A 72,089-nucleotide genomic window follows, 5' to 3' on the forward strand; every position below is an offset into this window, starting at 1 on the left:
TTATGTCACATGGTTGGATTCTAAAGCCATCAAAAGAATCAATTTTGTGATTTACTGTTACAATTAATAAATGTCCCAGTAAATGCCCAAACCCTACAGAACTGATGCCTTCAGAGAGCCACTACATTTACATTTTGGCTATGGCAACGTTACAACGATGACGTAAAGAATTACCAGCAGTTTGTCTCTGTGCCCCACACCTTGAATGGCTGCATCTGTACCTGAGGTCGACAGTTTAAGCTAAGCTGTTGTCATGAGTTTTTTTTAACAAATAAACATTTATTTGAAAAACTAAAATAACAAATATTATTGTCACCATATTGGCATTTTATATATTTCTAAATATCACAACGTGTTTGAAGTAAGGCATTTATTAATAACAGCAAATAATTTCAAACTATATAAGGGCGTATCTAAATAAATAACTATATGATTATATTCATATACTGTTTGGCAGAATAAAGAGTTAGTTAGTATGACACTGAAGATAGTATTATTAATGTAGCACTTTTGGGCTCCCGTGGGTGTGCGCCCTACTAGCTGGGGAATTAAACCTAGGCCTCCAATGTCACTCAACAGGGAAGTACCCAGTCGAGCTACAGTAATATCTGCCCTCAACCCCAAAGGACCAGGTCCCTTTTATTCATATGAAAGCCCTCAGTCACCTGATCAGGAGATGCACTGCATCAGAGAGTCAGTATAGATTCTGGGAAATACATTTTTCCTGCATCAAAGTTTAACTCGTTCAGAGAGCTCTACATTAAAAGCTCCAAGCGTTTCATTTGAGCTGAAGACCCACACACCTGAAGAAGGCTTCACAGCTGTACGGAATGTGTGTTGTGTTTACAAAATTAAGGTGTTTTAAAATATATAATTAAAAAGTAAAAAAAAAACGAACAGCTTACATAAAGATTCGAAGATGATCATGAGGAAGTGTATTGCATGTCTAATGGTCTAACCCCATTACTCCCATTATGATTGAAATCACAAACACGTGTTTAATTAAATGCCTTTATTGATTCACAATCTGACAATGCAATGTAAATTATTATCTTTGTCTTCTAAGTCCCTTAATTAACTTTAAGCAGAGCTCTCTCACCATTTATGAGGTTAATTTTTATACCTCCGTTAAACAAAGCAGGAGTGTATTGTACTTCTTCAAGGGATCAAACGTGGAAAGATTAGATTGTAATTGTCTTTATTTTTTTAATAAATTTTAGAAAACTGTAATCTATACAAAAATGGTGTAAATATTTAATACCACTCAATAGTTAGATTAATAGAGATAAGCACTCTATTAAACCTCAGATCAAAGATCAAACACAGATCAAACAGCAATATCTCACACACTGGGACTGATCTGTGATCTGTGATGTGGTTGAGTGTGAGTTGTGGTGCTCTAGCAGGCTAGCTGGTGTAGTGTTCTCTCACGAGGCATCAGTTCTGTAGGGGTTTGGGCATTTACTGGGACAATTATTAATTGTAGCAATAAGTCACAAAATGATTCTTTTAATGACTTTAGAATCCAACCATGTGATATAACTCAAACAATGCACATACACAGGCACTAATACACAAGGATGCATTTATTAATACATAGAATATGCATATAAACATAAACAGATCTTATCGTGAGGGTTATCAGAATACAAAAGATATATATTCATTCAGTCACGAAGAGTTACATATATCAAGAGGACATACGTTCGGTATATCATTCATTTAGACTGTTTCGTAAATGAACTTGGTTACAACTTCTACATTCGATACTCAAAACAAGTACATAACTCTTAGGAATTAAATTTATATCAACTGGTTGGGATAACAATTGAATTCTCAAGCTGTAATGCAGTGAAGTTGAATACTCATCCAATCTCTGGGGATTCAGATCTCCTGCGGCCACAAAGAAACAGTTACAGGCTTGTTGCTGTCCAATCCGCGCTCTCTGTGCTGTGCGGCTTGAGAGAAGTTCCTGCGATGTGCTGCTCTCTGAAGACTCACTAGTTAGTGTTGGCTTTAACTAGCTAAGTTGTGCTCAGGAGAAAAGTTACTGTGGGTCCCAGTGGGTCAGGAAGAAGACTCGTTCGTTCCTGATGAAGCGCTAGTTCTGAATACTGATTCAGCTGTCCACAGTTCCGACCTGTTCACGAGGCTTACTGCTGATGCTAACCTCGGGTGGATCTTTTGGTTACTCGTGGCAACCTCTGCTCTCGACTCTTAGAACAAAGCAAAGTTCTGTCACTCGGACACACTGGCCGTTCCGTGGTTGTCCGGGCTGAGTCTCAGGATGGTCAGGAGGCGCGCTGCGAGAATGTCCTGCCCTTGGGAGCCTTCTGCTCCTGGGCCGTCCTGCCCTGGAATTCTCCTTTGAATTCCCTTTAGAACAGTCCACAGAATCGTCTCCAGAATCTTCACTGAATCTCACTGAATCATACTGAATCTCCCAGGCTCTCTGTGTTGCCTGTTTTTACCTGGAGGAACTTCAGCTCATTGATTGGCTGAAAGTTCCATGGGCATCAGAGTCCCACGTGGGTTACTCGGCCCTACCAGTCCCTGATTGGTTGATCAAGGTGAGATATGAGTCACTTACTCCTGACACTTAGGAATGCAGTCCAGATGTCCAACTGGCACTCCCTAGACAGATAGGCGCCAATGGATCCAAAGTATCCGTAATCACCTTGTAAAACCGCCAGGAGGAGCCAATAAAAATTAACCTCTCATGTACAGCATTTGAGCCTTTAAATTTAAACTGTGTATTACAGCATGTTGATCATCAGTCATTAAAAAGTTGGTATATTTTATGAAAGCAAGATTGCTGAGTTCGGCAAAAGTACAGAACCTACCTTTATCATAAATACTTTAATTATGCAGAAATATTTTATGCATCAAAGCCTTTACCAAAGATATTACTAATAGTATTAATAATGAATGACTTTGGACAAGCTGTAAACTCAAAGTATTACGCAGGTCCACATTCTTTCTAACTGTCATTTTAAACAAAAAGACTTATTTTTTTCTTTGACAAACACTACAGCATTTCGTTGATCTAACTAACGAGGACAGGAATTAGCTAGCCAATACGATAAAGAAATGACTGTTTTTGCTAATTTCTTTAGCACATTTGTACAAGCACTTGGAATCTGTCCAAGCCCTACTTTGTCAGGCATTTTCTTTTACTGTAACCGACATAAAAACTCCCTTGCTTTTAACAGAGCGTTTCATAATTTCTGACTATGAAAATTATTTCAGCTGCGACACTTACAGATGCAGCCATTCAAAACGATACCAGCACGATACCGCATTATTTTGCGGTGCGCTTTACGCAGTCTTCTGCGAGTTACCGTAAATTCTCCTATAGTACCGCAAGTAAAATAATAGTATCCAGAATTTCCGCAAGGTGGAGCTAATAAAGCTCAACCTCTCATGTTTGAGCTGTCGCCATCAAAGTCTTTAACGAAGATATTACTAATAGTATTAATAATGAATGACCTTGGACAAGCTGTAAACTCAAAGTATTGCCCTGGTCCACATTCTTTTTTTCATTGACCGTCTTTGTAAAAGTAACACCACAGCATTTCGCAATCACGCATTTGTTTCCAATCATACAAAGTATGGCAATTTTTGAGAATCTCCGATTCACCGTGCCTTTCACATGCTCATAAAAGATTGATTTAAGAACATAAACATATTACTGTATGCAAACTGTACTGTATACAGTATGTATATGTATATTTAATGTCTTTACTGTGCCCTTTTAAGTATTGAATATTTATATGGAATTTTACCACTGAAGGGAAATCTTAGTAGCTGAGCATAAAAAAGAATAGGAGCATACTATAACGCGTGTGAAGGCCATAAACGATATTAATTTTGGAACATAAACATACAGTATATGGCTGGTCTCGGTACTTTAAAGAAAACATACACACCAGTATTCCATTTCTCCCTAAACATTTTAAGCATCGAAGTCTTTAACTAATGTGATACCGGAGTCAACAAGCATACTTTTAGAATTTGATTAAAAGGGTATATAATATGGAATCGCGTATCTAAAGAAATTAATAACGATATAATTATATTCATGTACTGCAACACAAGAATTGTACAGGCTGTACGATGTCTGTTGATTATGTTTTGTAGGGGTTTTTCAACATTCTTCATGTGACCTTGCTGGTGGGGTTGTGGGTTATGTTCCTGACTCCTATGTCACACACTGTGTGTTCAAATCCTGGTGAAGACATTCCTTTTTTTTAACAAACATTTCTTTGAAAAAATAAAATGTTTCCCTGGCTCAGAGATTAAATAAAACTTCACTTGCATCAAACAAATTTATATTTCTAAATATCACAACATGATCAAATTGAAGTCATTTTAATAACAATGAATAGTCACCTATGCGTTACAATATAAACATTTATATTGATTTAAATCGTGTTTAAATCACCTTTATTTCAAACCCATAAATAAAGCTGATACTGTTTAGACTTTTAATTATTTAAAACTGTATAACGGCAGCACAATGCACAATGCAATGTAAATCGCTATCTTTGTCTTCTGCATAATAATGTTCACCTCTCTGTCCAGCAAATTAACAATAGTAATAATAATGAACTTTATTGTATATGGCGCCTTTAAACGTGGCTCCTCAAAGCACTTTACAGGATAAAAACAATAACAACAAAACTGTTAGACTGGACAAACAATTTTTTTTTTAAGAAATACAAAATGAGATATAATAATGTATTCTGGCTTAGACATTAACGAAGAGCATAACACTTGGGCGGCGTAGCGATCGGCTCTGGCTTTCCCATCTATACCGATGCACTGCAAGTACAACCCCCCTCTCTGCAGGAGTGCTGGCTATGACGAATTAAACTGGTTTCACAGGTATTTTAAAAGTAGAAGGGGCGAGATTTCCAGCGAAAGACACCTCCCCCCCTCCAAAACCCAGCAAGTACATTACTTACTAGTTAAGAAAGCTAGGCTCCTTAATGAAATCGCTTTAACATGCTAATGCGTTGGTGTAACAGTCCGGGCGTGGCAAGCTTCTAATGTCAATCCGACTACGGTGAAAGGAAACCATCTTTCATTGGAAGACAATGAACATATTCTAGCCCTAAATGAATTAATAGCAAACATGGTTTACATAAAATACATTTTTCCAATAAAATTTAGCCTTTGTCACTAATGAAACCACTAGATAATGACATAAATGTAGAAATCTTAAGATTTTTAAAATACATGACTTTGCTAAAATGTATTTAAAAGTAAAAACGATTAATAACGCCAGCGGAGAGAGAGAACAGGGGAGGGATGATGGTTTTGCATAATTGGTGGGCTATGGAAATGAGGTCTATTTGGGAATGTGGAGTTACATGTTCTGGCTATGAATTATCGTTGTTGAGTATGGAGTGTTGAGGTATTGATTTTGTGTAATGCTTTAAGTTGAAAATTGAGGTGGATTTTGTTTACGATAAAGAGGATAAACTGGGATGGGAGGAGGGTTTGGTTTTGCATAAGGGGCGGTATTATGATAATTGAAGGAATTTGAGAGAGTTTGCGGGCTATTTTTGGTTTGTATTACGAATAATTGGTACAAGATATTGAGATTTGTTAATAATTGGAGGACGGTTTTGCTTTAATGGTTTGATATATTTGATTTTGTATTGTGGTTGTTATCTATGTTTTTGGATGGTATTATGTTTATATGGTTGTTTTTGTTGGTTGGTCGTTATTATGGTTATGTTTATTGTGTCATTTTTCATTATTGGATGTAATAATCAAAAGAGAGAGAGAGCGCCTTCATTTTACTTTTGTAGCCAAAGGGCCTTGCAGATCAGATTCCCTTCCCCTTACGGAAAGACAGGCACATATTTTCACAGTTTAGAAGCCGCTCTTCAGACGCAGGCGAGCGAGCAGTCCCTAGATAAAACATCAACTTTATTTAAACTCCAACGAAAGTATTAATGGTTTTTAATTACCGTACTCTTATGGAAAATGCCACCAGCCATCTGCATTGACGATTAAAAATAAAAACGAAAAGCTTTTTCAAGAAACCTCCTTCTTCATGAAACTTCCAATAGACCTGTTCAACCGGTTTTTATCGGGCACCTCTTATGTCAGGCGTAAGCGATAAATATACAGTATTTAGCTGAAAAGCTGTACAACGCAAGACATTTCATTACTATAGGAGGTTTCATGAAAAAGAACATTGTGCTGCTGTAATAGTTTAAAAAAAAGTCTAGACAGTATCAGTATTTATGGGTTGTAATTTAAAAAAGTCAAAAACCGCACTCAAAATACGCACTTTAGATACGCTATTCCATGTTATTTTTTAATCCCTGGCGGGACTGGGAGTCCATAAGAATTGAGTAATAGGTTTCATTGCACTTTGACAGATCGTCTTTAAATCAATTGTTGATTTTAAGGTTGACAGTAAATGTTTATATTGTAATGCATACTTTACAGCCTCTATTTCTCTATAAAAATCTAAAAGACCGTTTGTGCAGCCTAAGAGGGGGGCGAATGCACTACAATAGATTAGCATACTGTAGAGGAACACAGTATAGGCATTGCTGATATGAGGACTTTTGAAACCAAATGTCCCAAATTTAAGATGTGCTTTTCTATATTTATTGTCAATTGATTGCCAGGCCCTCATCGATGAGGGCCTGGCAGGGTCTGCCCTCGGTGAGGCAGGGAAGGAATAAGCCAACTCTTCCCACAGCAGACGGGGTGAAGCGCTCCTTGCTTAGAATTGCAATATTATGGACAATCAATTGACAATAAATATAGAAAAGCACATATTAAATTAAATATTAAATCCTCATATCAACAATGCCTATACTGTTTTCCTCTACAGTATGCTAATCTATTGTAGTGCATTTGCCCCCCTCTTAGGCTGCGCAAATGATCTTTTAGATTTTTATAGAGAAATAGAGGCTGTACAGTATGCGTTACAATATACACATTTACTGTCAAACTTTAAATTAACAATTGATTTAAAGATGATCTGTTAAAGGGCAATGAAATCTATTACTCGATTCTTATGGACTCGCGGTCCCGCCACGGATTAAAAAATAACATGGAATAGCGTATCTAAAGAAATAACAGTATACAGTAACTATGTTCATGCACAAACAGTAGTATGTTACATTATTAATTTGGGGGTCTCCTCTTGCCAGAAAGCGCTAAATTGCATTTTGAGTGCGGTTTTGGACTTTTTTTTTAAATTACAACCCATAAATAAGCTGATACTGTCTAGACTTTTTTTTAAACTATTACAGCAGCACAATGTGCTTTTTCATGAAACCTCCTAGAGTAACGAAATGTCTTACATTGTACAGCTTTTCAGCTAAATACTGTATATTTATTGCTTACGCCTGACATAAGAGGTGCCCGATAAAAAACGGTTGAACAGCTCTGTTGGAGGTTTCGTGAAAAAGGAGGTTTCATGAAAAAGCTACAGGAGTGCCAATAGTAATCGTTTTTATTTTTAATCATTCAATGCAGATAGCTGGTGGCATGTTCCATAAGAGTACAGTAATTAAAAACCATTAATACTTTCGTTGGAGTTTAAATAAAGTTGATGTTTTATATAGGGACTTCTAAACTGTGAAAACATGTCTGTCTTTCCGTGGGGGGTAGGGAATCTGATCTGTTCTGATCTGCAAGGCCCTTTGGGTACAAAACTATAAAGAAAGTACAGCCTGGCCAATTCTTTCTCTCTCTCAGGGGGCTGGTCGTGTGTCTCTGTCTGGTCGGGGCGCGGGAGAGCCGGCTGGCAGGTGGTGTAAAAATCATTCTTAATCAGACTCACATTCCCAAATATGTGTGTGTGTGTGTGTGTGTGTGTGTGTGTGTGTGTTTCTCTCTGCTTGCGCGAGATTGGATTAATTCCAATAATCAAAAATGACACAATAACCATAATAACGAGCAACCAACAAAAAGAACCATATAAACATAATACCAACCAAAAACATAGATAACAACCACACTATAAAATCAAATATATCAAACCATTAAAGCAAAACCGTCCTCCAATTATCAACAAATCTCAATATCTTGTACAAATTATTCAAAATACAAACCCAAAAGAGCCCGCAAACTCTCTCAAATTCTTGCAATTATCATAAACCTGCCCCTTATGCAAAACCAAGCATTCCTCCCACCCCAGTTTATCCTCTTTATCATAAACAAAATCCATCTTAATTTTCATCATAAAGCATTACACAAAATAAATACATCAACACTCCATATTCAAAAACGATAAGTCACAAACAGCCAGAACATGTAAATCTACATTCCCAAATATACCTAATTTCCATAGTCCCGCCCCTTATGCAAAACCAACACCCTTCCCCTGTTCTAGTCAATTAAGCTTCCCTCTCTTTCATTTCTTTTTCCTTACCTTCAACCTTATCGCTCCCCCTTTACTCTCATCATCTGATTAAGAATGAATAAAAGCATTGTACTTTTGTCCGGGTGCTGACAAAGTAAGCACTCTCTCTCTCCGCTGGCATTTGTAATCATTTTTATTTCTAAATACATTTTAGCAAAGTCATGTATTTTTCTATATTTATGTCTTTATTTAGTGGTTTCATTAGTGACAAAGGCTAAACTTTCTTGAAAAAATGTATTTTATGTAAACCATGTTTGCTATTAATTCATTTTGGGCTTACTGACAGAATTGCTGTTTTTTATGCATGCCAAGAAATTTCAGTGCCGTCATCTCCACTTTAAAGGTACCCCCGTGCTGGAAGAATTTCACCTCGGAACGTTTGCTCAGCGTACATATAGGCCCATCCCGAAATTTTGACTTTACTGTGTAATGAAGAAATTTTAAAGACTACTAGCATAGATAAAAAAGCTTGGATTCCCATGGACAGTATCTTATACACATATCTTTTTCTGTTGTCTTTGTTGATCTCTTGAGGATCCTTGTGATATTTTGAGCTCTCGTTGAATGATAAAAGTGTCGCAGTTTAAATAATTTTCATTGTTAGAAATTATGAAACGCTCTGTTAAAAGCAAATGAGTTTTTCTATCTGTTATACTAAAAGGAAATGCCCGACAAACTAGGGATTGAACAGTTTTTCAGTGCTTGTACAATCGATGGAAATGTGCAAATAAATGTGCTGAAGAAATAAACAAAAAAGTAATTCCTTTATAATATTGGCTAGCTAATGTCCCATCCTTGTTAGTTAGATCAACTAAATGCTGTGGTGGGTGTTACTTTTTGTAGATGAAATATATTTTAATTTAAAAAGACGGTTGCAAATAATGTGGACCAGCATAATACTTTGAGTTTTACTGGTGGAACTCATATAGCTGTGCCTGGATATCTTGGTCAAATATTTGGCTAGTGTGTATTGTCTGTTTGGGGTTCTGTGGCATTCCACACGGCTGGGCAGCTTGTTCCCCCCTCCTGCTGAAGACTTGACCACTTGAAAATACCTGTGAAACCGGTTTAACTCGTCATAACCAGTACTCCTACAGAGAGTGATGAAAACCGCGCAGCACCACACGAATGCACATTAATGAAAAACACAGGAAAGACTTTGGTGCTTTAAATGTTTAGGGAGAAATGTAGAGTTGGTGTGTGACTTGCGGAGTTAAAAGCTGCCTTTATTTTCTTTCTTTCCCTCATCACTTGCCAGCTAGCTCTCCTGCGCCCGACCAGAGAGAGACACACGACGAGCCCTGCTAATAAAGCACCTTGAATTGAATTGAATTGAGAGAGAGGTGGGGGGAGGGCGAGAGAGAGAGACTGTGCTACCACTGTCAGCGGGGAGAAATAGAGACAGAGGTGCACTTCCTACTGCACTGTGACAAATACTCTGGGATTAGAGAAACATTCTTGCCTAAACTCAGAAATCTAGTAACAGAGTTCCCACACCTGCCAGAATCACAACGGGTCCCAAATCTACTGGGAGAGGGAAGAGGGAACTTAGTTGAACTGGCAGTTCTCCTGTCAGCCTGAGGAACAGTGAGCCTGTCTCCCAGTAATGCTCCTTCTGTCTACATTATATGTAAATATTCTATAATATGTAATTGTTGTAAATGTCTGTAATATGTCTGTAGATTTTATATTAATGTTATGTTTGTTCCCACTGCCAGCAAGGAGGAATATAGACAGTGCTGTACTTCCTACTGCACTGTGACATATATTCTGGGATTAGATAAACATTGTTCTCTAATTTCAAATATCTAATCCCAGAGTTCCACACCTGCCAGAATCACAATGGGTCCCAATCCTGCTTGGAGAGGGAGGCGGGTACTCAGTTTAACTGGCAACCCAGTATGTGATATCCTGTCACAGCCTGAGAAACAGTGAATCTGTCTCCCAATAATGCTCAATATGTTTACAGTATATGTAAATATTTTATTATGTCTTCGTTGTAAATGTCTGTAATATGTCTATAGATTTTATTTTATTTGAATTTTTTGTTTTGTTTCATGTGAATTCCATATTATTTTCCCTATTAATAAAATTCTAAAAGTATGCTTGTTTACTCCGGTATCAAGCATATTCGCAGAAAAGCTTAAAACTACCACTTTTTATACACATGTTATTTCACATGTTAGTTAAAGACTTTGATACTTAAAATGTTTAGGGAGAAATGGCTAGATTTGACTATTTAGCCATGATATTATATTTATGTTTTTTGTTTATTAATCTTCCTTGCTATGCACTGTGAGAATGATAATGTAGACTTTGAGTTTCCCTTTGAAACTCATCAAAAAAGACACACTCACCAGAGCTTGCACAACTACTGTATAACTAAAACAACTAACACCTCTTCACTGTGCGAAAATACAACTTTTATAAGTTTATGCAGGTAAATAATTGCTATTTGGAATGCTTTTTTAATCTCTCAATGTTAGATTAAAAAAAAACACATTGCTTGACGTAAGAAAGCATCTTGCATTACATTGCTTGAAAAATAATTTTATTTCGAGAGACTGGATAAGTAATTCAAATGTTTTTTAACTTCTTGAAAAACAAGCCAAGCTATGAGTTATCTTTACAAGGCATGTTAAGAGATGAAATCATGTTTTTGGATGTTGATGTAATGTGATTGGAAGACAGCAAGTGAGGTTAAAATATGTATTTTTCACATTATCTGGCGAGACTTGTTTTGTCAAAGAATTAGAGATCATTTAGCTTTCAAAGGACAGCACAGACTTTCAAAAGGCTGCAAAGATACTAGCAAGGGTTAATTGCACTATGAACCGCACAAAGAAATGTAAAATAGTCTTCTTTAGGTGTGAGGGAAGGAGTGGATTGCAGCAGGAATACACAGGATAACAGGAAAACAAAGAGCTTTTGTCTTAAAAAAAGAGCAAAAAAGAGCAAGGCAGGTGAAACGATCAGAAAAAGAAAACAATTGTTATGCCCGACTTTTCAACACTTTTTTTTAACTCCCAGATATCCAACTGTTGCCCATCACTCAAGAGAAAGAGGGGGGGTTGTACTTGCAGTGCATCGGTATAGATGGGAAAGCGAGAGCCGAACGATACGCCGCCCTCGTGTTTCAAAATCTGATCGCGCTTTGAACCAGTGGGTGCAGTGCTTTGTCCATTACCACTACAAGGACAATACATTATTTTTAAAAAGAAATGGATGTCAAAATGTTTCCAAAATGTCCACCTGTGATATTTTAGCTGCTTAGTTACATAATTCCATATTAATAAAACTATAAAGTGATATTAAATCACTAAAGAATTTATCTTTTTACAATAACAGCAAAGTGGTGTTCTTATTACATATTCTTAGAAAAGGATAAAACGTTATAACGTTTTATAAAGTACAGAAAATAAGCTTAATAATGTTAGAACAAGCACATTAAAGCCAGAACCCATGTAGACTACCAAGTTACAGACTTTGATACATCAAATATTTATGCATAATTAAAATATTTATGATGAAGGTGGATGATTGTGTACTTTTATCCAACTGAGCAATCTTGTTTTTATAAAATATACCAACTTTTTAATGTTTGATGATTAACATGCTGTAATACACAGCTTAAAATTAAAAGTCTAAAGAGTATACAACTTAAATTCTTAATTGAATAAAGACTGTCCTTCAGCAGTGATCAGGATTCGAAACCAGGTGCTTTCTGGTGACACTCAGATAGCGAGGTTGAGCTTTATTAATTATTCCTGGCGGTGTTTCTGGATACTATTTTCATAGCTGCGGTATTATGCGGTGTGATGCAATTTGATGCGTTATGACGTGTTATGATGTGAAACACCCACCGCTTTGTACCTCGCTCATTTTGAATGGCTGCATTTGTACTTTAGGCATTGTAGAAGCTTGTCATTGTACTTTGTAGAACAGGCAGTAGCCACTAAAATACACTGCCTACCTGTGCAGTTGGGAAATGCCACCATGTGATGGTACAGTAGCAAGTTGCAGATGATTCTCCCCTTCAAAGACATTGTAAGCAAATGCACAAGTAAAGGTTTGTTCCGTGCTGAAAAGAGAAGAAAAGAAACAATGTTTTGGCTGTGGAGCCTTTTTCACATCCGATATGGATTTGGATGGATTTCAATCCATCTTGATTTTTGGCAATTCAGACTGTTGGCAGACAGTCTTAAGAGTTGATACTGAATAATTTGCATGCTGGATTTCACAAGACATCCTTAATGATGCCTTTACTAAAATACGTACCGGTCACATTTTATACAATGACACTGGCCAAGAGTGTAGTGTTCTTCTGTTGTTGTGGATTTGTATTTCTATGCTCCAGCTACAGCATATTATAGGCCTTTAAGGCATTGATGTAGAGTTTAAGGGTGATGTAATGTTGTGAGATAATTTATATCAGCAGAGGTGGAGATAGTCTCATGTTGATTAAGTCTTTCTTGACCTCAATACATTTGGTGACATTGCATAAGAGCTGCCCACAAAACAAGCTGTTATATACAATATAAGTACATGAAATGTATGACAGGTTTGTTTAACACTTTTTGTCCAGTTCTTTGAAATATGACTACATTTTGATCTTATCAATAAAAGTTCAGGTGTTAATGTTCTATTTTTCCTGTTGTTTGAAGTGTATTACTTCTGACGTTTATTACTTTAACTTTTTATCACTTTGTAGAAGGAAATTAGTTGCTGCTGCTGTTAATATAACTCAGTTTTATCAGCTTTAATATACTTTTTGATACAAGCAGTACAAAGCTAAGTTAAAACAATCTAGCAATTTGTAATACCTTCCACAGTGAAAATCTGCAGTTATGTGCTGACCCTGAGTATGTGTAAGATGCATACAGTATATGTCCCACATCTGGTAAAATCCCACAAATTATAAAAGTCATATGTAAAATTGTATAATTTTTATATAAAAGGAACTACAGCATACCCAAAGCATCTTCTATTTGGCACCATGTAAATTAAGTTATGAGAAATATCAAGATTTTTTGCATCATTCAAATAAAAAATATCAAACTGTAAAACAAATATCAACAAATATCAAAGTGTGTTTGCAGTTTGAAGTCTATTGTGTGTTTTTGCTTAATATATATGCCCAGAACATTGCTCAGACAAGCAGGGGTCAAAACACAAAGAAGCTAACTATACACTATAGTTTCTTCCAATAAACCACATGAATTAGTTTGATCACTTTTGAAAGTGGTTTGAAAATAGCTTTTTTGTACTTGACAATGTTTGTTTTTTACAAAAACAGAAAATTATTAGAATACTTCTTATGTATAGTAGATGTTTAGGGCTGTTTATTTCGAAATTATCAAATACTCAGAAAACTGAATTTTCAAATACAAACTTAAATACATTTAGTTTTGACCCAGGGTTGATGGGTTAAAGTAAATATTTGTTGATATGACCAAACACCTTTTTGCATGCTAATAAAAATAGCAATGAATGTGCAATTTCTTTCATCAGACATGCTACATGATGAAGTTAGTTTTGGTATTCCTGAGAAAAAAAAATACTGTCAAAAATGCAAATCTACCAACGGCTAGATCGTTCTTACACGATTATAAAGAATAAGTACAGTACGTAGAAATAAGTAGAAAGAAATCACCATTCAAAGCATTATATAATGTAAAAACATTATGAAACAGATAACCTTTTTGACATATTTAATTTACATTGTCTGTGAGAAAAAAATAGTGTGAATTTATGAGGATGACATTCAGTTGATTCTGTGTATGTGAAGGAATATGTCTTTGATGAGTATGTTCTACTAAATGATGACTTTTGTATTTGGGTGCTTTGTAGAATCAGTACAGTAATTATTGTTTTTTCAACTTTAATGTCTCATGAGTGTATGTTGTAACTTTTGATGACTGATGAAAATAACAATAGATTAAACATTTTAACCAAAAATGTAATTAGTTGCTTGTACTATTGTAATACTTTGTATGTGTCAATATAAATTGGAGATAAACTAAAAACTGATCTTGTTAAGTCAGTTTCACTTTCTATTTTGGAAGTATCATAACATTTATAGATACCATACTGGGTGTTTGTATAATAGAAAAAATCAGAATATTGAAAGCAGAGTCTAAGTAGGCCAGAAATTGGAAAGTTGTCTTCTTAATAATGCAGTTTGTTGCACTGGGGCTCAGCATTATCTGTTTATTCAGGCCGGATTTGCAATTGAAAAAAAATGCTGATGATGCAATGTGCTGACCCATATACCAGCTCCCAACAGACTGCACCAGCTGGCTCACTATGCTTATTGTTTAAGTAAGACCACACATTTTTTCTACCAAATCCTTTGCTCTAAGGATGGAGATATATGAGCATTGTCATGTTCTCTGTCAGGTATAAGATGAGAAAAAAGCTGGGAATTTGGAAGCCCAGCTATTAAACACTTTCTTAAAACTAAAATAGCTTCAGAGAACATAGCTCCAGTTGAGCATTTTCCAATTCACTTTACTTGAGTATTTGCGTAAACAGGACATAAATAAATCTCCTCATGCACTTATATTGAATCAGGAAATTTCTGCTTGACAGACCACCAAATCATTTTGTCTAACTCAAATTTAATTAGAGTGAGTGCTAGGTTTTATCTATCTATGCGGTCTGTGAATTATACTGCATTATACCACATGCAAATTAGATTATGATAATAGTATCCGGAAGCACCTTGTAAGACCTTGTAAAACTGCCAGGTGGACCTAATAAAGATTAATGTCTCATGTACAGCATTTGAGCTGTCACCAGAAAATGCTAGGTTCCGAATCCCGGTAACTGCTGAGGGACAATCTTTTTCCAATTAAGAATTTAAGTTGTATACTCTTTAGACTCTTAATAATTTTAAACTGTGTATGCTAATGTTAACAGCATGTTAATTATTAAACATTAAAAAGTCAGTATATTTTATAAAAGCCTTTACTGAAGATATTACTAATAGTATTAATAATGGATGACTTTGGACAAGCTGTATACTCAAAGTATAATTTCTTTAGCACATTTGTACAAGCACTTGGAATCTGTCCAAGCCATACTTTGTCAGGCATTTTGTTTTACTTCAACGGGCATAAAAACTTCCTTGCTTTTAACAGGGCGTTTCATAATTTCTAACAATGAAAATGATTTAAAATGCGACACCTATCATGAAAAGAAAAAAATACACACCAGTATTCCATTTCTCCCTAAACATTGTAAGCTTCGAAGTCTTTAACTAACGTGATACCGGAGTCAACAAGCATACTTTTAGAATTTGATTAAAAGGGAATATAATATGGAATCGCGTATCTCAAGAATTTAATAACGTTATGATTATATCCGTGTACTGCGGCAGGGCTGTGTAGGGCTGTTTCGCCTGCCTGCTTATGCGAGCTGTCTTGTAGCCTACTGGGCTAGGTGCGTGACTACCAAATGGCAGGTTGTGTGTTCGAATCCAGCTAGTGCTGGACCTTTCAGTTTTATTTATTTATTTTTTAATCGCGTAACATAAACATATTACCGTATGCAAACTGTACTGTATACAATATGTATATGTATATTTAATGTCTTAACTGTGCCCGTTTAAGTATTGAATATTCATATCTAATTTTACCACTGAAGGGAAATCTTAACATAAACATACAGTATATGGCTGGTCTCGGTACTTTAAAGAAAAAAATACACACCAGTATTCCATTTATCCCTTCGAATGAAACCACTAAATAAAGACATAAATATAGAAATCTTAAGATTTGTTTTATTTAATGTTGGTAGCAGGATGAACTGTCAGAGTGTATATTTTGTCGCAAAGTTGCTTCAAGATGTTAACAGTGAAAAAGGTATTTAGAAATGAGTTATTTCAAGATGAAAAAGAAAACATACACGAAACATGGTTTCATTACGACCAGAATCGGTCTTGAGATATTTTTAACTTGATTTACAGTATTTGAGAGGTATGTCTTAACACCGATACTACAGTGCTTAAGTACTGCTCACGTATATGTTTCTAGGTTTATATTATGCATTTCATATGGTCAAATTACTTTTGAGCAACTAATAAGAAGCGCTAAACGGTATGCGTTTTAGTTTCGTTTTGTGCTGGAACCCGTGGATTGATTAGAGATATCAAGTACATACAAGTCATTTTTTAAATGTTGTAGTTCTTCTTGAAAAAATGTTACGAGTACATCATCTATCAACAATTACACAGGTTCTGTTTCCATATTGCGGATTTTGGTTAGGTACAGTATTATCAAATCCAGTGGCGCTGTGTGTTACTTTACTGAGTCCCAATCTGGGATTGAAACCTGTAAAACCGGTTTAATTCGTCACAGCCAGCACTCTTCAGGTGTGAGGGTCTTCTGCTCAGAATGAAACGCTAAAATGTTTGTGTATATTCTAATGGTAGTGGGGGCAGGGTGTGTGGGAACAGGTTTGTTCTTCACACCTGAAACATTTTCTCTGAAAGGATTTTCTTCGCAGTTAACCGATCTTGTAACAGCATGTTACAGTTTACTATTATTAACCATATTAATTTTAAGTGCTTAATGTAAAATCTTGTAAAAATATATTTTCATTGTTCAAATATACATTAATATACATTAAGTCTGACTATCATATAATAAGTTAAATACAAAACTAAAGAAAAAATAGGGTTAAATATAATTCAAAATATTTTGCTAACAATGTTAACTGTTTATGAATAATAAAATGTATTAACTAAGGAGTAGGATGGCACAGTTGTTAGTATGTTTTTTTGTTTTGTTTCTTTTTCATAAATACAACAGTAGTACCTGATGTCTCAGTGGCTTTCAAAATTAAATTATGCATGCAAACCTGTGAACTAGAAAGATAACTAAGATTTTAATACTAATTAAATGACCGCGGGCACTTTCCACCCCCTCTACATTCTCAGAGTAGAACAGACTAACCTTCTAATGAAAGACGGTCCACCCCCCACGGACAGGAAAAGTGCCCACAGGCACTTAAACTTAATATGGTCAGTAACAGTAAACAGTAACATGGTAAGAAGGAGCACGTACAAATGTTTTCGAAATAACCACATGTAAGACTCTGATGCTTAAAATGTTTAGGGAGAAAGTGGAATACTGGTGTGTATTTTTTCTTTAAACTACCAATACCAGCCATCTACAGTCTGTAACGTAGGGATTTCTATATGTCTTTATTTAGTGTTTACATTAGTGACAAAGGCTAAACTTTTAGCTTCAGTAACGTGTACATATCTCCCCTTTTTATAAAACGACTTGGTTGAAAACTGTTCCAGAGCCACTGTTGTTTCATCAGTGAAAAGTACATCATGAAATGCCTCTCCCTGTTCAATCCACTGGAAAAAAGAAAAGGAGCATAAAGCTTCTGATGGTCATAAACGATATTCATTTAGGAGCAGCATCAGAGGTATGTTTTTAACTGCACTGCATTGGAGAGAATACCATAGTGTGTTTTTTTTTTTTTACTCCCTGGCGGAAACTGGCTTCCAGAAGAATCAGTATGGCTCAGAGATTAAATAAAACTTCACAGACATTAACGAAGAGCATAACGCGTGTACTGTATACACTGCAAGTACAACCCAACTCTCTGCAGGAGTGCTGGCTGTGACGAATTGAACCGGTTTCACGGGTATTTTCAAAGTAGGAGGCGAGATTTCCAGCGAAAGACACCCCCCCTCAAAAACCCAGTAAATACAGTACTTACTAGTTAAAGGCTAGGCTCCCGACTACGGCGAAAGGAACCCTTCTTTCATTAGAAGACAATGAACATATTTTAGCCCTGAATGAATTAATAGCAAACATGGTTTACATAAAAGACATTTTCCCAAGAAAGTTTAGCCTTTGTCACTAATGAAACCACTAAATAAAGACATAAATATAAAAATCTTAAGATTTTTAAAATACATGACTTTGCTAAAATTTATTTGAAAATAAAAACAATTACAACCGCCAGGGGAGAGAGAGAACAGGGGAGGGATGTTGGTTTTGCATAAGGGGAGGAGCTATGGAAATTAGGTATGTTTGGGAATGTGTAGTTACATGTTCTGGCTGTTTGTGAATTATCGTTGTTGAGTATGGAGTGTTGAGGTATTGATTTTGTGTAATGCTTTATGTTGAAAATTGAGGTGGATTTTGTTTATGATAAACAGGATAAACTGGGATGGGAGGAAGGTTTGGTTTTGCATAAGGGGCGGGATTATGATAATTGGAGGACTTTGCGAGAGTAAAATGGTTTGATTATTTGATTTTGTATTGTGGTTGTTATCTATGTTTTTGGTTGGTATTATGTTTATATGGTTGTTTTTGTTGGTTGGTTGTTATTATGGTTATTAATAATACGATCTATAGTTGAAATCTGAGCCTAAATAAAAAGAAAAATTAAGTGATTAGGTTTATGAGCAATCTAATTACTTATTCGTTTAAAAAGCTATATAAAATAAAGTTTATTATTAATTTGCTGGACAGAGTGGTGAACATTATTATGCATAAGACAAAGATAACGATCCTGATCAGTTTCGAAATCTGTGTACGCTTCAAGGTTTTTACTTCTTAAACTTTTAAAATACACGTTTTGAATAGAAAGAAATCCTCTTCCTGGTACAGTATGTATAGCAAACCAGCACTTCTTTTTTCTCCAATCAGAGGGGTGTCAGATGGTGTCAGCCAATCACCATTCTGCGTTGGGTAGCAACGGGTGACTGTTCTCAGGCGGAAGATGTAAACAGCTTAATGTTCGTGTTAAATAATTTTTTTAAATTAAAATTCATTCTATACAGCAATCACATATTTGGGTACCGTTTCATAAAACTTTCATGCTTAAAATGTTTAGGGAGAAATGGAAGACTGGTGTGTATTTTTTCTTTAAACTACCAAGACCAGCCATACACAGTACAGTTTACATACATACAGTAATGTTTATGTTCCTAAATTAATATCGTTTATGACCTTCAGATGCGTTATGCTCCTCTTCTTTTTATGCTCAGCTACTAAAATTTCCCTTTAGTGGTAGAATTCCATATAAATATTCAATACTAAGTGGATTAAAACACGCACAGTAAAGAGATTAAATTATTTATTTTTTTTACTACCGACCAATGCACCACGAGTCCCCCTGTCGGTCATTTTGGCCAGCCAATCACTTAGACTGCGGTGGCTTGTGGGTAGTTGCATGTGGTACTATTTGTATCGTGCATTTTGAATGGCTGCATCTGTAGAAATCCCTACGTTAAAAACTGTATATGGCTGGTAATGGTATTTTAAAGAAAAAATACACACCAGTATTCCACTTTCTCCCTAAACATTTTGAGCATCTTCTGACCATATTAAGTTTAAGTGCCTGCAGGCACTTTTCCTGTCCATGGGGGAAGGGTGGACTGTCTCTCATTAGAATTAATTTAATTGCTTATACTTATATCGAGCTTTCTGGACATTCCACTCAAAGCCCTTTACAGGTAATGGGGACTCCCCTCCACCACCACCAATGTGCAGCATCCACCTGGATGATGCGACGGCAGCCGTAGTACACCAGAACCCTCACCACACATCAGCTAACAGTGGGGAGGAGATTAAGCCAATTATTGATTATTAGGAGGCCATGATTGGTAAGGGCCAATGGGAAATGCGCTAGAAGGTTAAACACCTACTCTTCTCGAGAAACACCCTGGGATTTTTAATAACCACAGAGAGTCAGGACCTCGGTTTTACATCTCATCCGAAGGACGGTGCCTGTCTCCATCACTATACTGGGGCATTAGGACCCACATGGCCTGCAGGGTGAGCACCCCCTGCTGGCCCCACTAACACTAACAGCAGCAACCTTAGTTTTTCCCAGGAGGTCTCCCATCCAGGTACTGATATATAAAATAATGTTTATTACGCTGAGAATGTAGAGGGGGTGGAAAGTGCCCACGGTCATTTAATTAGTATTAAAATTCGTACTGATTCCCTTGCGAAAATAGGGACATAAGAATATTTGTGCTTGGTCAAACAAATTGCATAAAAACGACCAAGTGAAGGCTGTGAAAACACTGTACTTTATTTACTTTATACACAAAGCAAGTGTTCTCACAATTCTAGGAGGTTTCGTGAAAATACTACAGGCGTGCCAAAATTGTTTTTGAACCTCAAGCTAACTTTACCCCGGTTTACATTGTCAGATTGTGAATCAAAAAAGGCATTTAATTAAACACACGTTTGCGATTTTGATATACTTTTTAATTATACACTTTAAACACTTTAATTTTGTAAATGCAACACACATTCCATAAAGATACAGTACAATCACATTCTGCTGTCTTCCCATGGTGTAAAACAAATAAGCAGGTGATTGAGATAACAATGCATCGCCTCTGAGTGGATGTTCTCATTTGTTCTCAAGTGTAAAAAGAGGTGATAATTCTTAATAATTCTGTGTCTCATTAACTAACTCTTCAGTTTATGCCGCCAGACAGTACATGAATATAATTATATAGTTATTAATTTGTTTAGATTCGCGATTCCATATTATATTCCCTGTTAATCAAATTCTAAAAGTATGCTTTTGTTTATGCCAATAACAAAGGAATTCACAGAAAAGGTTAAAAGACTATCACTTTTTTCACAAAGTACTGATGCAGCCATTCAAAATGCGCGGGCGATACCGCATTATTTTCCAGTACGCTGTACGCTGTACGCAGTCTACCGCGAGTTACCGGTAAATACCGCTAGCAAAATAGTAGTATCCAGAATTTCCGCAAGGTGGAGCTAATAAAGCTCAATCTCTCATGTTTGAGCTGTCGCCATCAAAGTCTTTAACAAAGATATCACTAATAGTATTAATAATGAATGACCTTGGACAAGCTGTAAGTGTAAACTCAAAGTATTGCCCTGGTCCACATTCCTTTTTTCATTGACCGTCTTTGTAAAAGTAACACCACAGCATTTCGCAATCACGCATTTTTTTCCAATCATGCAAAGTGCAGTAAAATTTGAGAATCGATTCACCATGCCTTTCACATGCTCATAAAAGAGATTGATTTAGGAACATAAACATATTTCCGTATGCAAACTGTACTGTATACAGTATGTATATGTATATTTAATGTCTTAACTATGCCCGTTTAAGTATTGAATATTCATATGGAACTTTACCACTGAAGGGAAATCTTAGTAGCTGAGCATAAAAAGAATAGGAGCATACTGCAACGTGTTTGAAGGCCATAAACAATATTAATTTTGGAACATAAACATACAGTATATGGCTGGTCTTTAAAAAAAACATACACGAAACATGGTTTCATTATGACCAGAATCGGTCTTGAGATATTTTTAACTTGATTTACAGTATTTGAGAGGTATGTCTTGACACCGATACTACGTAAATACTGCTCACGTATATGTTTCTAGGTTTATATTATGCATTTCATACGGTCAAATTACTTTTGAGCAACTGATAAGAAGCGCGAAACGGTATGCCCTGGGCATTCTAGTTTTCGTTTTGTTTTAATGCACTGCAGTGGATTGATTAGAAATATCAAGTACGTACAAGTCATTTTTTAAATGTTGTAGTTCGTCTTGTAAAAATGTTACAAGTACATCATCTGTCAACAATTACACAGGTTCTGTTTCCATATTGCGGGTTTTGGTTACGTAATATTATTTTCTAATTTCACGTTGTGAATATATGATTTGGGCAAACAGAGCCGCAAAGAAGTACATTATGGGTTGTTGTTTTTTTTTGCAGTTTTATCTAGAACAAGCGATGCTTAAACCTTTGTCTGATTCTTGTGAAACTATCCACACGACAGTTACAGTACCTAGGAGTTGACTTCAGTGATGTCACTGATGGGATGTTTCTAAAAATCCATCCTCTGTAAAACGTCTTCTCTAGTTGTCCTGCATATGTATTCGCTAATGAAGCTGTGTGTTCTGAGCCTGGATCTCTACATTTCTGTATGAACCAGCTTAGAGGGCTAAAGACAGCTTGTGTTAAATTGAGTGTAAGGTAATTTATGCTTCTAAAGTCATGATCAGCATTTATTATTGTACTGTGCTGTAAACTTGTTCTGTGCCTAATCACATTATTTTATAGTGTTATCAAATCTGTGGTGCTGATAACGTGTGTTAGTTTCCTGACTCCCATGTCACATGGTCTGTGATTGAATCCCAGCTACCAGTTAACACTGTACTTCCTACTTTGAAAATACCTGTGAAACCGGTTTTATTTGTCACAGCCAGCACTCCAGCAGAGAGGGGGTTGTACTTGTAAAGTAGAAGCAGGCGAGATTTCCAGCGAAAGACACCTCCCCCCCCCTCAAAAACCCAGTAAGCAGTAATGCTTCATGTTGAAAATTCAGGTGGATTTTGAGGATGATAAAGAGGATAAACTGGGATGGGAGGAGGGTTTGGTTTTGCATAAGCGGCGGGATTATGATAATTGGAGGAATTTGCGAGAGTATAATGGTTTGATATATTTGATTTTGTATTGTGGTCGTTATCTATGTTTTTGGTTGGTATTATGTTTATATGGTTGTTTTTGTTGCTTGGTTGTTATTATGGTTATTAATAATATGATCTATAATTGAAATCTGAGCATAAATAAAAAGAAAAAGCAAGTGATTACTTTTTTGAGCAATCTAATTACTTATTCGTTTAAAACGCTATATAAAATAAAGTTTATTATTAATTTGCTGGACAGAGTGGTGAACATTATTATGCATAAGACAAAGATAACAATCTTGATCAGTTTAGAAATCTGTGTACGCTGTAAGGTTTTTACTTCTTAATTAAAGTTTTAAAATACACGTTTCGAATAAAAAGAAATCCTCTACCTGGTACAGTATGTATAGCAAACCAGCACGTCCTTTTTCTCCAATCAGAGGGGTGTCAGATGGTGTCAGCCAATCACCATTCTGAAGCCCTACCATAATCTCTGGTATGGGAATACCCCAGATACCCCAGATACCCCAATGGGTGACTGTTCTCAGGTGGAAGATGTAAACAGCTTCATTTTCGTGTTAAATAATTTATTAAAATTAAAATTCATTCTATACAGCAATCGCATATTTGGGTACCGTTTCATAAAACTTTCATGCTTAAAATGTTTAGGGAGAAATGGAAGACTGGTGTGTATTTTTTCTTTAAAATACCAAGACCAGCCATTCACAGTACAGTTTACGTACATACAGTAATGTTTATGTTCCTAAATTAATATCGTTTATGACCTTCAGATGCGTTATGATCCTCTTCTTTTTATGCTCAGCTACTAAAATTTCCCTTCAGTGGTAAAATTCCATATAAATATTCAAAGCTAAGCAGATTAAAATGTGCACAGTAAAGATATTAAATTATTAAATCTTTTCACTACCAACCAATGTACCACGAGTGTCCCTGTCGGTCATTTCAGCCAGCCAATCACTTAACGCAGTGCCCTGCGGTGGCTTGTGGGTAGTTTACCGTAACGCGGGTTTGTACCGTGCATTTTGAATGACTGCATCTGTATTTGCAGAAGTACTGTATTATAGAGGCAATGCTTATTAATTAGAAAGAATTAAGTGTTCTGAGCTTTCCCAAATGAGGCCCCATCTCTGTTCATCTCTGTGGTGCAGCCACAGAGAAACTATTCATGCAGGCTGATTTAAGGTTTCCTTTGATAAGGGACAGCTCCCAAAGGGGGATGCACTTAGCTAAGCCTGGCTATCATGATCAATGGTCATCCATTGGCGCCTATCTGTCTAGGGAATGCCAGATGGACATCTGGACTGCATTCCTAAGTGTCAGGAGTAAGTGACTCATATCTCACCTTTATCAACCAATCAGGGACTGATAGGGCGAGTAACCCACGTGGGACTCTGATGCCCATGGAACTTTCAGCCAATGAACGAGCTGAAGTTCCTCCAGGTAAAAATAGGCAACACAGAGAGCCTGAGGGATTCGGTAGAGAATTCTGAATTCTGTGGACTATTCTAAAGGGAATTCAAAGGAGAATTCCAGGGCAGGATGGCCCAGGAGCAGAAGGCTCCCAAGGGCAGGAAATTCTCGCAGCGCGCCTCCTGACCATCCTGAGACTCAGCCCAGACAACCACGGAACGACCAGTGTGTCCGAGTGCCAGAACTTTCCTTTGTTCTAAGAGTCTAGAGCGGAGGTTGCCAGAGAGTAACCAGAGGATCCACCCGAGGTTAGCACCAGCAGCAGGCCTCGTGAACAGGTCAGAACTGCGGACAGCTGAATCAATATTCAGAACTAGCTCTTCATCAGGAACGAACCGGTCCTCTTCCTGACTTGCTGGGACCCACAGTCATCTTTTCTCCTGTGCGCAAACTTTGCTAATTAAAGCCAACACTAACTAGCCCGTCAGTGAACATCAGCAGCGCACCGTCGCAAGCCACACAGCACAGCCTGGCACCGAGCCAGAGAGCGCGGATTGGACAGCAACAGCCTGCAACTGTTTCTTTGAGTCCGCAGGAGATCTAAATCCCCAGAGATTGGATGAGTATTCAACTTCAATGCATTACAGCTTGAGAATTCAATTGTTATCCTAAACCTGTTAATATCAATTTAATTCCTAAGAGTTATGTACTTGTTTTGAGTATCTAATGTAGAAGTTATAACCAAGTTCATTTATGAAACGGTCTTAATGAATGATATACTGAACGTATGTCCTCTTGATATTTGTAACACTTTGTAACTGACTGAATATATACCTTTTGTATTCTGATAACTCTCTCGATAAGATCTGTTAGGTTTATATGCATATTCTGTGTATTAATAAATGTATCCAAGTGTATATAGTACCTGTGTGTGTGCGCGTTGTTTGAGTTATATCGCATGGTTGGACTCTAAAGCCATCAAAAGAATCAATTTTGTGATTTACTGCTAATAATTGTCCCAATAAATGCCCAAACCCTACAGAACTGGTGCCTTCAGAGAACACACTACAGTATACACATTATTTCATGTTAGTTAAAAACTTTGATGCTTAAAATGTTGTTATATTTAGATATTTAGAAATAATGCCACCTCGCCGGGGGTCCTGGAGGGGAAGCCCTGCCATGCGTTGCTGGATGTACCCAGGGACCAGCAGTACAATTACGAGGCGTTGGTGTTGGCCCTCTGGAGGCATTTCGGCAGGAGAGGGGAGGCACCGGGACTGCTGCGGGTGAGATTGGCCCAACGCCATCGCCTAGCGGGAGAGCCACTGGGTCCGGTCGCCGCAGACGTGGCCTACTTAGCCTTCCATGGGTACCTGACTCTCCCAGAGAAGGCCCACCGGAAGATAGCGCTCCAGGCATTCCTCCGGGCCTGTTAGGAATCCCTGGTGGGAAGATACATGGATCCTGTGCAGACGCAGGCACGGGTAATAGAAGGCAGACGAACAATCCAAAACGAGAGGCAAGGTCGGGGTCAAAAGGCGTAAGGCAAATAGTAATCCAGGGAGATCTCCGGTAGCAGACAGTCCAAGGCGAGAGGCAAGGTGCAAAGTCGAAAAGGCAGAAGGAGAGTCCAATAACCAGAATAAACAAGGTACAGGAAAAAATGCCAGGTAGAGCTCTCAAGGAGTAGACTCAATACAGAGCAGCGGGAAGCAAGTGAAGATGGTATAAATAGCACTGCGCACCGCACGGTGGATTGTGTGCAGGTGGTTTAACTCGTGCGGCGGCGTTTGTTAATAATCACCAGCTGCTGGTGCTGATTAGCTCGCTTAAGAGTTGGTCTTGACTGCCTGGTGGTCGTGACAGTACCCCCCCTTCACGGGCGGCTCCCGACGCCCGAGAAGGCCGATCGGGATAGTCCCTGTGGAAGTCTCTGATTAGCGTACCGGAACCCAAGATCTTTCTTCAGGGCCATAACCCTCCCAGTCAACCAGATACTGAAGGGTACCGCAGTTCCATCTAGAGTCGAAGATCTTGTGGACTGTATATGACTGGTGCCCCAGAATGCGACGCGGGGGTGGCAGGCGACGTTGGGGAGCCGCAAGAGGTGAGTGGTAGAAAGGTTGCAGGAGGGAGACGTGGAAAGACGGTTAGATTTTGAGGGTGGGGGGAAGTGCAAGATGGAAGGTAACTGGGGTGATCTGGGAGGGTATCCTGAAGGGGCCAATATACCTAGGCCTGAACTTCTTGGAAGGCAGGTGTAGAGGATGGTTCCTTGTTGATAGCCAAACAAACTGTCCTCTGCAAAAACGGGGGGCTGGTCTGCGGTGTCGGTTTGCGAATTTAGCCTGGCTCTGGGTTGACTTGGTGAGAGCTGTCCTCACCATTCTCCAGGTCCTCCGCAGCTTGGAAATATATTGACGCACCGACGGCACAGCCGTGTCCGGAGGGGTGGCAGGAATGAGAGTGGGTTGATAACCTAGTGAACAGAGGAATGGAGAGAGACCTGTGGAGGAGGAGGTAAGAGAATTATGGGCATATTCTGCCCAGGGAAGTAGCGATGACCAGTCATCCTGCGAGTTGGAGGTGAAGGCTCTGAAAAAGGTAAGGAGGCTTTGGTTGGTCCGTTCCACCTGACCATTGGGCTCAGGATGATAACCCGAAGTCAGAGATACATGGGTCCCTAAAGCTTGGCAGAACGCCTTCCAAAAGGCCGAGACAAATTGAGGTCCCCTGTGTGAGACCACATTGTTGGGCAACCCATGTATCCTAAAGACCTGTTGCACAAACAGTGACGCCATTTCCTGAGCTGTGGGCAATGCTGGGATGGGGACGAAATGGGCTGCCTTGGAAAAACGATCAGAGATCACCAAGATTACCGTATGACCTTGACTGCTAGGAAGGTCCGTAATAAAGTCCACAGCTATGTGGGACCAAGGGCGGTGTGGGATCTGAAGAGGGTGAAGGAGACTGGTCTTCTTGGCACGTGGAGTCTTGATCCTGGCACAGACCGGGCAAGCTTGGACGTACTCTGCAGAATCTGATCGCATGGAAAGCCACCAGAAATCTCTGGTGAGTAGGTCCAGAGTGCGTCTGCACCTGGGATGGCCTGCAAACCGGGAGTCATGCCCCCATTGCAGGACAGCAGAACGCAAGTTGTCTGGCACAAAAAGCTTATCCGATGGGCAGCACAAAGGAACTATTGCTCCGTTGAGGGCACATCTGATCCGATCCTCAATAGAGCAGTGGATCGCCCTGAGGATTCTGTTAGATGAAATGATTGGTTCCAGTGTGTAGTCCAGATCCGGGGGATCATAGAGCCGAGAGAGAGCATCAGCCCTCCCATTCTTAGAGCCAGGCGTATAGGTGATAACAAAATTAAAGCGAGAAAAGAAAAGAGACCAACGGGCCTGACGGGAATTGAGGCGTTTGGCTGACTGAATGAAGGCCAGGTTCTTCTGGTCCGTGATAATGACAAAGGGGTGATGAGCCCCCTCCAACCAGTGTCTCCATTCCTCCAGGGCCAGCTTGATAACTAGGAGTTCACGATTACCGACATCATAATTAACCTCAGCGGGGGAGAGCTTCCTCGAAAAGAAGGCACAGGGATGTGGAATGTGCTTATCCCCTTGGCGCTGGGAGAGGACTGCCCCAACCCTGTAGGCTGAGGAGTCAACCTCCACAATGAATGGCAGAGAGGGATCCAGTTGACGTAGAAGTGGTGCCGATCTGAAGAGTTGTTTTAAGCGTAAAAAAGCCTGGTTAGTCTCCGGGTTTCATTTACCCAAGCCTGGTCGATTGCTGGTTAGTGCTGTGAAAGGCGCCACGACGGAGCTAAAGTTCTGGATGAAACGTCTATAGAAGTTGGCAAAACCTAGAAAACGTTGAATTTGCTTTAAGTTACGAGGAGCTGGCCAGTCATTGATGGCCTCCACCTTAGCAGAGTCCATCTCTACACCAAGGGGGGAAATGATGTAATCCAGAAAGTGAATTTTAGAGGCGTGAAAAATGCACTTCTCAAGCTTGGCATAGAGTTTGTTGTTAATGAGTCTAGTCAGGACCTCCTGGACGTGGTGGACATGATCCCTAAGGTTGGCAGAAAAGATGAGGATATCATCCAAGTAAACCAAAACAAAATTCCCAATAATGTCCCTAAAGATGTCATTCATGAAGGACTGGAAGACCGCCGGGGCATTAACAAGACCAAAAGGCATCACCTGATATTCATAATGTCCATGGGTGGTCATAATGGCCGTCTTCCACTTATCCCCTTCACATATCCTGATTAGGTTGTAAGCCCCCCGTAGATCTAACTTCGAGAAGATGGAGGCTCCCCGTACGGACTCCAAAGCAGCTGGAATTAAAGGCAGGGGGTAACGATGTTTAACCGTAATGGAGTTCAGCCCTCTGTAATCAATACACGGCTGCAAGGAGCAGTCCTTCTTCCCAATAAAGAAAAAACCCGCACAGGCTGGAGAAGAGGAGGGACAAATGAATCCTGACTCCAGAGCCTCCTTAATATAATCTTGCAAAGCCTGATTCTCTGCCTGAGTGAGAGGGTAGATCCGTCCTTTGGGTGGAAGGGTTCCAGGGAGCAACTCTATAGCACAGTCACAGGTATAGTGCCTTATGCTTATCGAAAAGACCCTTCTGCTTATCAAAAGCTTGTTTCACATGCCTGTATTGGGGCGGGATGGTAGAATGCTCCTCCATAGAGGTTACTGCAGCAGCAACCTTAACCGGCTGATGACAACAGTTGACATGACAGGAGTGGCTCCAGGCAATGAGCTCGTCCTTGTCCTAGGAGATGTGGGGATTGTGCTTCTTGAGCCAGGGAAGACCCAGGATTACCGGGTAGGCAGGCGAGTCCAGGAGAAGGAGTGAAATTTCCTCAACATATGTAGCACCAACTGTTAGAGAGAGAGGGACGGTCTGCCAGGTAATCCGTCCAGGTGCAATCGGGGATCCATCCAGAGCTTGAATACAGATCGGGGGTGAGACCGGAGCCAGGGGAATATCCCACTTCTTAGCAAAAGTGGTGTCTATAAAGTTCCCCGCTGCCCCCGAGTCAACAAAAACCAAAAGGGGAAGGTGTAAGTCAGTCTAAGAAATTTCAGCTGGGAATAAAGGGCCAGACGAGGTTTGAGAAAAAACGGTACTACTGACTCTAACAATAGGCTGCGGAAGGGTTCGAGAGGGATACGGAGGTCTCAAGGGACAAGCAGAGAGAAGGTGAACAGGTGCAAAGCAATAGAAACACCGTCCTTCCCGACGGCGCCTTTCCTTTTCCTCTGAGGAAAGGGGTGCATGATGCAGAGTGGGCACCGTGGGGGTAGTATCTTCAGGACAGCCAGGACTGCTTCCAGCATGACTCTCTGCTCTCCGCAGCCGAATGCGGGTGTCCAGTTCAACCACCTGAGCGATTGCTGATTCAAGAGAGCAGTTGTGAAGTGGCGAGAGCACCAGGTGGTCCTTTAGATCTTCAGAGAGACCCTTAGAAAAAAGGCAAATCAGGGCTTCAGGGTTCCAGTCAGATTCCGTGGTGAGGGCTTGGAATTCAGCCACATAATCATTCAGAGATCCATCCCCCTGACGAAGCGAGGCGAGCCGGAGATGAGTCAGGTCCGGGTTGACTGGAGAAAAACGTGCCTGGAGCTGGTCAGCAAAAAGCTGGAAATCAGCAAACTGAAAATCTCCCCTAGCAAGCAACACAGCTGCCCAGTCCAGAGCCTTGCCGGTGAGCAAGGAAAGGGCTAAACCGATCTCTTCCTGGGGAGAAAAAAAATGCTCAGGATGCAACTGGAAAGCCAAGGAGCATTGCGCAATAAAACCCCTACAGGCCGCGGTGTTGCCATCATATCTTTCCAGGAGAACAAACGGTGAGGTTACAGGAGTGGTGGGCGGGGTCACAAGGATCAGAGCAGTGGTCTGTGCTGGAGGTGAAGGGACAGGAAAGGGCGGAGGGCTAGCGACGTGGTTGGAGAGAATGTGGAGCGAAGATTGAAGCTGGGTGAGAGCTTAGGAATGGCGATTGAAAAGTGAGCGAAAGGCTTGTGCATCCGCGGGATCCATCTTTGGCTTGGTATTCTGTTAGGAATCCCTGGTGGGAAGATACAAGGATCCTGTGCAGACGCAGGCACGGGTAATAGAAGGCAGGCGAACAATCCAAAACGAGAGGCAAGGTCGTGGTCAAAAGGCGTAAGGCAAATAGTAATCCAGGGAGAACTCAGTCCGAGGCGAGAGGCGAGGTGCAAAGTCGAAAAGGCAGAAGGAGAGTCCAATAACCAGAATAAACGAGGTACAGGAAAAAACGCCAGGTAGAGCTCTCAAGGAGTAGACTCAATACCGAGCAGCGGGAAGCGAGTGAAGATGGTATAAATAGCGCTGCGCACCGCACGGTGGAGTGTGTGCAGGTGGTTTAACTCGTGCGGCGGCGTTTATTAATAATCACCCGCTGCTGGTGCTGATTAGCTCGCTTAAGAGTTGGTCTTGACTGCCTGGTGGTGGTGACAGGGCCCTGGCGCCGACTGAGGCCCATGCCGGTCTCCTTGAAGCAGGCCCTGGCTCTGGCTGAGCAGAGTATAATACAAGTATAATACCTATAATAATATAAGTATAATACAATATATAAAATAAGGAACCAGAACTGCAATGGTGTATTATATAAATGGGAAGAAATCCAAAACACTTTTACAAATTAATACAAAAAATTATATACACACATTCAGAAAGTGAAGAAAAGATGGATACTTTTCTGGAATCTCTCAGTTTACCAACTCTTATGGAAGATCAAAATAATATGTTAAAAACAACGATAGTACCAGAATAATTTAGCCTCAGAGCTAATAAATCACCTGGAACTCATGGTTTTAATTCGGAATGGTATAAAACCTTCTGAGCAGAATTAATACCAAATCTTCTTTATGTTTGTAACTCGGCATTAATTGATGGAAATATGCCCCCATCATGGAGAGAGGCTGTCATCTCAGTTATCCCTAAGGAGGGGAAAGATAGATTAGATTGTGGATCGTTCAGATCAATCTCAGTCCTTAATGTGGATTATAAAATTTATACAGCAATACTGGCTAAAAGAATTGAAAAGATTATCCCTCATTTGATACACTATGATCAAACAGGGTTTATTCAAGATAGACAAACCCATGATAACTTTCGACGCACATTGCATATCATGAACCATATTCAGCAATATAATTTAGCAGCTTCTTTGATGAGCCTAGATGCCGAGAAAGCTTTTGACTCTGTTAGTTGGAAATACCTCTATAGGGTCTTAGGTAGGTTTAGTTTTTGTGAAAATATTATTAAAGGTATTCAAACTTTATATGATAGACCAACAGCACAATTAAAATAAATGGTTATTTATCTGATTGAATAACTTTAGAACAAGGGACTAGACAAGGCTGCCCTTTATCTCCATTGCTTTTTGCTCTATATATAGAGCCACTAGCCCAGTGGATATGATAAAATAGCAAAATCAAAGGTATTTCTATACAAGGGAATAAGCACAAGATAGCACTATACACAGATGACGTTTAATTATACTGTATCTGGAGGATCCCACTGGTTTATTTCTAGAATGAATGAAACTCTTAGATAGCTTTGGCTTTCTGGCAGGCTATAAGTTAAATGTTCAAAAAACACAAATTCTAACTTTTAATTACAACCCTCCCGATTTTTTAAAAGGCAAATACCACCTTAAGTGGGACCAAAGTTCAATGAGATATCTAGGAGTCTATTTACCAAACGATATTTCGGTATTAGCAACAATTAATTATGGACCCCTTATAACTAAACTTAAAGCAGATACATTGAAATGGAACCGAATCCCCTTTATGAGTTTCAGTTCTAGAAATGAATCTGTAAAAATGAATCTACTGCCTCAATTACTCTTCCTATTTCAAGCTCTCCCTTTAGAAGTCTCTGCAAAACAATTTTCAGAATGGGATAAGATGATTTCTAGGTTTATTTGGCAGGGGAGAAAACCTAGAATTAGATTCAAAACATTGCAACTTTTAAAAGATAAAGGGGGTGTGGCTTTACCAAATTTGAAAGATTATTATTATGCATCTCAAGTTAAACCTCCCATTAATTCCTGTAATCCAGAATATCAAGACAGATGGAAAGATATTGAATTATTCCTTGTAAATAGCCCCCCAATTAAGGCATTATTAGGTAAAAGGAAATTAGACAAAATTACTGAAAAATATTCAATCCATGGATAAAGTTTCAATTAAGGACATGGAATACGATCACAAAATAGTATAATTTAGGTGAGACAGTAAAGATACTCAGATGGTGTGCCTATGACACAGAATTTAAACTAAATAAATTGGATAATAGATTTAAGATTTGCATCACAAAAGGAATAACTGCATTTTGTAATATAATGGATAAGAATCAGTTACAAAGTTTTCAGTATTTGAAGGAGAAACACCATTTGGAGAATTCAGATGTTGCACCACTATTTTAATAAGGAGATTATAAGAGTAGATATTGTTAATGATGGGGTCGTGAAAATAGTTACAGAAGCCTACAAATCAGAATTAGGAAAAGGTATTATATCTAGATTATATAAAAGTTTTATGGAAAAAAAATCATATTCTACAGAGTATATAAAAGATAAATGGGTGAAAGAAAGTGAAGTTAGAATTTCGAATGAACAGTGGCTTAAAATTTGTGAATTTCAATGGAGATGTAATAACAATGGAGAATTTTGCTGGAAAAACATTGTTCAATTTTTCATTACTCTGAGTCAGAAGGCGCACCCTACTAAGGAAAACTCTAAATGTTGGAGACAGTGTGGAAACCAAGGTAATCATTGGCATATATTCTGGAACTGCCCTAAAATAAGGCTTTTTTGGAAGGAATTACATGAGGCCTTGGAAACTATATTTGAAAGGAATGTACCCTTTACATTTGAGGTTTTATATTTTGGTATACTGGATTTTAACTGGAGGGGAACTGATGAATATTTGTTTGGAATCCTTATATCAGCAGGGAAGAAAGCTATAACAAGAAAGTGGCTTCTCACAGATCTACAGATGTAGATAGGGTACCTACCCACAAGCCAACGCAGGGCACCGGAGGGCACCGTGGTAAGTGATTGGCTGGCCAAAATGACCAACAGGGGCACTCATGGTGCATTGGTTGGTAGTGAAAAGATTTAATCATTTACAGATGCAGCCATTCAAAATGCACGGGTGATACCGCATTATTTTCCGGTACGCTGTACACAGTCTACCGCAAGTTACCGGTAAATACCGCTAGTTACCGTCATTTCTCCTATAATACGACGAGCAAAATAATAGTATCCGGAATTTCCGCAAGGTGGAGCTAATAAAGCTCAACTTCTCATGTTTGAGCTGTGGCCATCAAAGTCTTTAACAAAGATATTACTAATAGTATTAATAATGAATGACCTTGGACAAGCTGTAAGTGTAAACTCAAAGTATTGCCCTGGTCAACATTCTTTTTTTCATTGACCGTCTTTGTAAAAGTAACACCACAGCATTTTCCAATCACGCATTTGTTTCCAATCATGCAAAGTACAGTAATTTTTGAGAATTGATTCACCATGCCTTTCACATGCTCATAAAAGAGATTGATTTAGGAACATACACATATTACCGTATGAAAACTGTACTGTATACAAGCTTTAGTACCATAACACCTATAATACAAAGGACCACTACAAACTAAAACAACCTCAAGTGCAGCACATGTGAACCAAGGAAAAAATATTGGCTGCACAAAACAAATCAAAGATCCTGAACAAGCCCCCAAATATGCTACATCCCCACTATAGTTATGGCAAGGTGAAAGTGGGAAGCTGATTTTTTAAACATTTTTTAAAGAAAATCAAAAATAAGAAACAATGACATGTCCCTGCCTAACTTAGATGTTGCATGACATTAAAAGTTTTTACTGTAAACAGTTTTAGTGAACCTCAGTTCACTATTGTATTAAGACTTACAACAGATACAAATCTTTTAAAACAGAAGCTGTAAACTCTACTTCACACCTGCATGTGTGCCTAGCAGCTCTTTCGTTTTGATTACACTATGAACGAGTCCCTGAGGTATACCATACAAGGTTTCATTTAAAAAAATATATCAAAACTCTGGATGAGAGAAACAGGTACCTTTTGAGAAGTTGTGTACTGATTGCAAAGAATCTGATTTTGACAAACCTTAAAGAGCTACTTTTGCTTGAATTTAAAATCTGTCTGCCTAACTGAATTGCAGTTTATTTCATTGAACTGTTCAGATACCTACAGAGATACCCAATCTAAATAGTTGGTTATGTAGCGGCAATGCTTATTAATAAGACAGAATTAAGTGTTACTGTGCTTTCCCAAATGAAGCCCCATCTCTCTCTTCATCTCTGTGGTGCAGCCACAGAGAAGCTATTCATGCAGGCTGATTTAAAGATGTTTTCTTTTGATAAGGGACAGCTCCCAAATGGAGATGCACTTAGCTAAGCCTGGCTATCATGATCAATGGTCATCCATTGGTGCCTATCTGTCTAGGGAGTGCCAGATGGACATCTGGACTGCATTCCTAAGTGTCAGGAGTAAGTGATTCATATCTCACCTTGATCAACCAATCAGGGACTGGTAGGGCCGAGTAACCCATGTGGGACTCTGATGCCCATGGAACTTTCAGCCAATCAATGAGCTGAAGTTCCTCCAGGTAAAAACAGGCAACACAGAGAGCCTGAGAGATTTCTGGAGAGAATTCTGTGGACTATTCTAAAGGGAATTCAAAGGAGAATTCCAGGGCAGGACGGCCCAGGAGCAGAAGGCTCCCAAAGGCAGGACATTCTCGCAGCGCACCATGACCATCCTGAGACTCAGCCCGGACAACCACGGAACGGCCAGTGTGTCCGAGTGCCAGAACTTTCTTTTGTTCTAAGAGTCTAGAGCGGAGGTTTCCAGAGAGTAACCAGAGGATCCACCCGAGGTTAGCACCAGCAGCAGGCCTCGTGAACAGGTCGGAACTGTGGACAGCTGAATCACTATTCAGAACTAGCTCTTCATCAGGAACGAACCAGTCCTCTTCCTGACTTGCTGGGACCCACAGTCATCTTTTCTCCTGTGCGCAAACTTTGCTAATTAAAGCCAACACTAACTAGCCCGTCAGTGAACATCAGCAGAGCACCGTCGCATGCCGCACAGCACAGCCTGGCACTGAGCCAGAGAGCGCGGATTGGACAGCAACAGCTTGCAACTGTTTCTTTGTGCCCGCAGGAGATCTGAATCACCAGAGATTGGATGAGTATTCAACTTCAATGCATTACAGCTCGAGAATTCAATTGTTATCCCAACCAGTTGATATCAATTTAATTCCTAAGAGTTATGTACTTGTTTTGAGTATCTAATGTAAAAGTTATAACCAAGTTCATTTAAGAAACGGTCTTAATGAATGATATACTGAACGTATGTCCTCTTGATATGTGTAACACTTTGTAACTGATTGAATATATATCTTTTGTATTCTGATAACCCTCTCGATAAGATCTATTAGGTTTGTATGCGTATTTTATGTATTTATAAATGTATCCTCGTGTATTAGGACCTGTGTGTGCGCGTTGTTTGAGTTATATCGCATGGTTGGATTCTATAGCCATCAAAAGAATCATTTTCTGATTTACTGCTACAGTTAATAATTGTCCCAGTAAATGCCCAAACCCCACAGAACGTGTGCCTTCAGAGAGCACACTACAACACTATGGGTGAGAGGGCCTTATCTAGCTGCATCACATAATCTTGGAATTCTATCCCCAAATATATCAAAGAGTCACTTTCCCTGAATGCTTTCAAATGCAGACTCAAAACCTTTTTCAGAAAGGCTTTTATTTAATTGATGCCTGTGCTTGCATCTTTTACTGCTTTCTAAACCATGTTTTATTTTAATTTTGTTATCTCCTTTCCTTGTTTTTTTTCTTACTCTAAAGAAAGAAAGCTTATTTTAAAGAAGCTATGTTTAAAGATGCTATGTAAAATAAACATTATTTTTTATTATTATGATTATCATCATCACCATCATCCTGTTCCAAATTACTTACAGTTGGCTGAAAGGAATCTATGGGCTCATATGTGGCTCATCTAGGAGTGATTCTTTCTTGTAGCTGACTATTGGGTTTGTTAAAGAAGTGGTACACTGTCAGGACTGGGTAGGATAATAGGTGATAAATGGAAATTCAATTGTATTTAATTACTGAATGACTTCAACAATAACAGCATTGACTTTGCCCTTGCATTGATAAGCTTCAGAATTCCTACTTTTCCAATGTACTTCTGTAAAATAACCTTTTAAAGGACACTTGAGGTCCATTGCTCAGCTATACTAGAGTTTGTGGAGGACTTAAAAAATATAATTTCATAATCAGCACAGTCTATAAATATTTAAATACAAGTTCCCAAAACTACAGTGGTGTGAAAAAGTAAGTACACCTCATGAAAAGGTTTATCTTTTTTCACATTTTTGGACCAAATGATATATGATCGTCATTTTAACAATACTGATAGATAAAGGTAATCTAATTTTAAAAAATAACATTGAAAATTTACATTTTGCACTACTTAAATTAACAGAAAGGCAATTTCTTTGTGCAGAAAAAGTTAGTACACCTCTACCTTTATCACTGCATCAAAAGCCTAAAATTACAATCAGGTGCACCAAAACAGATGCAAATGATTAGAACATCATTAGAGAGTAACTGGAAGGGCACTGCCTTCTATAAACCTCAGAAACCTGTGGTGTGTGACTACATCATGCAAAGATCAAAAGAGGTCTCTGAGGCCCTCAGAAGAAAGATTGTTGATGCCTATGAGTTTGAAAAGTGTTTTAAAGCCATTTCCAAGCAATTTGTATTCAATCACTCCACTTTCCGAAACGAAAGATCATCTTCAAATGGAGAAAATTTAAAACCACTGGCAATCTATCGAGGCCAGGTTTTCCCACCAAATTCAGCCCAAGAGCCAACTGAAAGATGCTACAAGAAGTCTTCAAGAACCCCAGGATAACATCAAGATATTTACAGGCAAGTCTTGCTTCAATCAATGTCAAAGTGCACGAGTCAACCATCCGAAAGAGACTGCACAACTTTGCCCTACATGCTAGGTCAAGAAGGAAGAAGCATCTGCTCTCAAAAAAGAATATAGATGCATGACTGATGTTTGCCAGCAACACCTTGGTGAAGTTTAGGACTATTGGATCAATGTGATCTGGATGGATGAGACAAAGGTAAAGCTGTTTTGCCACAATTCCAGATACCATGTTTGGCAAAAACCAAAAACTGCCTTTGACCAAAAGAACCTCATACCAACTGTAAAGTATGGTGGTGGAAGCATTATGGTTTGGGGCTGCTTTTCTGCCTTAGGGCCTGGCCAGTGTGCCATCATAAAGTCAACCATGAATTCCACATTGTACCAAATAATGTGGAATGAGGAGAATGTGAGGCCATCTCTCAAAAAGCTGAAGCTGAACTGTAAGTGGACCTTGCAACAAGATAATGACCCAAAACACCAAAGCAAATCCACAAAGAATGGCTAAAAAAGAAGAAATGGGGGGTTATGGAATGGCCAAGCAAAGCCCAGATCTTAAACCCATAGAAATCCTGTGAGGGAAATTGAAGCAGGCAGTATACACAAGAAAGCCCCCAAACATTAAACAGTTGAAAGAGTTCTGTAAGGAGGAGTGGGCTGAAATTTCTTCAAGTCTTTGTAGGCGACTAATAAACAATTACAAGAAGTGATTTCTGCCAAAGGGAACGACACCAGCTATTGAGCTATTCAGCTATTGATGAGAAACAATGCTCTCTGACCTTAGGGTTGTAAACCTTGGGATGAGACTCTCCCTTGGAATATCTCAGACAGTAAGGTGCCAGAGGTCACTGTCACTATTCTGATCTCCCTTATTATTATCTGAAACCATCAATAAATTGGTCAATTGAATCGGTCAATGTCTTTTCCACCAAAAGCAATGAAATTATTTTCTGTTTCCTCCTTTACAGCTCTGTTTTTAAACAGAACAAACAGAATGCTAATTCCATGTTGACAGCTAAATGCCCATGTCTTAGTAGGAAAGCTGCCAAATTATTCTTCAGTTTACATTCTTTTATAAGTTTGATTGTTACATATATATTTATTCAACAAATATTTAGTATAATATCTCTGTAGCAATTTCAATGGAATATATGTGATCAATAAATGACAAAGTAATGTATTGATAATTTTATTACTCAAAATGCAATATTCTATGCTATGTTGTATTGTATTTCTTTCATTCTATGTCTATTTTTTATTTTTTATAGCTGGCAATATATCTTTAAGTTAACATTTTTAAAAAACTTTAGCACATAATGGGTGACAAAGGAAGGACACCTATTTTACTCACCTCTTAAAAATATCAGTTGTCTCATTTTAAAGGTGATTATTGAATTTGGTTCTAAAAATCAAATACAGAAAATCAGAGATCACCTGTCCTGTTTGGTTCTCTCCAGACGACAGCAGACAAGCTGATCTCAGGCTGGCAATGCCATCACACAGGGCTGTACGGCAGGAGATTCTTGCCACGGGTCCATTACTCAGCTAACAATCACTATGTTAAAGTGTTATCTCTGTTGAGACAGACAGACAAATACTTGGGCTTGAGTACCACATCAGTGGCAGATCACGGTTTAAATATGCTGGACTAATTACCCATTCACTGGTGGCAGGCAGTTGAGACAAGTGGCCAAAGTGAGCCTTTAAAGGTGGCTTCTCAAAGCGCTTTATAGAATGACAACAACAATAAAAAAATAAGAATACACAAGATTAAACACAATTACAATATACAAAGGAGACAGTGGATGGTGGAATAAAAGTACCAGAAGAAGGTTTTGAGTCTGGACTTGAAGGAGTTTAGAGAAGATGACTCTCTGATATCCTTGGGCAGAGAGTACCAGAACTTGGGGGCATAGCAGGAGAAGGCCCTGTCACCTATACAATGACAACGGGTTTGGGAGACTGTTAGGAAACCAGAATTAGAAGACCGAAGGTTGCAAGGTGGGGAGTAGGGAAATAGTAGTTCAGAGAGGTGCCGAGGTGCAGAGCCTTATAGGTGAGCATGAGGGTTTTAAAGTCCTCACGGAATTTGACAAGAAGCCACTGCAAGGACTCCAGGATGGGAGTAATGTGATTACTTGCACTAGACCTGGCCAGGATTCTGCCTGCCGAATTTTGGACATACTGCAGTTTGTTCAAAGTAGATTTAGATACCCCAGCAAGTAGAGCATTACAGTAGTCAATTCGGGAAAACATAAATGTGTTGATCAGCTTTTCAGCCACAGTTAGTGATAGCATAGGGCTGTAGTGGCGAGGCTTATTAATAAGGCAGAATTAAGTGTTTCTGAGCTTCCCAAATGAGGCCCCATTTCTCTGTTCATCTCTGTGGTGCAGCCACAGAGAGACCATTAGTGCAGGGTGATTTAAGGTCCTAGGACAGCTCCCAAAGGGGGATGCACTTAGCTAAGCCTGGCTATCATGATCAATGGTCATCCATTGGCGCCTATCTGTCTAGGAAGTGCCAGTTGGACATCTGGACTGCATTACTAAGTGTCAGGACTTAGTGACTCATATCTCACCTTGATCAACCAATCAGGGACTGGTAGGGCCGAGTAACCCACGTGGGACTCTGATGCCCATGGAACTTTCAGCCAATCAATGAGCTGAAGTTCCTCCAGGTAAAAACAGGCAACACAGAGAGCCTGTGAGATTCAGATTCAGATTCAGATTCAGATTCAACAAGATTCAGATTCAACAAGATTCAGTAAGATTCTGGAGAGGATTCAGTGGACTGTTCTAAAGGGAATTCAAAGGAGAATTCCAGGGCAGGACGGCCCAGGAGCAGAAGGCTCCCAAGGGCAGGACATTCTCGCAGCAAACCATCTGAGACCATCCTGAGACTCAGCACGGACAACCACGGAACGGCCAGTGTGTCCGAGTGCCAGAACTTTCCTTTGTTCTAAGAGTCTAGAGTGGAGGTTGCCAGAGAGTAACCAGCAGCAGGCCTCGTGAACAGGTCAGAACTTTGGACAGCTGAATTACTATTCAGAACTAGCTCTTCATCAGGAACGAACCGGTCCTCTTCCTGACTTGCTGGGACCCACAGTCATCTTTTCTCCTGTACACAAACTTTGCTAGTTAAAGCCAACACTAACTAGCCGGTCAGTGAGCATCAGCAACGCACCGTCGCAAGCCGCACAGCACAGCCTGGCACCGAGCCAGAGAACGCAGATTGGACAGCAACAGCCTGCAACTGTTTCTTTGTGCCCGCAGGAGATCTGAATCCCCAGAAATTGGATGAGTATTCAACTTCAATGCATTACAGCTCGAGAATTCAGTTGTTATCCCAACCAGTTGATATCAATTTAATTCCTAAGAGTTATGTACTTGTTTTGAGTATCTAATGTAGAAGTTGTAACCAAGTTCATTTACAAAACGGTCTTAATGAATGATATACTGAACGTATGTCCTCTTGATATGTGTAACACTTTGTAACTGATTGAATATATACCTTTTGTATTCTGTATATTGTATAATTAATAATTGTCTCAGTAAATGCCCAAGCCCTACAGAACTGGTGCCTTCAGAGAGCCACTATGATTACATATTTGGCGTCCCTGAGCCGGTTTTCCCTACAGGGTGTAGTCTAGCAATATTTCTGAGGTGAAAAAAAGATGTTTTGACAAAATGCTACACATGTGGATCAAATGTTAATCCAGAATCTAATATCACCCCAAGGTTTTTCAATTTAGACTGAAGCTCAAGTACAGAACCATCTACAGATAGGGTTACAAGATTGGCTTTACGTAGTTGATGGGGGGTGCCAATAAGTATGACTTCAGTCTTGTCACAGTTAAGATGAAGGAAATGTTGAGTCATCCAAGTTTTTATGTCAGAGATGCAATTAGATAGAATAGAGACAGCCACATCAGTCAGGTTTGAAGACCCAGGGCTGCAAGTTCAGATTTGCCCATGCATAACAGAATGTTCCTCTTTTTTCAAGTTGTTTTTATGAAAAGCTTTTCTAATAGTAACCTGGTCTTGATCCAAACATAATTTAATAAGTTCAAAATAAAAATTTTTACTTTCAATTTGTTGCAACAAACATAACAGTTTACAAAGTTTATTCACAAGTTTACCAAATTAACAATGCACATGGTTCATGTTACGAAATTTGAGAATATTATATAAGTAGAAGCAATGCACATTATTAGACTTAGAATTAAGTGTCATAAAATATTTTGTAATGATATTTCTGTTGCCTTGAAGCTGTCTGGGCCTCTGTGTAAAAGCAAAGCAATGAAGATAATAAGAGGCTCCAATAGACAAGAAAGAGCTTCTAGGGTGTCCACAGACCAGGATGTTGTAAAGCTGTATTCATCCTAAAACACACTAAGGATATATAGTATACAGTGCCTTGCGAAAGTATTCGGCCCCCTTGAACTTTTCAACCTTTTGCCACATTTCAGGCTTCAAACATAAAGATATAAATTTTTTATTTTATGTGAAGAATCACCAACAAGTGGGACACAATTGTGAAGTGGAACGAAATCTATTGGATTTTTTAAACTTTTTTAACTAATAAAAAAATGAAAAGTGGGGCGTGCAAAATTATTCGGCCCCTTTACTTTCAGTGCAGCAAACTCACTCCAGAAGTTCAGCGAGGATCTCTGAATGATCCAATGTTGTCCTAAATGACTGATGGTGATAAATAGAATCCACCTGTGTGTAATCAAGTCTCTGTATAAATGCACCTGCTCCGTGATAGTCTCAAGGTTCTGTTGAAAGCGCAGAGAGCATCATGAAGACCAAGGAACACACCAGGCAGGTCCGTAATACTGTTGTGGAGAAGTTTAAAGCCGGATTTGGATACAAAAAGATTTCCCAAGCTTCAAACATCCCAAGGAGCACTGTGCAAGCGATCATCTTGAAATGGAAGGAGTATCAGACCACTGCAAATCTACCAAGACCTGGCCGTCCCTCTAAACTTTCAGCTCAGACAAGGAGAAGACTGATCAGAGATGCAGCCAAGAGGCCCATGATCACTCTGGATGAACTGCAGAGAACTACAGCTGAGGTGGGAGAGTCTGTCCATAGGACAACAATCAGTCTTACACTGCACAAATCTGGCCTTTATGGAAGAGTGGCAAGAAGAAAGCCATTTCTCAAAGATATCCATTAAAAGTCTCGTCTAAAGTTTGCCACAAGCCACCTGGGAGACACCCCAAACATGTGGAAGAAGGTGCTCTGGTCAGATGAAACCAAAATCGAACTTTTTGGCCACAATGCAAAACGATATGTTTGGCGTAAAAGCAACACAGCTCATCACCCTCAACACACCATCCCCACTGTCAAACATGGTGGTGGCAGCATCATGGTTTGGGCCTGCTTTTCTTCAGCAGGGACAGGGAAGATGGTTAAAATTGAGGGGAAGATGGATGCAGCCATATACAGGACCATTCTGGATGAAAACCTGTTGGAGTCTGCAAAAGACCTGAAACTGGGACGGAGATTTATCTTCCAACAAGACAATGATCCCAAACATACAGCAAAATCTACAAAGGAATGGTTCACAAATAAACGTATCCAGGTGTTTGAATGGCCAAGTCAAAGTCCAGACCTGAATCCAATCGAGAATCTGTGGAAAGAGCTGAAAACTGCTGTTCACAAACGCTCTCCATCCAACCTCACTGAGCTCGAGCTGTTTTGCAAGGAAGAATGGGCAAGAATTTCAGTCTCTTGATGTGCAAAACTGATAGAGACATACCCCAAGCGACTTGCAGCTGTAATCGCAGCAAAAGGTGGCTCTACAAAGTATTAACGCAAGGGGGCCGAATAATTTTGCACGCCCCACTTTTCATTTTTTTATTAGTTAAAAAAGTTTCAAAAATCCAATAGATTTTGTTTCACTTCACAATTGTGTCCCACTTGTTGGTGATTCTTCACATAAAATAAAAAAAATATATCTTTATGTTTGAAGCCTGAAATGTGGCAAAAGGTTGAAAAGTTCAAGGGGGCCGAATACTTTCGCAAGGCACTGTAGATAGGCTGCATTGAGTCTAGCTAAACTCTTTCTACCAAGACTATGAGTCCAACTACTAGGATTATACCTGATATCATCCTGGACCAGTCATCAACTGTGATTTTAAAAGCTGGGAAAGCTTAAAAGCTTTAAAAGAAGTTTTCACCCAGTGCTGCAGTCCAAGATAGAATTTGTACTTTTCTCAAAGACGCCAGATTGAGAAAGTGAGTCAGAAAAGTACAGAATTCTGCCCAATATATACTTTCTCTAACATAGGTCATCTTGTGTTCGTGGACCCACTGCTATTTTCACCTGATCAAAAAAATAAGACAAATTGAAAAAGTATTAAATTTCAGGCGAAATCCTTTAGGAATGATATAATATTACATCTGTATGGAAATAGAAGGTGGTGTAGGAAGCCTGTTCTTGGAAAAAATCACTGTGAAGAGATGGAAAGCTGGTTTAGTAAAAAAAGGGGGCAAGTAACCCAGGGTGGAAGAGAAGGAATGATGAAGAGATCTAGAAAAAGATTTGGAGGAAGGCATAGTGGGTCGCAGCAGACGTAGATTGAAGTAGTTCAGGTGGGTAGCTGCGTCAGCATGTGCAGCTAACCACCTGAATTAAGACAATTGTAGTATTTTTGTTACTGTATATTCAATAAAAGCTATAACCAGGCCAAGTTCATCCACCAGTCTCACTTACAGCAGGACCCAAGCAGACAACTATGCACAGACTTTTAAAAACTGAAGTTGAGTGACGGTAAATTCTGGCAGAACTGTACTCAGCAATGTTAGGCAAAGCTCTCTCTCCTCCCCTCTCTCTGCAGGATACTCTCAGCACAGAACAGGGGCTGCCAATTCAGACCATGGATGAGCCCAGCTCAGCTTCTGTTTACCAGCAGGAAATTTGAACTCATCAAAGACGATTGGCCAATGGATTTTTTATATAAAACTTATTTATTCGTATTATAATTCTAAAGAATTCAACTATTACTCCAAACATGTTTGATAGTTCACAATAGTAAATTTGTATATTTTGTATATTTGTATTTTAATTTGTATGCAAAAATGTAAATGTAATTTAACTATGAAAGTGATAAAAAAAATCTAATTAACACATTGTAGTCTATCTTAACTCTGATGCTATTAACTCTGTTGTAATCCTGGGGTAAACAATAAGCTTTTCCTATCACAGACGATCATTTCACAAATATATTCTATTTCTGGTTCTGTTATGCATGTTTTTGGTGTAATACCAAAATAAATGTATATTGTCTATTTAGATTGCCTATATTACTACCACTATATTCAGAAGCATTCCAGTTTTCAACTTAGTACACTACTTAGTTGCTTAAACCATATGAATAGATGTTTTAAATAAGTCACTGACTTCAGTAACCTCTAGATTGCTGCAGCTGTTACTTTGAGTTTGTTGCAATGGAGAACAGTTTTAGCATTGGGTTCTGGGCTCATTTCAAAGTTCATTGTAATTGGTAGCACACTAGTGTAGCATGGGTTGACCTCTGGTTACTTTGCTGCTTTCAGTTCATTGCAATTGACTCCTTAAATCTATTGCAATCAGGCACCACATATATTTATGATGAAACTGTCAAATTGATATAAATTTGTTATTCACAGTCACCGTAAGCCAATGTTTAACAAAATACATTGAATTTAGACTAATTTCTGTTTTAAAAGGTTGTTGAGTAGTAAAGATAAAATATATATTTGCAGTCTCCGAGTACACATAATTTGTAATAATTAAGTAAACCTAGAGTTTATTTATAGTAAGACATACAAATTTCATATTAAGAGAAAGTAAGTTCTGATTGATCAAAATAACAAAATGGGACTTAAAACTGTTGACATTTACTATTACTTTTTGAGTTTGTCAACTGAATATAACAAAACCAATATGTAAATGAAGCAAAAGCTTTTAACAAAACTCTACCAGCTGTTACTTCTCAGGATAGGGGTAAATTTCTAAATAGCTATACAATCTTCTACCTTATCTACATTTTTTTAGTTCATTTACTTTCATACTGCACACTGTACACTCACAATGCTTCCCATTATTCAGTCACTGTATACTGTAATCACTGTACTCACCTTTGCCAGGGTCCTTCTCTGTCCCTGCAGTATCCCTGAGCCAGATGTTACGCATTGCCAAAGAGCTAGGAATGGACAGGCAACCCTGGTCTTCTGGCATACAGTAGAGTCAGGTTCCTTTCATCCATATTTCCTGTTTTCTGGTTTCAATCCATGAGCAGACAGGAACTGTACCTTTTTTTTTCTTTTTCTTACACAGAGCTGTGTTCCCTTGAGACTCGTTTCCTGTTTTCTTGGTTTCAAAGCTACATATTTGCACCTTATTGGTGGGATGCCCTTCCAGCTCAGCTTGGAAGTTCAGTCTAAAACCATATTTGTTGGAGATTTTTCTCTGTGTTCCTCTCGAGATGCAAAACACACTCAGGAGTCAGCAAGTGCAGCAACGAAGGCCTTTATATTTTAGTGCTCAGGAGTTATAGTTTTTTCAAAGTTATACTTTTCTATTCTATCTTTTATTATATATCACTACTGTAGTTAAAGCCCAGTTTTTAGTTGGATCACAGTGGTCTTGTGTTGTACAGTTGGTTATTAATGAAGTCATTTACTTTTTTAAAATTAAAGTACAAATGTTAAAACACAACTACTCACTCTTGCTCAACTACTTCTCCTACTGGTACAATGCACCCCACTGTTCCTATATGCTGTGTCTACATGACAATTACAGACCTCTGGAAGCCTTTGATTCCAGGTATTTAAACTGTTACAAGCAGCTGGTCATTGCAGGTACTGTACTTCTCTGAGCTACTCCATACCAGAGAATGCATTCTTTTTAGGTGCCTGAATTATTGTACCATCAAGCTGTTTCTGTGTCAATACTATGTATCAAAATTGTATTAACCTAACATATTATGGGAATACCATAGCATGTCATATGCTAATCCCAACAATATTCTAATACTTATAATAATTTTGTTTAGGTTCATCTTTACAAAGACACACTGCTATTATCAATCCATTTTCTAATTGCTTTATTTAAGACAGAGTGGCAATGGAGCTAGCGCCTGTCCTAACAAGCAACAGGCACAAGGTGGGATTCACATGGGGTGCCAGTCCATTGCAAGGCACACATAGACACAGATACAGGCATAGAAAGAGAAATGCACACAATCATAACAGGGCCAATTTTCTAGAAGCCAATTAACCCACAAATACCTGTATGTCTTTGGACTGTGGAAGGAAATCAGAGCACAAAACCCATGCAAACAATGGGAGAACATTGAAAACTCCATACAGACAGTAGCCTGGAAATTAAACCCAGTGTGCTAGCACTGTGAGGCAGCAATGCTAACCACTGCATCGCCAGGCCACCCACACAACCATCATTCAAGGTAAATTGGTATTTCTCTCTAAAGTGCATTCTTATTTATCAAAACATACTCTACAAATTTCTTTCCTGACCTCCAAAATCTTATCCAAGAATACACATATATACAGATGCAGCCATTCAAAGTGAGCGGTACAGACACGTACCGCAGGTAATTGGCTGCCGTGTCGCATATCATGACGTAAGATGATGCGGGGTACCGCTGTACGTGATTGGTTGACCGACAGGGGCACTCGTGGTCCGTTGGTCTGTCGTAGAAAGACTTACAGTACAGTAAACGTCTTTACTGTGCCCGTTGTAGATATTGAATTCTACCACTGAAGGGAAATCTTAGTAACTGAGCATAAAAAGAATAGGAGCATACTGTAACGCGTGTGAAGGCCATAAACAATATTAATTTTGGAACATAAACATACAGTATATAGCTGGTCTTGGTACTTTAAAGAAAAAAATGCACACCGGTATTCCATTTCTCCCTAAACATTTTAAGCTTCGAAGTCTTTAACTAACGTGATACCGGAGTCAACAAGCATACTTTTAGAATTTGATTAAAAGGGAATATAATATGCAATCGCGTATCTCAAGAATTTAATAACGGTATGATTATATTCATGTACTGCGACAGGGCTGTGTAGGGCTGTTTCGCCTCCCTGTTCATGTGAGTTGTCTTGTAGCCTACTGGTCTACGTGCCTAACTAACAACTGGCAGGTTGTGTGTTTGAATCCAGCTGGTGCTGGACTTTTCTTTTAACAAACATTTCTTCAAAAAACTAGAATAGCGATATTATGGACAATCAATTGACTTTTATATTTCAAAATATCGCAACATGATCGATTCTAAGTAATTTTTGATAACAATGAATAGCCACCTTCTTCCCTTCTGACAACGGTCCCTGCTTCTGCTTCCTGCTTCAATTGTGTGTGTGTGTGCAACAGAGTAAATTTTTATAGAGAAATGGAGGCTGGACAGTATGCGTTACAATATAAACATTCATATTGATTTAAATCGTGTTCTGATTTAAATCGCAAACGCGTGTTTAATTATATGTGTTTTTTAATCATAATCAGGCTAATACGTGATTGTATTTCTGAATGTTATGTGACACCTAAAGTAGTTCACTGCTTTAAATACATCGAATTAAGAGAGTTATGTGTAGCACTTTAGATCTTTTTTCTGAACCAGGGAAAATCTGATCATGTTTCTCTATAACAATAATAAGGACAAGACCAGAGTTATGGTTTTCCAGAAAAAAAGCCAGACCCCTATTAGTCTTCCTGAGATCGTCGGATTATGAACTACTTTAGGTGTCACATAACATTCAGAAATACAATCATGTATTTGACAAATAAAAACGATTACAATCTAATCCTTCCACGTTTGATCCCAAAATCCCAAGAAATATAAATCTTGATGGGTAGAAAGCTATGCTGAAAGTTTATTAAGATACTTAGAAGACAAAGATACTGTATCAATTTATGTTGCATTAGCCTGATTATGATTAAAAAACACATATAATTAAACACGCGTTTGCGATTTAAATGGAATGCTGGTGTATTTTTTCTTTAAAGTACCGATTCCTGGAATCTGACTGGCTGACACCCTTCTGAAGTGGTTCCATAATATCTGGTATATGGAAAAGAAAGTGTTGATAAAAAAGCCTGGATTCTCATGTATCTGATACAAGTATCTTTTAATACAGTCTTTGATGTGCTCTTGAGGATCCTTGTTATATTTTGAGCTCTAGTTGAATGATAAGTGTCGCATTTTAAATCATTTTCATAGTTAGAAATTATGAAATGCCCTGTTAAATGCAAGGAAGTTTTTATGCCTGTTGAAGTAAAACAAAATGCCTGACAAAGTATGGCTTGGACAGATTCCAAGTGCTTGTACAAATGTGCTAAAGAAATTATACTTTGAGTATACAGCTTGTCCAAAGTCATCCATTATTAATACTATTAGTAATATCTTCGGTAAAGGCTTTGATGCATAAATATTTCTGATAAAGGTAGGTTGTGTACTGTTGTCCAACTGAGCAATCTTGCTTTCATAAAATATACCAACATTTTAATGACTGATGATTAACATGCTGTAATACACAGTTCAAAATTAAAGGCTCAAATGCTCTACATGAGAGGTTAAGCTCCCCCTGGCGGTTTTACAAGGTGACGCTGGAATATAATACGGAATCGCGTATCTCAAGAAATTAATAACGATATAATTATATTCATGTTGCAAAAGAACTGCAACGGACATAAAAACTCCCTTGCATGGTTTCATTACCACCAGAATCGGTCTTGAGATATTTTTAACTTGATTTACAGTATTTGAGAGGTATGTCTTAACACCGATACTACAGTGCTTAAGTACTGCTCACGTATATGTTTCTAGGTTTATATTATGCATTTCATACGGTCAAATTACTTTTGAGCAACTAATAAGAAGCGCGAAACGGTATGCGTTTTACTTTCGTTTTGTGCTGGGACCCGTGGATTGATTAGAGATATCAAGTACATACAAGTCATTTTTTAAATGTTGTAGTTCGTCTTGAAAAAATGTTACGAGTACATCATCTATCAAGAATTACACAGGTTCTGTTTCCATATTGCGGATTTTGGTTACGTAATATTATTTTCTAGATTTCACGTTGTGAATATGATGGGATGTCTGATGGGATGTTTCTAAAAATCCATCCTCTGTAAAACGTCTTCTCTAGTTGTCCTGCATATGTATTCGCTAATGAAGCTGTGTGTTCTGAGCCTGGATCTCTACATTTCTGTATGAACCAGCTTAGAGGGCTAAAGACAGCTTGTGTTTAAATTGAGTGTAAGGCAATTTATGCTTCTAAAGTCATGGTCAGCATTTATTTTTGTACTATGCTGTAAACTTGTTCTGTGCCAAGTCACATTATTTTATAGCGTTTATAGCATTTTTATAGCGTTATCAAATACGGTGTTACTGTAGTTACTGTAGTTTACTGAGTCCCATGTCACATGGTCTGTGATTGAAACCTGTAAAACCGGTTTAATTCGTCACAGCCAGCACTCTTCAGGTGTGAGGGTCTTCTGCTCACGACCACGAGTGCCCCTGTCGGTCAACCAATCACGCACCGCGGTACCCCGTGTCATCTTACCTGCGGTACGTGTCTGTACCGCACACTTTGAATGGCTGCATCTGTATGTGAATAGCTAGCCAAAATAACCGACAGGGGCACTCGTGGCGCATTGGTCGGTAGTGGAAAGATTTAATCATATAATCTCTTTACTGAGCACATTTTAATCCACTTAGTATTGAATATTTATATGGAATTTTACAACTAAAGGGAAATTTTAGTAGCTGAGCATAAAAAGAATAGGAGCATAACGCATCTGAAGGTCATAAACGATATTAATTTAGTAATTTAGTGTGCACTCATGAGGCACCAGTAATGTAGGGGTTTGGGCATTTACTGAGACAATTATTGATTGTAGCCGTAATTCACAAAATGATTCTTTTAATGGTCTTAGAATCCAACCATGTGATATAACTCAAACAATGCACACACACAGGTACTAATACACTAAAATAAATTTATTAATACATAAAATGCATGTAAACCTAACAGATCTTATCGTGAGGGTTAGCAGAATACAAAAGGTATTCATTCATTCAGTTACAAAGAGTTACACCTATCAAGAGGACATATGTCGGTATATCATTCATTTAGATCGTTTCTTGAATGAACTTGGTTACAACTTCTACATTAGATACTCAAAACAAGTACATCACTCATAGGAATTAAATTGATATCAACTGGTTGGGATAACAATTGAATTCTCGAGCAGTAATGCAGTGAAGTTGAATACTCATCCAATCTCTGGGGATTCAGATATCCTGCAAGCACAAAGAAACAGTTGCAGGCTTGTTGCTGTCCAATCCTCGCTCTCTGTCTCCGTGCCAGGCTGTGCTGTGCGGCTTGAGATGTGGTGGAGACTCCTGCGATGCTGCTCTCTAAAGACCGGCTAGTTAGTGTTGGCTTTAGCTAGCGAAGAGGAGAAAAGTGACAGTGGGTCCCAGCAGGTCAGGAAGAGGACCGGTTCGGTCCTGATGAAGCACTAGTTCTGAATACTGATTCAGCTGTCCACAGTTCAGACCTGTTCACGAGGTTTGCTGCTAATGCTAACCTCGGGTCGATCCTTTGGTTACTCGTGGCAACCTCCACTCTCGACTCTCAGAACAAAGGAAAGTTCTGGCACTCGGACACACTGGCCATTACGTGTTGGTCTGGGCTGAGTCTGTAATGGTCAGGAGGCGCACTGTGAGAATGTCCTGCCCTTGGGAGCCTTTCTGGCCTGCGGGCTGTCCTGCCCTGGAATTGCTCTTTTTTGGAATTCTTCATTTTGGAAAGTCTCCAGGAGCTCTGTGTTGCCTGTTTTTACCTGGAGGAACTGCAGATTAATAATTGGCTGGAAGTTTCATGGGCATCATAGACCCACGTGGGGTTAACCTACCCTACCAGTTCCTGATTGGCTGATGATGAGTAACCATGCCCTGTGACCTTGGGGTTGTAAACCACTTGGATGAGGATCTCCCTTGGAATCTTGCAGACTTATAGGCACCAATGGATGATCATTGATCATGATAGCCAGGCTTATCTAAGTGCATCCCCATTTGGGAGCTGTCCCTTATCAAAAGTAAACACCTGAAATCAGCCTGCATGAATAGCTTCTCGGTGGCTGCATCACAGAGATGAAGAGAGAGATGGGGCCTCACTGGCAAGGGAGCAGAAAACTTAATTTCTGTTGTATCGTCGAGGCTTGTTAATAAGATAGAATTAAGTGTTGCTGTTCTTTCCCAAATGAGGCCCCATCTCCCTCTTCATCTCTGTGGTGCAGCCACAGAGAAGCTATTCATGCAGGCTGATTTAAAGATGTTTTCTTTTGATAAGGGACAGCTCCCAAATGGGGGTGCACTTAGCTAAGTCTGGCTATCATGATCAGTGGTCATCCATTGGCGCCAAGCTATCTAGGGAGTGCCAGATGGATATCTGGACTGCATTCCTAATTGTCAGGACTAAGTGACTCATATCTCACCTTGATCAACCAATCAGGGACTGGTAGGGCCGAGTAACCCATGTGGGACTCTGATGCCCATGGAACTTTCAGCCAATGAATGAGCTGAAGTTCCTCCAGGTAAAAGCAGGCAGCACAGAGAGCCTGAGAGATTCAGTAAGATTCAGTGGAGAATTCTGTGGACTTTTCTAAAGGGAATTCAAACGAGGGCAGGACATTCTCGCAGTGCACCTCCTGACCATCCTGAGACTCAGCCCGGACAACCACGGAACGGCCAGTGTGTCAGAGTGCCAGAACTTTCCTTTGTTCTAAGAGTCTAGAGCGGAGGTTGCCAGAGAGTAACCAGAGGTTCCACATGAGGTTAGCATCAGCAGCAAGCCTCGTGAACAGGTCGGAACTTTGGACAGCTGAATTACTATTCAGAACTAGCTCTTCATCAGGAACGAACCGGTCCTCTTCCTGACTTGCTGGGACCCACAGTCATCTTTTCTCCTGTGCACAAACTTTGCCAGTTAAAGCCAACACTATCTAGCCGGTCAGTGAGCATCTGCAGCGCACCGTCACAAGCCGCACAGCACAGCCTGGCACGGAGTCAGAGAGTGCACATTGGACAGCAACAAGCCTGCAACTGTTTCTTTGTGCCCGCAGGAGATCTGAAAAACCCAAAAATTGGATAAGTATTCAACTTCAATGCATTACAGCTCGAGAATTCAATTGTTATCCCAACCAGTTGATATCAATTTAATTCCTAAGAGTTATGTACTTGTTTTGAGTATCTAATGTAGACTTTGTAACCAAGTTCATTTATGAAACGGTCTTAATGAATGATATACTGAACGTATGTCCTCTTGATATGTGTAACTCTTTGTAACTGACCGAATATACCTTTTATATTCTGATAACCCTCTCGATAAGATCTGTTAGGTTTATATGCATATTCTATGTATTAATAAATGTATCCTCGTGTATTAGTACCTGTGTGTGTGCGTTGTTTGAGTTATGTCGCATGGTTGGATTCTAAAGCCATCAAAAGAATCAACTTTGTGATTTACTGCTACAATAAATAATTGTCTCAGTAAATGCCCAGACCCTACAGAACTGGTGCCTTCAGAGAGCCACTATGATTACATATTTGGTGTCCCTGTGCCGGTTTTCACTACATTATTTGGCGTCCCTGGGTGGGCGTAGCAAGACTGAAATGAGTCAACCAAGTGGAATAATTCAATATAAAACGCCGCGGGTTTCATACACGATAATACAGTGTGCTGAAAGCCGAAGGAAAAAAGTTCCCCTTGCACTTTAAGCAGTGCTTGATTGTTTTGTGATCTTTTGCAATCTACCGGGTTGATTGCATACTTGATCTTGTGGTTTTCTGTGGTAAAACTGTGATTTCGTACTTAAAAGTAATACTCTTTAAGTTTAACGATGGTTGCTAAAAGGTCTGAATTCGAGTCGCTATTAAGCACTCTCTCTAGCAGCGACAGGTCTGACCACGATCTCTTCCATATCTCCGTCAGCGGAGAAGCTAGAATAAATCTCCATTCTCTGAGAGAGCTAGCGAAGGACATAGAGAGATTTGACCCCGCAGTGTCAGAGAATAATATCGAGAGTTATATTCAGGACCTCAGTTATAACCTGCAGTACCTGCCAAACGCCACAGAACAGGAGAAAGTGTTTCTGGTCAGAAAAACTACCAGCAGAGCTGTACATGAGTGGATGGCTAGGCAGATGAAAGAAGTGTGTAATGATTTTGAGCAGCTGTGTCAAGCACTTATCGAAGAATACAGTGAGTTTATTGACCCGTCTGCCGCGATAGCCGCCACCCTTAACATTAAACACGAGAGAGCAGAGTCCCCTCGCGAATATTACGAGAGACTTAGACGAACTTATTTTGCAGGGCGAAATGATGAGGGTTGCGAAGAGAACACACATTTCAAGGGTTTATTAATTGCGAATCTCCACCCATCAGTCAGAAAGATGATCTTAATGCATACAGATGCACAGACCATGAAAATGACTGATATTAAGAGATTCGTGCAGAAAGCCCGGAGTATGATGTCCAAAGTCGCTCTGAGCAAAAAGCTGTTAAAGTGACTGTGTTCGCCATCAGAGCCAGCAGGGTTAATTACCCCCTGCTCGAAGGAGCACAGGCTCCTGAGCTGGCTAAGCCCCATTCCAAAGCAGGCACACTGGACCGCACCCAGCGTCCTAAGTGCCATGAGAACACCGGGGGAGGGAAAGGGCTGGAAAAGGCTGAACAAAAGGATTCAGTAGCCGCCCGCCTGGCCAGGCTTGAACAAGCTTTATTAGGACAGGGACAACCGCTCCCCAAGGCTGCCGGAAGCATGAATGAGCTGATACTCTCCACTGGAGGAGCCGGAGACTCGCCCCCTCTCCCTCCCTCAGTCTATCTGATTGAGCGGAAGGGTTCCTGCCTGGATAAGTTCAGCCACTCCCAAGCGAGTGCTGACTCCACCCCTGAAGTCACAGAGCAGGCAGTAAAACACAGAGCAAAAGCAGGAAGCTTTTACCTCGAGGCTGCCATGGGAAATGCCTTACACAGTGAGACGCTGATTGACACTGAGGTTGAAACGTGTTTGATGTCACATAGCAAGCTCAAAAGGGTTGAAAAAGAAAAGGGCATGCGACTCAGAGAGGAACCTTTGGTGGATCACCAGAAAGGCAAAGTGTGGAAACAGGTCAAGGCTCCTAAGCCTTCTGTACAGAAGGAAAGGGGGACCAAGAGGCAGACTGTGCTCACACAGTGCCCACCGAACACAGAAGCCTATGTGAAGATTCCTTCTGTTCCCTCTGGACAAGAAATAAAAATATTTTCTTGTTCTCCGAATAAACAGGGAACTCGTGTCCCGGCCGAGGTCCCAACAGCCTCCCTGCCACAGGAGCAGTGCTTGATCCACCAGGTAAAGCACACCCCTTTTACATCCCTAAAGAGGAGCAGATCTCCCCACCTGGCGATGAAAAGGAGCTTTCCCTGTGCACCCTGGCACCCAAGAGGGGTCAGGACCACCACCCTGCAGTGTTGGAAGGGATCCAGATGGCAGGAGAGCAGGTTGGTGATGTAGCCCTCACCCTTAGCCCTGAGAGTTTCTCTATTAGTGAGGATCTGCTTGAGCAACTGTCACAGGGCCACCGCCAGGTGCCCCTGGTGCAACATTCACAGGTTAGACAGGAGGTCCAGCTGGACGCTGAGACTACTGCACTGTGGACACACCTGATCCCAGATGCTGATTCCCTCTGCTGTGACCCAGGGAACCTGCAGTCAGGTAACATTATTTCTCACAACTACCAGGTAGTGAGTGAGACTGACCTGATTGTTCCTGCTTCAACAGCAGGGTTGCCAACACACCCAGTCCCCCAGAAGGGACAGGGAATGAAAGCTGAGCCGGTTTTCTTACAGCCACCAGCTCAGTCTGTCAGTCTGAGTCTGACCAACAGTGGTTTAGCCAGACTGGAGCTGGATGGTCAAGCCACCCGCCTGCCAGTGCAGGGCATCGCAAAGAGGTGTGTCAGAATCCCCGCCTGCACTGACATGGGCCTGGTGAGTGATAGTGAGTTCAAAGACAGTGAACTAGCTATCCCACTGCTGGGGCAGCTCCCTGAACCCCTAGCGAGGGAAGGGGGGAGCGAGCAGGTGTCCTACACCCACGCCCAGCGAACGATTGTAAACATGCCGATAGAGGGATTCCTCAATCAGGAAGTGTGCAGGGTGGACCTGAACAGTAAGAATAGGGTAACAATCCCAGATCACTCAGGTGCTCCAGATGACCACTCAGCCGAGGGTCAGGCATGCTCCACCGCTGCACCACCCCCTGCAGGGTTCCTAGAGCACAGGCATGAACAAATCGAAAAAGCAGATGCCCTGGAAAAGGAGGAGCAGCATCAGCAGCTGCGTCAGATCTCCCCAGATTTCCAGGATGTTGGTGCCCAAGATGCCACAGGGCATACTGAGAAAGACACCATGTACAAGCTGCGCCAGCTTAGAAAGGCAACAGTCACTCAGAAGGAGATGACTGGGATCAGCCACCCGAAAAGACTTTTGGGAGGACTGATTGCTGCCGCCACTGTTGTGCATTTGCTATTTCTGGTAGGTTTGTGTGCTACTGGCACTCTCACCCTGACGGCCCCAAGAAGGCAGGTGTCAGAAATGCCAGAGGGTAGTGACAGACTGTATCGACAGAAGCAAAAGTTGGAAAGCTTAGGGAAAACCCTACAGGCAACTTCCTATGCAACAGGGTTAAACCTTATTCCCCAACCAGTGGACATGATTGTTGGTGTTATACAGTGGGTTTATTCTTGTGTGCAACAGGCCAGAATGTTGACACAAGACCTGTTAAGGGAGCTTAGTGCCACTGTAGCCAGTCTAACCACGGCACAAATCCCAACCCACTTGATTCCACTCTTCTCAGTAGAGGAGTATGTGACATTAACCCCATCGCTCATAGCTCACACAGAAGGCACTCCAAGATTGAATTTGTTTCCAAATCTTGAGATGGGTATGGCTACCAAAGCTATCCATTGGCTGTGTCTAAACGATTCACCAATGAAGGGTGTAAAGCTACTAACGAGCAGAGGGAGGTTAATGAACCCCATGAAGAGCAGGTGGGAAGTAAATGGCTGGTCAGCACACCACATTTAACAGACACTGTGACTTGTGACAGGTATGACACAGCTACCACAATGCAGCTACCTAACCAATAGTTTTCCTGTAAGTTCCCGAGGAGGCCATAGTACAGCTTGGTGACTTAATACTGTACGGTCTGGAACCAGACAACATAAGACCAAACTTGAGGTCATGGATGCCTTCAGGTGCAACACTAAGGAATGGATAGAAATCCAAGAAACAGTAAGCCCTGAAGAGGTACAGGTAGTTAGTTTGCTTTAATGGAACAAACCTCCAAATCACCCTAGCAGATACCCAACACAGGTGTTGTGGTTTATCGGGGGGCTGGGAACAGGAACTGTTGTTATTGTAACACTACTGCCAGGTAGCTGGATCATGACTGACAGTGTACTCTGAATGCTGTACTCTTGCATCAAGATGTACTCTGGGTAGCATGAATGAGTCAAAGGTAGCATGTCAGAAGAAAGGAAGTGACTTCTCCCCAAATATCTACTACAGAGGTATCAGATATTGACAGTGAACTTCCTGATGTGTAATGCCTAGACTTAGATAATGTCTCCTACCGTGTTTATACATACTCCAGATGTTATTCATCCTGTTTGTTCCCAATGCTGGTTCCGGTATGAATTCTCGAGGAGTAATGTAGACATTTAAGATTAATGTTCTAATGACAAGGGACATCACTTAACTCTGTTTTGTTTTGAAGGCAACAATGCCTCGGGACCTCGTGACCTTCAAAAAGGGGGGATATGTAGCGGCGAGGCTTATTAATAAGGCAGAATTAAGTGTTTCTGAGCTTTCCCAAATTAGGCCCCATTTCTCTGTTCATCAATGTGGTGCAGCCACTGAGAGACTATTCATGCAGGGTGATTTAAGATGTTTTCTCCTGATAAGGACAGCTCCCAAAGGGGGATGCACTTAGCTAAGCCTGGCTATCATGATCAATGGTCATCCATTGGCGCCTATCTGTCTAGGGAGTGCCAGATGGACATCTGGACTGCATTCCTAAGTGTCAGGAGTAAGTGACTCATATCTCACCTTGATCAACCAATCAGGGACTGGTAGGGCTGAGTAACCCACGTGGGACTCTGATGCCCATGGAACTTTCAGCCAATCAACGAGCTGAAGTTCCTCCAGGTAAAAACAGGCAACACAGAGAGCCTGTGAGATTCAGATTCGGGTAAGATTCAGATTCAGAGATTCAACAAGATTCAGTAAGATTCTGGAGAGGATTCTGTGGACTGTTCTAAAGGGAATTCAAAGGAGAATTCCAGGGCAGGACAGCCCAGGAGCAGAAGGCTCCCAAGGGCAGGACATTCTCGCAGCGCGCCTCCTGACCATCCTGAGACTCAGCCCGGACAACCACGGAACGGCCAGTGTGTCCGAGTGCCAGAACTTTCCTTTGTTCTAAGAGTCTAGCGGGGAGGTTGCCAGAGAATAACCAAAGGATCCATCCAAGGTTAGCACCAGCAGCAAGCCTCGTGAACAGGTTGTAACTGTGGACAGCTGAATCACTATTCAGAACTAGCTCTTCATCAGGAACAAACCGGTCCTCTTCCTGACCTGCTGGGATCCACAGTCATCTTTTCTCCTGTGCACAAGCTTTGCTAGTTAAAGCCAACACTAACTAGCCTGTCAGTGAGCATCAGCAGTGCACCGTCGCAAGCAGCACAGCACAGCCTGGCACGGAGCCAGAGAGCCCGCAGGAGATCTGAATCCCCAGAGATTGGATGAGTATTCAACTTCACTGCATTACTGCTTGAGAATTCAATTGTTATCCCAACCAGTTGATATCAATTTAATTCCTAAGAGTTATGTACTTGTTTTGAGTATCTAATGTAGAAGTTATAACCAAGTTCATTTACGAAACGGTCTAAATGAATGATATACTGAACGTATGTCCTCTTGATGTGTAACACTTTGTAACTGACTGAATATATACCTTTTGTATTCTGATAACCCTCTTAATAAGATCTGTTAGGTTTACATGCATATTTTGTGTTGTAGTGGTTTGATGGGTTTACTGAGACAATTATTAATTGTAGCAGTAATCACGAGGTTGTTCGTTGGGGCTTTTAGAAAATCAATCGTCAGAACAACTAACAACGCACACACACGGGTTCAATACACGGGATACATTTATTAATATAACTGTGCACCAAACATATACTAGTCTGCCTGGATACGAGCGGCAGACCTTACGGTGAGGGTTATCAATATACAAGGTATATAATCTCGAAGAGATGCAAACACAAAGAGATACACAACAGAGAATATATGTCAATATATATCGTTCGGTTACCAAATCGCTAATCAGTGTTATTACCCACTGTTACTCTAAACTCGGAAGTAAATACATTACTCATGAATTAAATTGATAACAACTTGAGGTACAATTGAATTCTCGAGACGCAATGTAGAACATGGGGTTTACCACTGTGTTTGGATTTGGAATTTCCCGGCACGAACACCAATCCAGCTGACAGGCTCTGTTGCAGCCTCTGTTCCAGCGGTTGTCCAATGGGCATTGTGACGGCGTCCTCTGGCTACCGGCCAACCAGTCGAGGTGCAGCTCGGAGTAGGACGGGCGGAGGAATCTAACTGCGGCGCGCAGGGCAGTCGTTGCTCCGAGGGGATCTACCAGCAGTCCGGCTGGCTAGTAGAAAGTCTCTATGCACAAAGTGTGACCGCGAGTCCTCACAAGTCACTCTTTTGCCTGGGAAGAAACTGGTTCGTTCCCGGTCCAACGCTGCTTCTGAATAAGCTATTCAAGTTGTCGACGAGGGTCCAACTGTAGGCTGCCGTTGATCAAGCGGAGCATTCACGTTGGTAGAATTCTGAGTACGTACTGGATCCTCGGCCTCGCGCTTAGAACAAAGTCCAAGTCCTTTTGCAGACAACAGCAGTTGTCACGTGATTGTCTCTGAGGATGCGCGAAAATGGCCAAGGAGAGCCCAGAACTGACCTTGCGCTCCCTTTTTGATCAAGACCCAGATGTGTGCTGATTGGTTGAGAGTTTGGTGGGCATTGGAGACCCACGTGGTATTACCACGCCCTGCCAGTCCCTGATTGGTTGGTCAAGGTGAGATATAAGTCACTTACTCTTGACACTTAGGAATGCAGTCCAGATGTCCATTCGGCACTCCCTAGACTGATAGGCGCCAATGGATGAAAATTGATCATGATAGCCAGGCTCAGCTAATTGCATCCCCGTCTGGGAGCTTGTTTCTTATCACAAGAAAACACTCTTAAATCAGCTTGCATGAATTCTTTCTCTGTGGCTGCACCACAGAGATGGAGGGTGAGATGGGGCCTCTTTTAGGAGCATACCAACACTTAATTCTGTCTTATTAACAAGCATTGCCGCTACAATGTATTAATAAATGTATCCTCGTGTATTAGTACCTGTGTGTGTGCGTTGTTTGAGTCATATCGCATGGTTGGATTCTAAAGCCATCAAAAGAATCAATTTTGTTATTTACTGCTACAATTAATAATAGTCCCAGTAAATGCCCAAACCCTACAGAACTGGTGCCTTCAGAGAGCACACTACACTTCTTTTTACACTTGTAAGAACATTGCAACATTAGTATCCAGAATCACATCACCTTGTAAAACCGCCAGGTGGAGCAATTAAAGTTTAACCTCTCATGTACAGCATTTCAGCTGTCACCAGAAAATAAATCCCGATCACTGCTGAGGGACAATCTTTATCCAATTAAGAATTTAAGTTGTGTATTATTGTGTATTAAAATGTGTATTACAGCACGTCAATCATTAAACATTATAAAGTTGGTGTATTTTATAAAAGCTGCTCAGTTGGACAAAAGTACACAACCTTCAAGTTCAAGTTCAAGTTTATTGTCATTATACTCATATAAAGGTATATGGTATAACAAAATGCTATTTAGCTAGCTCTCAGATGATACGTAGTACAAAAAAAAACTACAATTGTATAATAAAAGAAAGAGAGACAACAGGCAGTATGCAAAAAACAACAACAGGCAATGTGCAAAGAAGGTAACAAGAAGGTAACAGGTAATGTGCAAAAACAACATCAGATGTGCAAAAACATACATCAACAGAATGAAATAAAAGAATAGAAATTATGGGGAGTGAACTTTTTGACATGTAAGGTAGAGGTAGATTTCAATGTGTGAGTTTTTTGTAAGAAAAAAAGAAGGCACTGTGAGGTTCAGATCATAGGTGAGAGGTGAGGTGAGAGTGAGAGAGGCTGGGAGTTTAATAGTTTGATAGTGCAGGGGAAAAAACTGTCTCTGAGTCTGGTAGTCCGGGCCCGAATGCTCTGGTACCGTTTTCCAGATGGTAGAGGGTCATACAGTCTGTAACTGGGATGTGTGGGGTCTTTGATGATGCTTAGAGCTTTCCTCAAGCACCGTCTGTCATAAACATCCTGTATAGATGGGAGGGCAACCCTAGTGATAGATTGGGCAGTTTTCACCACCTGCTATAGGGATTTGCTGTCAGCAATACTGCAGTTGCCATACCACACTGTGATGCAACCTGTCAGTGTGCTTTCTGTAGTGCATCTGTAAAAGTTAGTGAGGATCTGGGGTCATATCTTAGCCTTCTTCAACCGTCTTAGGAAGTACAGGCGCTGTTGTGCTTTCTTGATCAGACAGGTGGCATTGAGAGACCATGTGAGGTCCTCAGTGATATGGACGCCAAAGAATTTAAAGTTACTGACCCTTTCCACTTCAGTCCTGTTGATGTGGATAGGGGCATGTCCGTTTTGAAGTTTTCTGAAATCAACGATCAGTTCTTTGTTTTTACTGACGTTGAGGGTGAGGTTGTTGTTTTCACACCACGTTGTATGGAGATTGACCTCCTCCCTGTAGGCCCTCTCATCATTGTCTGTGATCAGACCTACAACTGTGGTGTCATCGGCAAACTTGATGATGGGGTTGGTGTTGTGTTTGGCTTTACAGTTGTGGGTATAGAGGGAGTAGAGCAATGGACTAAGCACACACCCCTGGGGGACTCCAGTGTTCAGAGTTAGTGTGCCGGAGGTGTGGTTTCCAAGCCTGAGGTCTGCCTGTCAGAAATTCCCGAACACAGTTGCAGAGAAGAAGACCCAATGCACTGAGTTTCTTGACTAGTTTCTCTGGAATGATAGTGTTAAAAGCTTAGCTGAAGTCGATGAATAGTAGTCTTGCATATGTGTTCTTTTTATCCAGATGAGATAGCGTAGTGTGTATGGCAATGGAGATTGCGTCATCTGTGGATCTGGCGGGCCGGTAGGCAAATTGGTACGGGTCCAGTGTGTTTGGAATGGTGTCCTTAATGTGCTTCATGACCAGCCTCTCGAAGCACTTCATGACGACAGGTGTTAGTGCCACCGGTCGGTAGTCATTAAGACATATCACTGTAGTTTTCTTCGGTATTGGGATGATGGTGGTTGTCTTGAAGCAGGTGGGGACTACAGCTTGGGCCAGAGACATGTTGAAAATGTCTGTGAATACAACTGACAGTTGATTGGAACAGGCAACCTACCACCCTTATCATAAATATTTTAATTATGCAGAAATATTTTATGCATCAATGTATTTACCGAAGATATTACTAATAGTATTAAAAATGAATGACCATCTATAAGCTGTAAGCTCAAACTATTACCCTGGTCCACTTACTTCGTAACCATCTGTGTAAATGAAAAGACATTGACACACAGCATTTCGTTGATCCGATCACGTATTTGTTTCCAGTCATACAAAGTAAGTCTCTGATTCACCATGCCTTTCACATGCTCATAAACAGTATTAATTTAGGAACATAAACATATTACATAAACTGTATATGGCTGGTATTGGTATTTTAAAGAAAAAATACACACCAGTATTCCATTTTCTTCCTTTTTTAAGCATCAAAGTCTTACTTGTGGTTATTTTGGAAACGTTTTTACTTGCTCCTTCTGACAATATTGAGATTGTATACTTTGTGAAAAGTGATAGTCCTTTAACCTTTTCTGTTTTCGCCGTAAACAAAAGCATACTTTTAGAATTCGATTAAAATGGAATATAATATGGAATCACGTATCTAAACAAATTAATAACTATATAATTATATTAATGTACTGCCTGGTGGAATAAACTGAGGAGTTAGTTAATGTGACACCGAATTATGAAAAATTATTGCCTCTTTTTACACCTGAGAACAAATGAGAACATTCCACTCAGTGGGAGATGCATTGTTATCTCAATCACCTGCGAATTTGTTTTACACCACAGGAAGTGGGGAGAATGTGATTGTACAGTATCTGTACAGAATGTGTGTTGCATTTACAAAATTAAGTGTTTAAAGTGTATAATTAAAAAGTAAAAAAAACCTAAAGCTTACACAAAGATTCTAAGATGAACACGAGGAAGTGTATTGCATGTCTAATGGTCTAACCCCATTTTGATTAAAATCGCAAACGTGTTTTAATTTCTTTAAAATACCAATACCTGCCATATACAGTTTGTAATGTAGGGATTTCTATATTTATGTCTTTATTTAGTGGTTACATTAGCGACAAAGGTGTTCAGTAATGCATATGCCGTATGGCATACATGTTTGTAATGACAATATACAGATGCAGCCATTCAAAATGCGCGGTAAAAACCCACGGTACAGTAACCTACCCACAAGCCACTGCAGGGCACCGGAGGGCACCGCGGTAAGTGATTGGCTGGCCAAAATGACCAACAGGGGCACTCGTGGTGTATTGGTTAGTAGTGAAAAGATTTAATCATTTAATGTCTTTACTGTGCACATTTTAATCCGCTTAGTTTTGAATATTTATATGGAATTTTACCACTAAAGGGAAATTTTAGTAGCTGAGCATAAAAAGAAGAGGAGCATAACGAATCTGAAGGTCATAAACGATATTAATTTAGGAACATAAACATTACTGTATGTACAGATGCAGCCATTTAAAGTGCGCGTTACAGACACATACCGCAGGTGGCGTCGCGCATTGTGACGCAAGATGACGCGCGGTACCACGGTACGTGATTGATTGACCGTCAGGGGCACTCGTGGTCCGTTGGTCTGTTGTAGAAAGACTTACAGTAAACGTCTTTGCTGTGCCCGTTGTAGATATTGAATTTTACCACTGAAGGGAAATCTTAGTAGCTCAGCATAAAAAGAATAGGAGCATACTGTAACGTGTGTGAAGGCCATAAACAATATTAATTTTGGAACATAAACATACAGTATATGGCTTGTCTTGGTACTTTAAAGAAAAAAATACACACCAGTATTCCATTTCTCCCTAAACATTTTAAGCATCGAAGTCTTTAACTAAAGAGATACCGGAGTCAACAAGCATACTTTTAGAATTTGATTAAAAGGGAATATAATATGGAATCGCGTATCTAACGAAATTAATAACGATATAATTATATTCATGTACCGCAACACAAGAATAGTACACGCTGTACATTGTCTGTCGATAATGTTTCTGTAGTGCTTTTTCAGCACCCTGCATGTGACTGCACCGGTGGCGCTGTGGATTTGGTTCCTGACTCCCATGTCACACGGGCTGTGATCGAATCCCATGTAACTATGACTTCATTTTTTAACAAACATTTCTTTGAAAAAATGAAATGTTTCCCTTGGTCAGAGATTAAATAAAACCTCACTCGCACCAAACAAATTTATATTTCTAAATATCACAACATGATCAGATTTAAGTATTTTTAATAACAATGAATAGTCACTTATGCGTTACAAAATAAACAGATTTAAATCGTAAACGCGTGTTTAAATATATGTGTTTAACGGCGATATACTGTATAAAAGCACCGATTCTTATGGAATGTTTTGATTTTTTTTAATCGCGTATCTAAGGAAAATTGCAGTATAATTTTGTTCATGCACAAACAGTGGCATGTTACATTATAATTTGGGTGTCTCATTTTGCCAGAAAGCTCTAAATTGCATTTTGAGTGCGGTTTTTGACTTTTTCTAAATTGCAACCCATAAATAAAGCTGATAAAGCTTAGACTAACTGTATTCTAAACTGTATTACAACAGCACATTGGACAATGCAATGTAAATTGCAAAAATGCACTTGGAATCTGTCCAAGCCCTCCGACAAACATTATTTAAACTGTGACACTGATCATTCATCTCTAAATAAACTTTATTTTATATAGCATTTTAAGCGAATAGGTAATTAGATTGCTCATAAACCTATTCACTTTTTCTACATAAACACAGCCTGATTGCTCTCTGAAAATGCTTTTCCTTTATATTTAGGCTCAGATTTCAACTATAGATCGTATTATGATAAACTTTCTTGGAAAAATGTATTTTATGTAAACCATGTTTGCTATTAATTCATTTAGGGCTAAAATACATTAATTGTCTTCCAATCGAGTCGAGTTGACATTGGAAGCTTGCCTTTACCAGTATATCGCCTTTAAGCACATATATTTAAACACGTGTTTAAGATTTAAATCAAAACGCGATTCAAATCAATATAAATGTTTATTTTGTAACGCATAGGTGACTATTCATTGTTATTAAAAAGACTTATATTCGATCATGTTGTGATATTTAGAAATATAAATTTGTTTGGTGCGAGTGAGGTTTTATTTAATCTCTGACCAAGGGAAACTTTTCATTTTTTCAAAGAAATGTTTGTTAAATAAAGTCATAGTTCCATGGGATTCAATCACAGACCATGTGACATGGGAGTCAGGAAACTAACACACAGTGCCACCGGATTTGATAACGCTATAAAAACGCTATAAAATAATGTGACTAGGCACAGAACAAGTTTACACCACAGTACAATAATAAATGCTGACCATGACTTTAGAAGCATAAATTACCTTACACTCAATTTAAACACAAGCTGTCTTCAGCCCTCTAAGCTGGTTCATACAGAAATGTAGAGATCCAGGCTCAGAACACACAGCTTCATTAGCGAATACATATGCAGGACAACTAGAGAAGACGTTTTACAGAGGATGGATTTTTAGAAACATCCCATCAGTGACATCACTGAAGTCAACTCCTAGGTACTGTAACTGTCGTGTGGATAGTTTCACAAGAATCAGACAAAGGTTTAAGCATCACTTGTTCTAGATAAAACTGCAAAAAAAAAACAACAACAACCCATAATGTACTTTTTTGCGGCTCTGTTTGCCCTAATCATATATTCACAACGTGAAATTAGAAAATAATATTATGTAACCAAAATCTGCAATATGGAAACAGAACCTGTGTAATTGTTGACAGATGATGTACTCGTAACATTTTTACAAGACGAACTACAACATTTAAAAAATGACTTGTATGTACTTGATATCTCTAATCAATCCACTGCACTGCATTAAAACAAAACGAAAACTAAAATGCCCTGGGCATTCCGTTTCGCGCTTATCAGTTGCTCAAAAATAATTTGACCGTATGAAATGCATAATATACACCTAGAAACATATACGTGAGCAGTATTTACGTAGTATCGGTGTTAAGACATACCTCTCAAATACTGTAAATCAAGTTAAAAATATATCAAGACCGATTCTGGTCATAATGAAACCATGTTTCGTGTATGTTTTCTTTAAAGTACCGAGACCAGCCATATACTGTATGTTTATGTTCCAAAATTAATATAGTTTATGGCCTTGCATAACACACGCGTTGCAGTATGCTCCTATTCTTTTTATGCTCAGGTACTAAGATTCCCCTTCAGTGGTAAAATTCCATATAAATATCCAATACTTAAATGGGCACAGTTAAGACATTAAATATACATATACATACTGTATACAGTACAGTTTTCATACGGTAATATGTTTATGTTCCTAAATCAATCTCTTTTATGAGCATGTGAAAGGCATGGTGAATCGATTCTCAAAAATTACTGTACTTTGCATGATTGGAAAAAAATGCGTGATTGCGAAATGCTGTGGTGTTACTTTTACAAAGATGGTCAATGAAAAAAAGAACGTGGACAAAGGCAATACTTTGTTTACAGCTTGTCCAAGGTAATTCATTATTAATACTATTAATAATATCTTCGTTAAAGACTTTGATGACTACAGCTCAAACATGAGAGGTTGAGCTTTATTAGCTTCAACCTTGTGGAAATTCCGGATACTATTATTTTAATAGCGGTATTATAGGAGAATTTACGGTAACTCGTGGTAGACCGCGTACAGCGCACCACGAAATAAACTTGTACTGCGCGCAATTGGCTACGTCATCAAGCGTCATAACGCATCAAAGAGCTTCATACCGCGGTATGTGATTGGTTGACCGACAGGGGCACTCGTGGTGTGTTGGTTGGTCTTAGAAAGATTTAAATGTCTTTACTGTGGCTGTTTTAGTATTGGATATTTATATGGAATTTTACCACTGAAGGGAAATCTTAGTAGCTGAGCATAAAAAAATAGGAGCATAACGCGTGTGAAGGCCATAAACTATATGAATTTTAGAACATAAACATACAGTATTATAGTATATGGCTGGTCTCTGAACTTTAAAGAAAAAATAAACACCAGTATTCCATTTCTCCCTAACATTTTAAGCATCAAAGTCTTTAACTAACATGTGAAATAATGTGTATATAAAAAGTGGTAGTTTTAAGCTTTTCTGCATATATAATATAGAATCGCGTATCTAAAGAAATTAATAATTCTATAATTATATTCATGTACTGCAACACAATAGTACACGCTGTACAATGTCTGTTGATACTGTATTTGTTAGGCTGTTTAACCACTGCTTATGTGACCTTGCGTGTGGTACTGTAGTCTACGTGTCCGACTTCTAAACGACAGGTTTTGTTTTCAAATCCAACTGGATTTGAAATGACTTTTCTTTTCACAAACATTTCTTTAAAAAAATAAAATAGCAATATTATGGACAATTAATTGACTTTTTATATTTCTAAATATCACAACATTTTCAAATTTAGGTCATTTTTAATAACAATGAATAGTCACCTTCTTTCCTTCTGACAACGGTCCCTGCTTCTGCATCCTGCTTCTATCGTGTGTGGGGGGGATCACTTTAGATCTCCCTTCAGATTTAAAAGGTTATTAATCATATCTTCGGTGTCGCATCTTCCCAGTGTAGCTGGTCTTTTGCTGCCTGGGTAAACTATCACAAAGCTTTAGAGAACTTAAAATTTCTATTATCAACAAATTGTAAATATGACGTTTACATTGGCGTTATTAATTTTTCACTTGAGTGTATTGAGGATTCTCAGCTGTCACTGAGAGAAGACCCCCCTCTTAGGCTGCGCAAACAATCTTTTAAATTTTAATAGAGATATGAAGACTGTACAGTATGCGTTACAATATAAACATTTACTGTCAAACTTTAAATCAACAATTGATTTAAAGATGGTCTGTCAAAGCGCAATGAAACCTATTACTTGATTCTTATGGACACCCGGTCCCACCCGGGATTAAAAAAAAAAACATGGATTTGCGTATCTAAAGAAATAACAGTATACTGTAACTATGTTCATGCACAAACAGTAGCATGTTACCTTATTAATTTGGGTGTCTCCTCTTGTCAGAAAGCACTAAATTGCATTTTGAGTGCGGCTTTTGACTTTTTAAAATGTTTCTGTAGTGCTTTTTCAGCACTCACCATGTGACCTTGCTGGTGGTGCTGTGGGTTAGGTTCCTGACTTCCCCCCTCACACGGTCTGTGATTAAATCCCACTGGATCTTCTTTTAACAAATATTTCTTTGAAAAAATGAAACGTTTCCTGAGTCAGAGATTAATTAAAACCTCACTCGCACCAAACAAATTTATATTTCTAAATATCACAACATGATCGAATTTAAGTCATTTTAATAACAATGAATAGTCACCTAGGCGTTACAATATAAACATTTATATTGATTTAAATCGCCTTTATTTAAAACCCATAATTAAAGCTGATACTGCTTAGACTTTTAATTATTTTAAACTGTATTACAGCAGCACAAAGTGCTTTTTCACTAAACCTCCTAGAGTAACGAAATGTCTTGCTTTATACAGCTTTTCAACTAAATATATTTATCACTTACGCCTGACATAAGAGGTGCCTGATAAAAAACGGTTGAACAGCTCTGTTGGAGGTTTCGTGAAAAAGGAGGTTTCTCTCTAGGAGGTTTCGTGAACAAGCTGCAGACATGCCAATTGTAATCAATTTTATTTTTAAATACATTTTAGCAAAGTCATGTTCCATAAGAGTACGGTAATTACGGTACAGCTTCAGAATGGTGATTTGCTGACACCATCTGACACCCCTCTGATTGGGGAAAAAAGACCTGCTGATCTGTTCTACATAGCAGGAAGACAACAGAATGTGTTGTTTCTATTCGAAAACGCGTATTTTAAAAGTTTAATTAAGAAGTAAAAACCTTACAGCGTACACAGATTTCTAAACTGATCAGGAGAAAGAAAAATCACCCGTGTTTCACGCATAAAAAGTGGTTATTAACTATCGAAACCTGTTTTTATTTCTCCTGGCAATCTACCTGAATGCGAAACTACAGTATCTGAGAAGAGCCACAATTGAACTCGTGTTGATAATAAGAGAGAGAGAGTCCCCGTTACCCCCATTTTGATTTAAATCGCAAACGAATGTTAATTAAATTTATTTTTTGATTCACAATCAGACAAATGCAACATAAATTGTTATCTTTGTCTTCTAAGTATCTTAATAAACTTTCAGCATAGCTTTCTCCCCATTTAGATTTTTTTTTCTTGGGATTTTGGGATCAAACATGGAGAGATTAGATTGTAATCATTTTTATTTTTTAAATACATTTTAGAAAAGTGTAATCTATACTAAAAAGTTGTATTTATTTAATACCACTCGATACTTATATTAATGGAGTTTAGTGGATACTGTTTAAACTTTTAATTATTTAAAATTGTATTACAGCATTGTACACATGCTTAACAGAGAAGAGGGAAAACTCAAGGCTTACACAGGTTTGAGGGTCTTCTGCTCAGAATGAAACGCTAAAATGTAATGTAGGCTCTGAATGGGTTCAATTATGATTTGGGCTTGATTGAGGTCTAAACTAAAAATTAGACACAAGAAGAGAAGAGGCTCTGGTGAAATTTATCTTTTTTTAATTTCTCTTTTTTTCATGGAAAAATATCTATCCCGCTGCAATCCGGGCACAGAAGGATTAAAAAATGTCAAACAGGCAGGGGGGAGAGTAAGTTCTAAATAAAGATTCCGGATACTATTATTTTGCTTGCAATATCATGCGTTTCTATGCGAGAATATACGGTATTAATAACGTAACTTGCGGTATACCACGTCGAGCGCACCGCAAAATAATGCGGTATCGCCTGCTTGTTTTGAATGGCTGCATCTGTAGATTGCCTGGCGAAAGGATTTGTAAATATATTTTGTTAAAGCAAGTCAGCTTTTTGCAACACATAGAAGACATTTTTCCAAGAAAAATCTGATGACAAGGAAGAAAAATCATCCGTTTTTAGTGCATAAAAAGTGTTTTTTAACTATCGAAAGCCACTTTTAAAAGCTTTTAAAATCATGCAATGTCTAAGTTAAGCTGATTGTACCCATCAGTCATGCTAATAAAGCACCTTGAATTGAATTGAATTGAGAGACAGAGAAAGACACCACACTGGGCAGATACCTAAACACTACCCCAGGGAGAAATAGGAGGACTACCAGAGGAACACCCAAACACCCACACCCCCCAACCCAGACCAGCTCAATCCACAAAGAACAGAACCAGCCCCACCCTACAGCCCTCCAACCCAGACCAACGACCGAATGGGACCAGAACCAGTGCCCCACCCCACACCCCTCACCCAGACCAGCAGCTGAACCGGACCAGAACCACGAACCCCACCCACCCAGCATAACAGCAGAGCTGGACCGATCCCCTCCTGCACAGCTACGCCACAGGTCTGGCCAGACCAGTGGTTTGGAGCTGGGAGAAATCTGGCAGCTCCTACATCTCATCTGCACCCGGCTTATGAGCTGAACTACCAGCACCCACAGCAACAGACACAAATCCAGCACAATGCTCTGTTTTTGTTGATGATGTAAATGTTTGACACAAATCTGATACAGTTCCAGATAACAATAACAAATTGCAAAGATAATTCAAATGCTAACAATGAGATCCTTAATGATTAGTATGTGGAACATTCAGGGTCTGGACTCATCAGCATTTGGGCTGAAGTGCACTGATCCTGAGTTTATCAAGAACATAAAGGAGACAGACATCATGATCCTACAGGAGACATGGTGTCGGGAAGACTTGGCTACCCACTGTCCCCCAGGGTACAAGGAGATCATTATGCCCTCTGTCAAAAAAAAACAAATCACTAGGGGTAGAGACTCTGGGGGGATCATTGTGTGGTACAGAGCGGAGCTCAGTCACTCCATACAATTAGTAAAGAGAGAAGAGTCACAGGTTTGGCTTAAAATCAAAAGAAATACCTATTGTACAGAAAATGAGGTTTTCCTGTTTGCTGTCTACATCCCGCCCTCAGAATCCCCCTACTACAGTGAGAGAATTCTCCCCAGTCTCCACATGGAGATTGGTCATTTCCAGGGCCAGGGAAACGTGCCGCTCTGTGGTGACCTCAATGCATGAACAGGCATGCTGGCAGACTTCACCAGCACACAGGGAAACACTCACATATTCGGACAATCCCCTCTATACCACACACTGGTCATCTCACACAGCTGGAGCCATGACACCACGGTCAACAGCGCCGGCCGCGAGCTGCTCCAGCTCTGTCAAGGGCTAGGCCTGTACATCATCAATGGCAGGAGTAGAGGGGACTCCCTAGGCAGGTTCACCTACAGCTCAGCTCTGGGCGGCAGTGTGGTGGACTATGCCATCACCGACCTGGACCCCTCCTGTATCAGTGCCTTCACTGTCAGGCCACAAACTCCTCTCTCCGACCACAGCCAGATCACACTCTACATGAAGAGAGCACACCAGCACAGAGACACACTGACACAGCCCAGCCAGCTGTATAACCTCAACGAGGCGTACAGATGGGACACAGACAGTTTAGACAGATACCAAACTGCACTGGGCGATGACGAAATTCAGACACTGTTGGACACATTCCTAAACACTCCATATCAAACAAACAAATTAGGCATAACCTTGGCCACACAAAAACTAAATCACCTATTTCACAAACTGACATCAAAATCTAAGCTAAAAACAACTAAATAAAAAAAAATACCAAAAAACAAAAGCAAAAGAAAAGTGGTTTGATACGGAGTATAAAAACATCAGAAATGCACTATGAAAACTCTCAAATCAAAAACACAGACAACCACATAACACAGATCTGTGCCTCAGCTACTGTGACACAGTAAAACTTTACAAACACGCTGAAAAAGAAAAGAAACACATACATAAACAAACAACTTGTAGAAATTGAGGAGTCACTAAATCAGAACTCTTTCTGTGAGAAGTGGAACAATTTAAACATATCAAAACCGGAAGAATTGGCCATCCAAAATGGAACAATCTGGCAATCATACTTTGAAAATCTCTATCAAAAGCTCCCAAATACAAATCAATCAGACCAAAACACCATTTATGAAAAACTCGAAATTT

This window comes from Lepisosteus oculatus, chromosome 1 (assembly GCF_040954835.1).
Source record: "Lepisosteus oculatus isolate fLepOcu1 chromosome 1, fLepOcu1.hap2, whole genome shotgun sequence".
Classification (NCBI taxonomy): Eukaryota; Metazoa; Chordata; class Actinopteri; order Semionotiformes; family Lepisosteidae; genus Lepisosteus; species Lepisosteus oculatus.